This window comes from Triticum aestivum, chromosome 3B (assembly GCF_018294505.1).
Source record: "Triticum aestivum cultivar Chinese Spring chromosome 3B, IWGSC CS RefSeq v2.1, whole genome shotgun sequence".
NCBI lineage: Eukaryota > Viridiplantae > Streptophyta > Magnoliopsida > Poales > Poaceae > Triticum > Triticum aestivum.
The window spans coordinates 833436293-833507627 of record NC_057801.1 but is presented as its reverse complement, the minus strand read 5'-3'; the positions used below and the strand labels follow the sequence as shown (position 1 = coordinate 833507627).

Below are 71335 nucleotides of genomic sequence, written 5' to 3'. Positions count from 1 at the left end.
TCCAGCGATCCATTTATGGACTGGTGCAAGCATCTCGGAGTTGGAATAAATGCTTTGATAGTGTGATCAAAGCATATGGTTTTACACAGACTTTTGGAGAAGCCTGTATTTACAAGAAAGTGAGTGGGAGCTCTGTAGCATTTCTGATATTATATGTAGATGACATATTGTTAATTGGAAATTATATAGAATTTCTGGATAGCATAAAGGGATACTTGAATAAAAGTTTTTCAATGAAAGATCAAGGTGAAGCTGCTTACATATTGGGCATCAAGATCTATAGAGATAGATCAAGACGCTTAATAGGACTTTCACAAAGCACATACCTTGATAAAATTTTGAAAAAGTTCAAAATGGATCAGGCAAAGAAAGAGTTCTTGCCCGTGCTTCAAGGTGTGAAGTTGAGTCAAACTCAATGCCCGACCACAGCAGAAGATAGAGAGAAAATGAAAGATATTCCCTATGCTTCCGCCATAGGCTCTATCATGTATGCAATGCTGTGTACCAGACCTGACGTATGCTTAGCAATAAGTTTGGCAGGGAGGTGCCAAAGTAATCCAGGAGTGGATCACTGGACAGCGGTCAAGAACATCCTGAAATACCTGAAAAGGACTAAGGATATGTTTCTCGTATATGGAGGTGACAAAGAGCTAGTCGTAAATGGTTACGTCGATGCAAGCTTTGACACTAATCCGGACGATTCTAAATCGCAAACCGGATACGTGTTTTTATTAAACGGTGGAGCTGTAAGTTGGTGCAGTTCTAAACAAAGCGTCGTGGCGGGATCTACATGTGAAGCGGAGTACATAGCTGCTTCGGAAGAAGCAAATGAAGGAGTCTGGATGAAGGAGTTCATTTCCGATCTAGGTGTCATACCTAGTGCATCGGGACCAATGAAGATCTTCTGTGACAATACTGGTGCAATTGCTTTGGCAAAGGAATCCAGATTTCACAAGAGGACCAAGCACATCAAGAGACGCTTCAATTCCATCCGGGACCAAATCCAAGTGGGAGACATAGAAATTTGCAAGATACATACGGATCTGAATGTTGCAGACCCATTGACTAAGCCTCTCTCACGAGCAAAACATGATCAGCACCAAGAATCCATGGGTGTTAGAATCATTACTATGTAATCTAGATTATTGACTCTAGTGCAAGTGGGAGACTGAAGGAAATATGCCCTAGAGGCAATAATAAAGTTATTATTTATTTCCTCATATCATGATAAATGTTTATTATTCATACTAGAATTGTATTAACCGGAAACATGATACATGTGTGAATACATAGACATACATATAGTCACTAGTATGCCTCTACTTGACTAGCTCATTAATCAAAGATGGTTATGTTTCCTAACCATAGACATGTGTTGTCATTTGATTAACGGGATCACATCATTAGGAGAATGATGTGATGACATGACCCATTCCGTTAGCCTAGCAGTTGATCGTTTAGTATATTGCTATTGCTTTCTTCATGACTTATACATGTTCCTGTAACTATGAGATTATGCAACTCCCGTTTACCGGAGGAACACTTTGGGTACTACCAAACGTCACAACGTAACTGGGTGATTATAAAGGAGTACTACAGGTGTCTCCGAAGGTACATGTTGAGTTGGCGTATTTCGAGATCAGGTTTTGTCACTCCGATTGTCGGAGAGGTATCTCTGGGCCCTCTCGGTAATGCACATCACTATAAGCCTTGCAAGCAATGTGATCAATGAGTTGGTTACGGGATGATGCACTACGTAACGAGTAAAGAGACTTGCCGGTAACGAGATTGAACTAGGTATTGGATACCGACGATCAAATCTCGGGCAAGTAACATACCGATGACAAAGGGAACAACGTATGTTGTTATGCGGTTTGACCGATAAAGATCTTCGTAGAATATGTAGGAACCAATATGGGCATCCAGGTTCCGCTATTGGTTATTGACCGAGAATAGTTCTAGGTCATGTTTACATAGTTCTTGAACCCGTAGGGTCCGCACGCTTAACGTTACGATGACAGTTTTATTATGAGTTTATAAGTTTTGATGTACCGAAGTTTGTTCGGAGTCCCGGATGTCATATCGGACATGACGAGGAGTCTAGAAATGGTCGAGACATAAAGATTGATATATTGGAAGCCTATATTTGGACATCGGAAGTGTTCCGGGTGAAATCGGCATTTTACCGGAGTACCGGGGGTTACCGGAACCCTCCCGGGGGTTATTGGGCCTTCATGGGCCCTAAGGGAGAAGAGTAGAGGAGGCAAGAGGTGGGCTGCGCCCCCTCCCCTCCCTAGTCCGAATAGGACAAGGAGAGGGGGCGGCGCCCCCCCCCCCCTTTCCTTCCCCTCTTCCTCCTCCTTCCCCCTTCTCCTACTCCAACTAGGAGAGAAGGGAGTCCTACTCCCGGTGGGAGTAGGACTCCCCCTTGGCGCGCCCTCCTTGGCCGGTCACCCCCTCCCCCTTGGCTCCTTTATATACGGGGGCAAGGGGGCACCCTAGAACACACAAGTTGATCTACGGATCGTTCCTTAGCCGTGTGCGGTGCCCCCCTCCACCATATTCCACCTCGGTCATATCGTCGCGGAGTTTAGGCGAAGCCCTGCGCCGGTAGAACATCATCATCGTCACCACGCCGTCGTGCTGACGGAACTCATCCCCGAAGCTTTGCTGGATCGGAGCCCGGGGATCGTCATCGAGCTGAACGTGTGCTGAACTCGGAGGTGCCGTACGTTCGGTGCTTGGATCGGTCGGATCGTGAAGACGTACGACTACATCAACCTCGTTGTGCTAACGCTTTCGCTTACGGTCTACGAGGGTACGTGGACAATACTCTCCCCTCTCGTTGCTATGCCATCACCATGATCTTGCGTGTGTGTAAAATTTTTTTTGAAATTACTACGTTCCCCAACACAACCACCCCCACATTGGCCGTACTAATACTCTCAACCCAGATGAGGTTTCCATCTCACCTGTTCTTGTGATGTTGCGAAAACTGATGTAGCACCTCCCATTTTTTCTTTACCTTTGTTACTAGGAACAACCTCGACAGTGTCGTGACAGGACGTAAAAAAAGACCAATAGTTGACCACAAAAATTGCAGAAGCAGCAATGGAATTCCTTCCCCTTTCCAAAAATTAAATCATTTCTCAGGTACCAGGCTCGCCAGAAAAGAAACTAAATTTGCTCTTGCTATTGCAAGCTCAAATGATCCAACAAAATCAATAGCCAATCTGGTCCCGAGAATTTGAACCACTCTTCATCAGGAATATTCCATGATTCTCTCAAGGACAGTCGCAGAGCACGAGCCTTAGAACAAGTAACGAGGGCATGAAAAGAGCTTTCATCTTCTACTCCACAAATAGAGCACATACATGAAGTAATCTGATGGTGGTTAACTCTATTGGTCTGGACCGCCAAGCTATCGGATGCGGCCCGCCAAGCAAAAATCCTTATCTTCTGAGGGATGTTGGCCTTCCAAATTAAATTCCAAAGCCTTCTTTATCCGCATGGATCGTCACTAGATTGACCCAATTTATCTTGACTATCCTTCAACCTAAGCGCTAAATTGTACGCACTTTTAACGGAAAATATACCATTCTTCTCATAGTGCCACGCAATAAAATCCCCATCCACATAAGCATGAATATGAATCTTAAGAATCTCCTCTGCATCATGGGGATAGAAAAGATACTTACTCAAATTTTCATCCCATACCTTTCTCCCGCTCAAGAACAAATCAGAGACCCACCTAAATCTAGTATTATGCCTTTTAGCTGAAATTATAAGGCCAGTGCTCCTGGATAACTAATTATCCCTCCAAATATTAATACTAGATCCATCACCCACCCGCCAAATGACACCATTCTTAAGCAATTCCGGACCCTGCATAATACCTTGCCTTTGGAAGAGGTCTTGCCTAGTGACTAAGGATCCCGGATCTAGAGCTCGATGGGAACGAAAAGATACAGTTAGTTCATAATCAAAAAAGTAAAGCTATAAATCCACAGATCTAGAGCCTTCAAGCTCATTCTGCCTGTATTGAGGAAAGCTTAGCCGCCGTTTCTCGCTGGCCCTTAGATGTATCTAAAATTGTCATAATTCTCTTGCCACCGACCTCCAAAATCTCTAAGTTTTAATGTAGTTCGAACCTGACAATCGGTATTTAGAGCTCGCTTCAGTCATCGACGACGAGTATGATTCGGACATGACGAGTTGGGATTCCCATAAAATCCTTCTCTTCGACCCTTGATCCCGGCGGCGATTCACCCGGGTGCAGATTTGGCTCGATAGATGTCTCTAGCTGTGACCTTCTTATATCACCCTGAGTATTTGTTTCTGTCGGAGAAAAAAGTATGTACGTCTGCTAAAAGCCTAAAACACGCATGCTTGCGAGAGCAGATTTTTGCCTCCTGGGACCAGAATTTGAAAAAAATGTGAAAGTCAAAATTTTAATAGACCGGTAATGTGCTAGTATGGACAATCTTCCTTTAATTTAATATATACACGTAAAAAGAACAGAGAAACATCAACTAAGAAAAAAAATGATAATGTGCTAGGTATGGACAATCTTCCTTTTTTTTAATTTAATATATACACGTAAAAAGGACAGAGAAAACAAAAATTAGAGTGCTGGCTGTGGGGTTCGAACCCACGCGCAGCTTGACTGCAGAAGATCTTAAGTCAAAAAAGTAAAGCTATAAATCCACAGATCTAGAGCCTTCAAGCTCATTCTGCCTGTATTGAGGAAAGCTTAGCCGCCGTTTCTCGCTGGCCCTTAGATGTATCTAAAATTGTCATAATTCTCTTGCCACCGACCTCCAAAATCTCTAAGTTTTAATGTAGTTCGAACCTGACAATCGGTATTTAGAGCTCGCTTCAGTCATCGACGACGAGTATGATTCGGACATGACGAGTTGGGATTCCCATAAAATCCTTCTCTTCGACCCTTGATCCCGGCGGCGATTCACCCGGGTGCAGATTTGGCTCGATAGATGTCTCTAGCTGTGACCTTCTTATATCACCCTGAGTATTTGTTTCTGTCGGAGAAAAAAGTATGTACGTCTGCTAAAAGCCTAAAACACGCATGCTTGCGAGAGCAGATTTTTGCCTCCTGGGACCAGAATTTGAAAAAAATGTGAAAGTCAAAATTTTAATAGACCGGTAATGTGCTAGTATGGACAATCTTCCTTTAATTTAATATATACACGTAAAAAGAACAGAGAAACATCAACTAAGAAAAAAAATGATAATGTGCTAGGTATGGACAATCTTCCTTTTTTTTAATTTAATATATACACGTAAAAAGGACAGAGAAAACAAAAATTAGAGTGCTGGCTGTGGGGTTCGAACCCACGCGCAGCTTGACTGCAGAAGATCTTAAGTCAAAAAAGTAAAGCTATAAATCCACAGATCTAGAGCCTTCAAGCTCATTCTGCCTGTATTGAGGAAAGCTTAGCCGCCGTTTCTCGCTGGCCCTTAGATGTATCTAAAATTGTCATAATTCTCTTGCCACCGACCTCCAAAATCTCTAAGTTTTAATGTAGTTCGAACCTGACAATCGGTATTTAGAGCTCGCTTCAGTCATCGACGACGAGTATGATTCGGACATGACGAGTTGGGATTCCCATAAAATCCTTCTCTTCGACCCTTGATCCCGGCGGCGATTCACCCGGGTGCAGATTTGGCTCGATAGATGTCTCTAGCTGTGACCTTCTTATATCACCCTGAGTATTTGTTTCTGTCGGAGAAAAAAGTATGTACGTCTGCTAAAAGCCTAAAACACGCATGCTTGCGAGAGCAGATTTTTGCCTCCTGGGACCAGAATTTGAAAAAAATGTGAAAGTCAAAATTTTAATAGACCGGTAATGTGCTAGTATGGACAATCTTCCTTTAATTTAATATATACACGTAAAAAGAACAGAGAAACATCAACTAAGAAAAAAATGATAATGTGCTAGGTATGGACAATCTTCCTTTTTTTTAATTTAATATATACACGTAAAAAGGACAGAGAAAACAAAAATTAGAGTGCTGGCTGTGGGGTTCGAACCCACGCGCAGCTTGACTGCAGAAGATCTTAAGTCTTCCCCCTTAACCACTCGGGCAAACCAGCTGCTTTTCTATAGTTTTGAATCATTAGTCATATCCATGACCGATAATTTTATGTTTCCATGTTTTGAACGAATAAAACATTCAGGGTGTGTTCGCTCGGGGCAACTCCAAACGCGGTTCACCTAATCATCCTTAAATGTTTGAATCCGGGTTGTCAGAACATTTCTTTTTTTGGTCATCCAGCACGGGTCATCAAATTTGTTTGGACTGGTCCGGATGTCTGAAATCTTATAAATCGGAACCAAATACATAAGAGGTTTGGGGGCGCCCGGACCTCTGTCAGGTAGGATTTTGTCACGCCCAGCCCACCCAAAAACACCAACTGGAGCATGTGCATTTCGGCAGTTCCATCATTGTTTCCCTGCCGAAGTCGGCCCTTTCCACTGCCTCCGCCATGATAGTCGCCGCCCCCGATCGTTCCGGCACATTCGAGCCGCCGCAGGAAGACCCAAGGACATGATCGTTGTCCCGACAGAGCCAGAGGACCAGAGTGTGGTGGTCGTTTGCAAGGTCGTGTCCGTGGAAAGAAACGCCCGACACCACAAGGTGAAGAGAAAGCGGGAGGTGCACCGACAGCCGTCCATGGCGGACCTCATCCGGCAAAGCGTGCTACCACCCTGGTGCCGCCTGGGTAATCGACGGCGGGGTCGTCCCAGTTGAAGCTGCCCTACTACTACGCCTCCCATCACCTTGGTCTGACTGACTTGCAGTAATTTATGCAGCACTCTGCATCTTCAGGCCATGGAGTCTCGTTCACCGTCGACCTCAACACCGACCATGTCACCGAGTCACACTCGTCAGGGCTTGTTCGGTCGCGCGTGCAGCCGTGGACCGCTCGTCCAGTCTCGTAGCCGTAAAGTCGGCGCCCGACCATTGTTCACCGCAGTGCCTCATCCAAGCACAACAATGGAGGATGACGAGGCGATGATGAACATTATCCATGAAAGAGGCATCTACGAAGACAAACAAGTGGATGGCTCCTAGCCGAAGGAACATCCACAGTTGGATTCCTAGTAGATGTGCACCCAGCAGACGTGCACCCAACAGCCGGAAACCAAGCAACATAAGCTGGATCCAGACAAGCAATGGTTGTCGAGAGGCGACCCAAACAAGAAGCAGAGGGGACTAAATTTCTCCCACAAAGGAGGATGAATTATTGTGTGAGGCATGGTTGGCCTCTAGTTTCTATCCATTTAGGACACAGAGGTAAGGGGCGCAACATTTTGGCAAAGTGTGTGTGTGTGGGGGGGGGGGGGGTGCGTGTGTGTGTGTGTGTGTGTGTATGTTTGTGTTGTTTCACGAGCAAAAGCATTACGATACCTACGGCAAGGAAGTGATCCATCAACGCGATGCGAGGTCGCTCACCCATCGGTGATACAACATTCAAGAAGGCGTCAACAGGTTTTGTCATTTCTACAATTGAGTGAAACCCCGGTAACCATGTGGCAAGCCAATCCAAGAGCTTAAAAGTTTTGTGGCCTGTTGCTCTATGTGTTCATCATTTCATTGATTTGTGGCTTGTTGCAACTTGTTGGCCATCGATTGTCTTCCTTTGCTAGCATGTACAGGTGTGCACTATATGACAATATGGAGTAGAAACACTTCATATATATGCATTGTTGGTTGAAGTTGAATGGGCAAAGCAAGTTGCTCGCTTCCATTGCCAATTCTGTCAAGACCACCATGCTCAATGAAGATGAAGGTGGTGATCCAACTGTGCCAACAGAAGATGTGCTTGCTTTGTGTTGGGGAATGTAGTAATTCAAAAAAATTCCTATGATCATGCAAGATCTATCTAGGAGATGCATAGCAACGAGACAGGAGAGTGTGTCTACGTACCCTCGTAGACCGAAAGCAGAAGCATTTAGTAACGTGGTTGATGTAGTCGAACGTCTTCACGATCCAACTGATTCAAGTACCGAACATATGGCACCTCCGTGTTCAGCACACGTTCAGCATGATGACGTCCCTCAAGCTCTTGATCCAGTTGAGGACGAGGGAGAGTTCCGTCAGCACGACGGCATGGCAATGATGATGATGATGTTACCGGCGCAGGGCTTCGCCTAAGCACTACGACGATATGACCGAGGTGTTAAACTGTGGAGGGGGGCACCACACACGGCTAAGAGAATAACTGTTATGCTTTGGGGTGCCCCCCTGCCCCCGTATATAAAGGAGGGAGGGAGGAGGCCGGCGGCCATGAGGGGCGCGCGCCATGGGGAGTCCAACTAGGATTCCCAATCATAGTTGGAGTCCCCTTCCTTTCCAAGAGTGGGAGAGAGGGAAGGAGTAGGAGAGGGAGAAGGAAAGAGGGGGAGCGCCGACCCCTCCTAGTCCAATTCGGACCAGCCAGGGGGGGCACGACCACCCTACGGCCCTCCTCTCCTTTCCACTAAAGCCCATTATGGCCCACTACTTCCCCCGGGGGGTTCCGGTAACCTCCCGATACTCCGAAAATGCCCGAACCATTCTGAAACCTTTTCGGTGTCAGAACAAAACCTTCCATATATCAATCTTTATGTCTCGACCATTTCGAGACTCCTCGTCACGTCAGTGATCTCATCCAGGACTCTAAACAAACTTCGGTCATCAAAATCACATAACTCATAATACAAATCGTTATCGAACGTTAAGCGTGTGGACCCTACGGGTTCGAGAACTATGTAGACATGATCGAGACACATCTCCGATAAATAACCAATAGCAGAACCTGGATGCTCATATTGGCTCCTACATATTCTACGAAGATCTTAATCGATCAAACCGCATAACAATATGCGTTGTTCCCTTTGTCATCGGTATGTTACTTGCCCGAGATTCGATCGTTGGTATCATCATACCTAGTTCAATCTTTTTACCGGCAAGTCTCTTTACTCGTTCCGTAATGCTTCATCCCGCAACTAACTCATTAGTCACATTGCTTGCAAGGCTTATAGTGATGAGCATTACCGAGAGGGCCCAGAGATACCTCTCTGATACTCAGAGTAAAAAATCCTAATCTCGATCTATGACAACCCAACAAACACTTTCGAAGACACCTGTAGAGCATCTTTATAATCACCCAGTTACGTTGTGATGTTTGATAGCACACAAGGTGTTCCTCCGGTATTCGGGGCATAATCTCATAGTCTGAGGAACATGTATAAGTCATGAAGAAAGTAGTAGCAATGAAACTGTAACGATCATAATGCTAAGCTAACCGGATGGGTCTTGTCCATCACATCATTCTCCTAATGATGTGAAACCATCCATCAAATTACTACACATGTTTATGTTTAGGAAACATAACCATCTTTGATTAACGAGCTAGTCAAGTAGAAGCATACTAGGGACACTATGTTTTGTCTATGTATTCACACATGTACCAAGTTTCCAGTTAATACAATTCCAGCATGAATAATAAACATTTATCATGATATAAGGAAATATAAATAACAATTTTATTATTACCTCTAGGGCATATTTCCTTCACTTTGGCCAAGAAGGAAATTAGGAACCAGGGGAGTGATGTCTGCTAGAACTACGTCGGTATTTCCCCAAAGAGGAAGGGATGATGCAGTATAGCGACGGTAGGTATTTCCCTCAGTGATGAGACCAAGGTTACCGAACCAGTAGGAGAACCTCCTCACACCATGTAAATAGCACTTGCACACAAATAACAAATGCTCGCAACCCGACGTGTTAAAGGGATTGTCAATCCCTTCCTGGTACGGCGCCTCAAGATAGGCAAAAACGTGAGGTAAAAAGTGGTAGATAGGATAAATAAATCGTGGAACAAATAAACTTCAGCAAGGTATTTTTGTATTTTTGGTTTAATAGATCTGAAAATAAATGCAAGAAAAAATAGATCGTAAAGGCAAATATGATGAAAAGAGACCCGGGGGCCATGGTTTCACTAGTGGCTTCTCTCGAGAAAAATAGCAAATGGTGGGAAAACAATTACTGTTGGGCAATTTATAGAACTTCAAATAATCATGACGATATCCAGGCAATGATCATTATATAGGCATCACATCCAAGATTAGTAGACCGACTCCTACCTGCATCTATTACTATTACTCCACACATCGACCGCTATCCAACATGCATCTAGTGTATTAAGTTCATGAGAAAACGGAGTAATGCAATAAGAACAATGAAATGATGTAGACGAGATCCGTTTATCTATTGTGGAGATATAGATCTCATCTTGTTATCCTTAGTAGCAACGATACATATGTGTCGATTCCCCTTCTATCACTTGGATCAAGCACCGTAAGATCGAACCCACTACAAAGCACCTCTTCCCATTGCAAGATAAATAGATCAAGTTGGCCAAAGAAAACCCAAATATCAGAGGAGAAATACGAGGCTATAAGCAATCGTGCATATAAGAGATCAAAGAAGACTGAAATAACTTTCATGGGTAAAAACATAGATCTTATCATAAACTCAAAGTTCATCGGATCCCAACAAACACACCACCAAAAGACTTACATCATATGGATCTCCAAGAGACCATTGTATTGACAATCAAGAGGGAGAAAGGAAGTCATCTAGCTACTAATTACGGACCCGTAGGTCTACAAAGAACTACTCACGCATCATAGGAGAGGCACCGATGGAAGTGGTGAACCCCTCCATGACAATGTCTAGATTGGATCTGGTGGTTCTGGACTCTGCGGCGGCTGGATCAATATTTCGTTGACTCCCCTAGGGTTTCTGGAATATTGTGGTATTTATAGAGCAAAGAGGCGGTTCGGGGGCACCCGAGGTGGGCAGCACCTACCTGGGCGCGCCTGGGCCTCCTGGCGCGCCCTAGTGGGTGCTACTCCCCTCGAGCAGCCCCCTAGGTGCTTCCTTGGCCCACTGGTTTTCTTCTGGCCCAAAAAAAAATCCTCCAGGAGTTTCGTTGTGTTTGGACTCCGTTTGATATTGATTTCCTGCAAGTTAAAAAACATGCAGAAAACAGCAACTGGCACTGGGCACTATGTCAATAGGTTAGTACCAAAAAATGATATAAAATGATTGTAAAACATCCAAGAATGATAATATAACAGCATGGAACAATCAAAAATTATAGATACATTAGAGACGTATCAGCATCCCCAAGCTTAACTCATGTTCATCCTCAAGTAGGTAAATGATAAAAACAGAATTTTTGATGTGGAATGTTGCCTAACATGTTCATCACATTCTTTTCTTTATAGCATGGTCATATGGACTTTTATATGATTCAAAGCAATAGTCTAGTTTTGACATGAAGACTTTAATACTCAAGCATACCAACAAGCAACCATGTCTTCCAAAATATCAACAGTAAAGCAAGTTATCCCTAGCCCATCATGCTCAATCATTGATCCATTCATGAAACACACTCGAATATTGGCTACACCCAATGCTCAAATACGATCATAGTGCCCCTTAGTTGGTGCTTTATAAAAGAAGATGGAGACTCAAATTCAAAATAAAAATTGCATAAGTAAAAGAAAGGCCCTTCGCGGAGGGAAGTAGTGATTTGTAGAGGTGCGAGAGCTCAAAGCTTAAATTGAGAGATAAAATTATTTTTGAGGGGCATACTTTTCCTACCAACGAAAACGACTTGGAGCATCCCAACACTTTCCATGCTAGACACATCATAGGCGGTTCCCAAACAGAAAATAAAGTTTATTCCTTTTTCCACCATAACTTTCACTTTTCATGGCTAACCGTATTCACGGGTGCCCTCCATACCAACACTTTCCAAGGAATTTATTATTTGACAACATAAAGTAAATTCATTTATTAGTTTCGGGACTGGACATCCCTAGTAGCTTTGTCGTACTCTCGTGCAATGACAAGTGAATAAACACTCATCGTGAGAATAACACATCTAGCATAGAAAATATTGGCTACCCTTTACCGCCTCGCGAGTAGTAGAGCACACAAAAGAGAAATTTATTTTGAACATTAGAGATGGCACATGCAAATTTGCTTAGAACAACATGGAAATATCGCATATAGGTAGGTATAGTGGACTCATAAGGCAAAACTGGTTTAAAGGGTTTTGGATGCACTAGTAGTGATCATACTTAGTGCAAAATGAAGGCTAGCAAAAAGATTGAGAAGCGACCAACCAAAAAGCAAAAAAACTCGTACCCAAGCATTAATCATAAGTAACACCGAATAATGCATCATAAGTAGGATATAAATTTCATTGCATAACTATTGACTTTCCTGTTTGCATAGGGAATCACAAACCTTAACATCAATATTCTTACTAAAGCACAATTACTCATCAACATGACTCACATATCATATCGTCATATCTCAAAACCATTACTAAGAATCAAGTTTATTTTGTCCAATGATCTTCATCAAATTTTTTATTATATCCTCATTGGATATCTATCACTTTGGGACTATTTTCATATGTTGCTTTTGATAAGCTCAAACAAATATAAGTGAAGATCATGAGCATACGTTTTTTTTCTCTCAAAATAATCTAAGTGAAGCAAGAGAGTTACTAACTCCCAAATAAATCTAAGTGAAGCATGAGAGCATTTCTTCAAAATTAACAAAGCACACTATGCTCAAAAAGATATAAGTGAAGTACTAGAGCAAGTCCATGGCTCTAAAAATTTAAGTGAAGCATACGAGCAAGCATAGCATTTTTTGGCTCTCTTAAAAGATGTGTCCAACAAGGATTCAACACTTAAAAACACAAAGCAAACCAAGCAAAGACTCATATCATACAAGACGCTCCAAGCAAAACTCGTATCATGTGATGAATAAAAATATAGTTTCAAGTAAAATACCAATGATCGTTAGAAGAAAGCGGGGATGCCACTCGGGGGCATCCCCAAGATTAGTTGCTTGCTAATTCTTTGAATATTGTCTTGGGGTGCCTCGGGCATCCCCTAGCTTAGCCTTTTGCTTATCCTTGTTCCTTCATCCATAGTAAGATAACCCAAAACTTGAAAACTTCAATCACACAAAACTCAAACAAAACCTTCGTGAGATCCATTTGTATAAGAAACCAAACCACTACTATAAGTACTGTAGCAAACCTATTCTTATTTTGTTTTTGCATTATATCTACTGTATTCAAACTCTTCTATGGCAAAAACTCATCAAAGAAAACCATAGAATCATCAAAACAAGCACACAACGCAAAGAAAACAGAATCTGTCAAAAACAGAACAGTCTGTAGCAATCTGAAAATTTCGAATACTTCTGTAACTCCAAAAATTATGAAATAAATAGGTGGACGTGAGGAATTTGTCTATTAATCCTATGCATAAAGAATCAACTCAAAATCACTCTTCTGTAAAAAATGACAACAAAGCTCGTGAGCACAAAAATTTCTGTTTTTCAGTAAGATCAACTAAACTTTCACCCAAGTCTTCCCAAAGGCCTTGCTTGGCACAAACACTAACTAAAACACAAAAACACAATCATAGCAGTAGAATAATTGTGCTAACACTCGAGAACAGAAAGCAAAAAGCAAAAATAAATTGTATTCATTGGGTTGCCTCCCAACAAGCGCTATCATTTTACGCCCCTAGCTAGGCATCACGCGTAGGATCTAAGTTTTGTCATCTTTGTCCAATCTTTCGATCGAACACTTAGGATTTTTCAATGATTTTGCATGTAAATTCTCAGAGGCAATATTTCTAGGCATTAGATTGGAAAACTTATTTTCCCAGAAAGGGTCTCTTATGACTTCAATAAAGTTGGCATGGATACTAATCATCTTAAGATCTCCTTTATCATAGCTAGAAGTTGATCCTTTGTTTTTAATGAATTAAGTAGTCTTGCTAGTTTTCACCGGGGTTTTAGCGGAAGCAAAAGCTGTACCTAGATTTGAAAAAAAATTCTTCTAGTTTATCAATTCTAGAAGGGCTCTCTTCAATTCTTTCATGAATTATAGTTCCTTTTTATTTTAGCAACTTAAAAATGTCTCCCGCTTTTGACCCAACCACTAGTAGAAAAACACCAATTAGTCCCGGTTCGTAAGGGACTTTAGTCCCGGTTCATGAACCGGGACTAATGGGTCGTTACAAATACCCCCACCCATTAGTCCCGGTTCAAACACGAACCAGGACAGATGTGCCTCCACGTGGCTGGTCCGCCGAGCCCAGTCAGGGGGGCCTTTGGTCCTGGTTTCTGGCACCAACCGGGACCAAAAGTCCATGTTTTTTTTACAAAAGTGGCTGCTTTAGGGGTTTTGGGGGTTATTTTTAGGTTGTTATTAGCTAGCTAATAGAGAGAAGTGTCCTCTCTTATTTCTTCGTTCTTGGTTTATCAACGTTGCTGCTATGTTCATTTCACCCGCTGATATAACATGCTCATGCATGCTTGCATCATACATCATCATATATAATAACAAGTCCTACTAATCATGCATCATCATACAACTTCTACTCGTTATTAATAATAAGTCATACGATCATCATCCGCATAGTCATCGAACCCAACCCTATGTAATTGTTCTTAGCACATGATCATCAGTATCAGGTAGGACTTAAACACCCTTAAGGTAAAATAGCATAAAACAATATAGACCCTGACTCTCCATTATGAGGAATGGCGATCATCCTGTCTCCAATTCTTGCCCTTCGCTGCTTTTTGCTTCCAAGAAGCTCCTTACGACTGTCCATACATTTTTTCCATTCTTTGATTGTTATGTCTCCACTTCTTTGAGAAACCCGGTATGGACAGTTGAGATTCGTAGGACGACCTGGTTGTATGTTCAAAACATGAAGGCTACCATGCGTATACATCAGATGAGGCACACAATCATTCGGGATTATCTGTTGAAAAACATAGTAATAACTTCGTAGTTAGCAATGATGTACTAGTTTTAGAAGTGTGCAAAAAGATGCACGGATGTTGTAATAGTAAAAAATAATCTTACCAGGGTATCTCCATGGTAGTTACCGTAGTTCAACACGTGCACTAGTGGCACGTATTGACCATAATGTTGAGGAGTTTGATTGTAGATATTGTAATTCTCAAGATCAGTACAAAATGCGACCAGATGATTTTTCTCCTGATAAGTTAATTCGGAGCCTTCGGTGTAGTAGGTTCTGTCTACCATCTTCCGCACATTCTTTGAAGAATGAAAATAAGCTGTCAATGGAGATAAGTTGTCAACTATTTTTGAAATAAACAATATAAATTACTTAATAACTATGTTAAGCTCACATGGGGGAAGAATTGGAGGTGTATCCACAAGGACCCAAATCGAAGGTCTCTCTTGCTCGATTGTAGGATCACCAAGATCCATGGTGACAAGCATACCCTCATCAAGACCATACATCTTGCAAAGTGCTTCCCAATTTTTGCAACCAAAATGGGTTACACTCTGAGCATTGTACAGCTTTACTTGAAAATCCACACCATGATGGGTACTTAGGATAATTTTTTTGGTTTCGAAACATTCATGGTCTTCAAAACCCATTCTCTCCAAGACATAGCGTCTTGCAAAGCATGGGATAAGCTAGTCGAATTGGAAAAGATGAAAAATATTGTCATGATTAAAATAGTCGAATTGTCATGATTAAAATAGTTGAAGTCATGAAAAATATCATCGGTTGCGTACCGTATGAACATTGAAGGTCTCCTCGAGCTTAATGCTGAAGCGACGATCTTCATCCAGCTCAATGAACCTGTCGCAGATACCTCAGTCGTCGTGGCACCAGTCGCACTCCCCGGGCGGTTTTCGTCGTCCGAGTACGACATTTCCGGCCTATGTTCATAATTCAAATATTAAACTAGATTATTAATCACGGGTTGACTATCGATGATGTACGTAGGTCCTCCTTTCATTCCCGAGTGCATTATTACACCAAATTGTCTAGCACACGGGAATGAAGGAGAACTTATCCAATATGAGCATTCAATAAGCAAAACCAAATCATAAAATAAGCAAAACCAAATCATAAAATAAAGTAGTATTCAAATTAGCATGCATTCAATAATTATAAGCAAAAGTATCATCTCTTGGTGTCCGTACATCGTCGAATATTATCACTAATATAGCATCACTAATACAACTAGAACCGTAGCGCCCGACGGGTATCGACGCGGGCGGTGGACACCCAAAGATAAGGAACCATCACAGGATCATAGCTCCAGTGAGATCCCTGAAGAACCTGCCAGGTATTGTCGAACCTGCCCTCCAATGCAACCATGTAGCGACGGACGTGCTCGTCCTCCTCGCTGACACGGTGACGTACCACCTCCGCGGTGTCCGGAAGCCTCGGCACCGTCACTGGCCCACGCGACCGCCACCAAACAAGGATCGGGTCAACAACGGGCTGTCTCCTCACCAACCTACGTCCCCCGGAAGGTAGCACCTCCCAATACCAGCCCGGCGGAGCCCAGTCCCGAACATGGCCCTGATCAAGCAAGTCTCCACCGCCGAGTCGACGACGACGAGGATGCGGGATAGGCATCGCCAACGTCGATACGGGAACTACTTCTATATATAGTTAAATAAAGTAGTTTTATTAATTAAATCAACTATCTAGTTCAACTACTAATTAAGCACTTACTATAAATAAATAAAGTACTACTTACTAAAAACAAACTACTTCTATATATAGTGAAATAAATTAGTTTATTAAATCAACTAGCTAGTTCAACTATATATATGAACTACATATTAATTACACAATCTAAATTACACAATATGAACTACATATCTAAATTACACCACATCTAATCTAACAAAAAGATCTACACATCTAATCTAACAAAAAAATCTACTAACAGAAAAAAAATCTAACATAATAAGAACAAATTAATTACACAATCTAAATTACACAATATGAACTACATATCTAAATTACTACAAATCTAATCTAACAAAAAAAATCTATGAACTATACAAAAATATCTAAAAAAATCTAACAAAAATAAAAGAAAGTTGCTCATGGCCGGCGACGGCGACGGCGAGGTGCAGCAGGGCGGGCGGCAACGGCGAGGTGCAGCAGGACGGGCGGCGACGTCGTGGCGGGGCGGCGACGTACGGCGTCGGGGCGGCAGGGCGGGAGGCGACGGCAGCGGGGCGGGGCAGCGATGTACGGCGTCGGGGCGGCAGGGCGGGCGGCGACGGCGTCGGGGCGGGGCGGCGACGGCGAGATGGCGGCAGGGGACGGCGCGCGGCGTTGGAAGAGATCGAAGTCGGGGCGGGGCGGCAGTGCTACTTATATAGCAAAAGCTTTGGTCCCGGTTGGTGCCACAAACCGGGACCAATGCCCCTCTTTTGTCCCGGTTTGAGCCACCAACCGGGACCAAAGGCCTCTTTTCGGCAGCCCAAAGGGCGGGAAACGAAGACCTTTGGTCCCGGTTGGTGGCTCGAACCGGGACAAAAGAGGGGCATTGGTCCCGGTTGGTGCCACCAACCGGTACCAAAGAGGGGCATTGGTACCGGTTGTTGCCACAAACCGGGACCAATGGACCCGTCTAATTTTTTATTTTCTGCAGCTGTTTTTTAGTTGATTCTTTCTGCAGCTGTTTTTTTAGTCCCACCTCGCCAAGCGAGAGGCACTCGCAGCTGTTTATAAGCCCTGAGTGCAGAGACGATGAAGAAGAGGCTCAATGCTCACCTGCACGTTGGTTAGCTTCAAGCCTTGAGGAATAGGGTAGACTGCACAGAGCTATGTGCAGTGCAGTTGACACTATTCCGAAAGGCTTGAAGCAAATTAACGAGCATTGCGCCTCTTTTTTATTTTTAATGACTTATTACAACTCAGAAATAAAAAGAAAAAAATAAATATAGCAGAAAAGAAAAAAAACTATATAAAAAACTACTCAGAAATAAATAGAAGCAAAAATAGTTGTGATTAACTTTACTAAAAAAATGAGCATAGATGCTTATTTTTAATGACTTATTACAATTCAGAAATAAATAGAATAAAAAATAGTTGTGATTAACTTTACTAAAAAATGAGCATAGATGCTTATTTTTAATGACTTATTACAACTCAGAAATAAAAAGAAAAAATAAATATAGCAGAAAAGAAAAAAACTATATAAAAAACTACTCAGAAATAAATAGAAGCAAAAATAGTTGTGATTAACTTTACTAAAAAATGAGCATAGATGCTTATTTTTAATGACTTATTACAATTCAGAAATAAATAGAAGAAAAAATAGTTGTGATTAACTTTACTAAAAAATGAGCATAGATGCTTATTTTTAATGACTTATTACAACTCAGAAATAAAAAGAAAAAATAAATATAGCAGAAAAGAAAAAAACTATATAAAAACTACTCAGAAATAAATAGAAGCAAAAATAGTTGTGATTAACTTTACTAAAAAATGAGCATAGATGCTCATTTTTAATGACTTATTACAATTCAGAAATAAATAGAAGAAAAAATAGTTGTGATTAACTTTACTAAAAAATGAGCATAGATGCTTATTTTTAATGACTTATTACAACTCAGAAATAAAAGGAAAAAAATAAATATAGTAGAAAAGAAAAAAAAACTATATAAAAAACTACTAAGAAATGAACATAGATGCGCTTATAGAGAAAATTCAACCTAAATTCATAATAAATTTCTACTAACTTCAGAGAAATTCAGTATGAATTTAGGTTAAATTCCCTGTATAAGGGCATCTATTTTCATTTTGAGAAGATCTCAACAAGGAAGAGAGGGAGGGGCTTATAAATCGGTCTGATTCCCCTTCGGTTGGCGAGGTGGGACTAAACTGTGACCGCAACGAGGACCAACCCTTTAGTCCCGGTTGGTGGCATGAACCGGGACTAAAGGGTAGCCTTTGGTCCTGGTTCATGCCACCAATTGGGACCAATGGTGGTGGGCCAGGAGCGAGGACCATTCGTCCCGGTTCATCCCTCCAACCGGGACCAAAAGGTCCAGACAAACCGGGACCAATGGCCCACGTGGCCCGGCCGGCCCCCGGGGCTCACGAACCGGGTCCAATGCCCCCATTGGTCCCGGTTCTAGTTTGAACCGGGACTAATGGGCTGGACCGGCCTGGACCATTGGCCCCTTTTCTACTAGTGAACTTTAGTAGCCTAACTTTGCATTTTTCTATCCAATTTTCAATATGTTCTATAGTAAGCATTTTCTTTTCAATAGCATCTAGTCTTTCCATAACATGCTCGAGAGTCAATATTGTTTCACTGATCATGAGTGGTGGTGAACCCACTAAATTTCCCAGAGCATTAAAAGCATCAAGAGTAGGACACATCAAGAAATTCCCGCCGGTAATCGCATCAAGGACGAATCTATACCAAGTTCTGATGCCCACATAAATGGTAGATTGCTTGCGAATAGATCTATTATGAGTACTGCAAATCCTATACCAAACATCTTTTAAATTTTCTCCTCCCCTTTTTTTAAAGTTGAGAACCTCGTTCTCGGGGGTGCACGCAATAGAAGAGGAGAAATCCATAACGACAAGATTGCACACAAAAAACAGATCTGGCAAGAAAACAGCGAACGAGAAAGAGGGCGAATAAACGGAAAAATTTTGTGAACTGGGGGAGAGGAAAACAAGAGGCAAATGGAAAATAATGTAAATTGCGAGGAGATGATATTTGTGATTAGGAACCTGGTTGATGTTGAAGATCCTCCCCGGCAACGGTGCCAGAAATTCCTTTTGATGTCTGCTAGAACTACGTCGGTATTTCCCCAAAGAGGAAGGGATGATGCAGTATAGCGACGGTAGGTATTTCCCTTAGTGATTAGACCAAGGTTATCAAACTAGTAGGAGAACCTCCTCACACCATGTAAACAACACTTGCACACAAATAACAAATACACGCAACCCTACGTGTTAAAGGGGTTGTCAATCCCTTCCGGGTACGGCACCTGAAGGTAGGCAAATATGTGAGGTAAAAAGTGGTAGATAGGATAAATAAATCGCGGAACAAATAAATTGCAGCTAGGTATTTTTGTATTTTTGGTTTAATAGATCTGAAAATAAATGCAAGAGAAAATAGATTGCAAAGGCAAATATGATGAAAAGAGACCCGTGGGCCGTTGGTTTCACTAGTGGCTTCTCTCGAGAAAAATAGCAAACGGTGGGAAAATAATTACTGTTGCGCAATTGATATAACTTCAAATAATCATGATGATATCCAGTCAATGATCATTATATAGGCATCACATCCAAGATTAGTAGACCGACTCTTGCCTGCATCTACTACTATCTCCACACATCGACCGCTATCCAGCATGCATCTAGTGTATTAAGTTCATGAGAAAACGGAGTAATGCAATAAGAACGATGACATGATGTAGACGAGATCCGTTTATCTATTGCGGAGATATAGATCGCATCTTGTTATCCTTAGTAGAAACGATACATATGTGGCGGTTCCCCTTCTGTCACTGGGATCAAGCACCGTAAGATCGAACCCACTACAAAGCACCACTTCCCATTGCAAGATAAATAGATCAAGTTGGCCAAACAAAATCCAAATATCGGAGAAGAAATACGAGGCTATAAGCAATCATGCATATAAGAGATCAAAGAAGACTGAAATAACTTTCATGGATAAAAACATAGATTTGATCATAAACTCAAAGTTCATCGGATCCCAACAAACACAACGTCAAAAGTCTTACATCATATGGATCTCCAAGAGACCATTGTATCGACAATCAAGAGAGAGAGAGAGAGAGAGAGAGAGAGAGAGAGAGAGAGAGAGGAATTCATCTAGCTACTAACTACGGATCCATAGGTCTACAAAGAACTACTAACGCATCATAGGAGAGGCAACAATGGAAGTGGTGAACCTCTTCATGACAGTGTCTAGATTGGATCAGGTGGTTCTGGACTCTACGGCGGTTGGATCAATATTTCGTCGACTCCCCTAGGGTTTCTGGAATATTGTGGTATTTATAGAGCAAAGAGGCGGTTCGGGGGGCACCCGAGGTGGGCAGCACCCACCTGGGCGCGCCTGGGCCTCCTGGCGCGCCCTGGTGTGTGCTGCTCCCCTCGAGCAGCCCCCCAGGTGCTTCCTTGGCCCACTAGCTTTCTTCTGGCCCAAAAAATCCTCCAGGAGTTTCGTTGTGTTTGGAATCCGTTTGATATTGATTTCCTGCAATGTAAAAAACATGCAGAAAACAGCAACTGGCACTGGGCACTATGTCAATAGGTTAGTACCAAAAAATGATATAAAATGATTGTAAAACATCCAAGAATGATAATATAACAGCATGGAACAATCAAAATTATAGATATGTTGGAGACGTATCAGGGAGGAAGTGAAAGGTCGATGAGAAGCGAGAAGGGGCACCGGCCAAAATGACGGAGAAATTTGAGGTCGTCATGACGAAGGAGGCAAGTGTTGTGCGCAATGAGGTGAAGGAGGGAAAGAAGGCAGAGATGTTTGGTATCTTCATAGAGATGCAAGAAAAGAAACTCAAGCTCCAAGAGAAGAAGTTTGAGATCAAGGCCGCTTTGGAAGATTCTAAAGTATTGTTTGTGAAGACGTTGGACCTAGATCCCGATGCGTGAAGATTGTCCTAGCTTGCTGTGCGGGCTTGTTGAAGCGCTTCAAGCAAGTGGTGGGTGTCGGACTAGCCAAAGAGTGAGGTATTTGCCACGGACAACCGAACTGAGACCCGAAGAAGGAGGTCTCTGGCATGGACAACCAGGCTGACAACTTTTGAAATAGATTGGATGTAAAAACTTATTGAACAACCGATGCTTATTTGCTATGATTACCTATGTTTGCAATTATTAAACATATGCTTAAATTAGTATTGATCCAGATATGTATGTCAAATGGAGGAGGCCGAACTAGGGGCGGACATTTGGTGACTGCGGTTGGATGGCCTCCGCTCCCATCCGCGTCCGCAGAAATGTCCGGACGTGTATGCGAACATTTGGTGAAGTTCGTTTCGGTGAACGCACTGGAGTTTCTTTTTACTGGGTCCTCGGTTTTTCCCCAGCCCTAAAAAGTTTACATTTAAGACCCTGATAAGTGTCATACGTCGGGTACGAGCACATGGCAACCACGAACGTTTTCGATGACAAGTTCAGTTTACGCGAGGATGGCAACTTTAGTTGGCAAGCATAGGACTTTCGTGCATCAATTTGTTTTTGACAGAACATGTATGCGAACATTTGGTTCGTAGAAATGTCCGGACTTGTATGCGAACATTTGGTGAAGTTCGTTTCGGTGAAATCACTGGAGTTTCTTTTAACTAGGTCCTCAGTTTTCCACCATCCCTAAAAAGTTTACATTTAAGACCCTGATAAGTGTCATACGTCGGGAACGAGCACATGGCAACCACGAACGTCTTCGATGACAAATTTAGTTTACGCAAGGATGCCAACTTTAGTTGGCAAGCATAGGACTTTCGTGCTTCAATTTATTTTTGACAGAAACTTGTCATGTGTGACTAAACTTTGCCATCCTTGCGTGACTGAAATTGCCATCGAAAAAGGTAAGGTTTGAAGTGCCAGACATCATTTTGGTGCGGTGGGTTGACAGCGATGCAATCTCACTCAGGAGAGTTTCCATCGTTTGTGATCCTCTGTATTGAGTTTTATTTTTCTTGAGGTGATCCTCTTCAATCATCATAGAAAAATAAATTGATAATGGTCTTCTAAACAAAAAAAGGAGAAAGGAAGATAAATAAATTGATAGTGGTCATTTAATAAAAGAGAGAGAGAGAGAGAGAGAAACAAAAAGAAAAATCGGTGGAGTGCTGGCTGTGGGGTTCGAACCCACGCGCAGCTTGACTGCAGAAGATCTTAAGTCTTCCCCCTTAACCACTCGGGCAAACCAGCTCCTTGTGATGTTTCTCACCTCCCTTTTCTATATATCTTAGGAAGTTTCACCAGCACAGTACGTTAGTCCATCTGTTTTCCATTTTTTTATCCATGGTTGTCATATATACATTATCATATTTCAGGTAAAGCTTAGCTAACATGCGTCTAGGTTAACATATCTGTAAAAAAACAGCGCCATTCATATATTATTATTAAAAACCTTCAAAACAACGTCACAAAACACTTTTGTTCCATTTTCCCGTTTCCTCTCCCAAATAATATGCAAGCAAAAATAAACTGTTGCTCCAAGAAATATTACAGTCTCTCTCTCAAAAGAAACAAGTTCCGTTACAATAGCTAGAGTCTCTCTTCCACTACGGTGGTCGTCAGCTGCCGGCTGCTCCACTCCAGCACGACGGTCTCCCTGTGCTGCACCGGCTTTGGGTTCGAGCTCGAGGGGGGCGCCTCTCCGAAACACGACCTCCCCGCCGCCGCCGACTTCTTGCACCTGCTCATCCTCACGCTCCTCATCAACTTCCCCTCCGGAACCTTCGAAAACAGCGGCAAAACATGTCAGCACATAGATCCTCTCCTCTCTGAATCTAACCGAGTCACTTGCTTTCGGAAATCTTTTGGGGTGCTGTAATTCTCACGTTCGGGGTGTCGTAGCCTCCCTCGGACGCGTCGCAGAGATCCAACGCCAGCTTCCTTAGGAGTGGTAGCTGTGATGGGGAGCAAATTAGTGATGGATTGCAGTGGTGCAAAGGCTGAATGTGTTGTCGATTGGAGAAGGCAGATGGACGTAGGTACCTACCTCTCTGATAGCATCTGTTATAATGGTTCTTCCAATACCTCTACCCTGCAGTTTTCATTTTCAAGATTCAGAAGAAAAATAACTCTTTACACTTTGAACTACTTTAAGCTGGTTAGGAGGTTATTCGAATCTTTGAGGGTAAAATTCTTGCTTCTTCCGCTGGATTATTAGTTGTAATGGCTCGATTGAACATAGGTAGAGTTTCTCATACTCACGGTGTGCCTAAGTAAGACTTCTTCCAACGCTTTACAATCTAAAATAGAATTAACCCCATCAAGTGTTATCTGACCACATTCCTGCATATCAACGAACATGAGGTCCATAAGAGACGGGATTTAGCAGAGAAATCCACAGTTTCGATGTCCAGATAAAAACTATAGATATAAAGTGCCCCCATACAGATATAAGTAGGCATGTAAATTTGGAACCTCGAGTCTACCCTCCGACCCTCTTTACTTCAACCAAATGAACTATATTTTCAGAATTCACTCTGTTTTTGAAACTTCAGTTCAATTGGTTGAGCTATAAGTAGGGTCAGAGGGTACCCTAAAGGTTCCAGATTTGCACCCATGGATATAACTTTACGCACGAGCGCCATGTAATATCCACAGTTAGTTCATGCCTACCTCAAGTTGTAAACATGCCAAGTTTGGCCACCCAGAAGAGATTATCTCTTGAGAGCCTGTGGGTCAAGAAAAACTCGAATCAACGAAACAACAAATGGATTCATATAATGAACTTGAAGTAAACTTACTGGAGTCAAGGAGTTTGCAACCAGACAGCCAAAGTTCAACTAAATTGCAATTCTGTGTAAGAATTGTCAGATCATCATTTGTGATCCATGGAGTAAACCACTGGAGCCGTAATATTCTTAATGCTGGTGCCATTGTTTGAAAGCTAAACGAAGTCAAACTGCCGAGGCAATACTGCAGGCAGAGCACCTGAAGATTTGTTGACGATTCCAATAGATTTCTTACAACTCTGTCAGAGATTACCTGGATGCAGATCATACAATCATTATACAGTGAAAGGAACAGGTAGTTATATTATTTAATAGTACAGAGGAGGGCACACCTGAAACCTAAGAACCAAAGACTCGAGAAACGGGCAGATCTCAGGAAGAGCATGCAGGATATTCTCCGGTAATGTTGTGCCAAGGCCAACTGTCATCCTCCTTACTTTACTAAAAGAAGGAATGAGGTCATCAACTCGAACAGGGCAAAATGCCCAGCCCATTTCTACATCCTCCAAATAGCACGTACTGGTTATCTCCTGAAGAAACCTGCCATACTTGGTACCACTCGTGGATTGTACCTCACCCTGTTCAAACAGCAGGTTACGGCATCCAGCTGTTTTCAAGCAGCTCAAATTGGAGTTTCTTCGTATAACTGGTGCCAATGAGACCATAGAAACCTGTAAGTTTCGTCCCAGGAAAAAAAACATAAGAACCAGATATTATATCATATTAGTGTGCACAGTGATGGCTCTGCAATGCCATAACAATAAAAGAACTGATTAACAGTGAACTAGCACTGCACTTTCAAAGTTTGCCCTTTGCAGCCATCAGAGCAACACACTTTATATAGTCCTGTCATTCAAGTATAAAAGCACAAAAGTTTATCATCAACATCCTACGTTCAAAGAGTCTACAGTTTGTTATGTGTTCTTGATAAAAAATATTTGGAAAATCTGTAATATTGTTGGTCTATAGTTCCAAGCTCGATATTTGTTCAATCAACTAAGCAGTGTTTCGTTCATAAGAAGATTACAATATTTATTAGGAAAATGGCATTCTTTCGAAAAAAATCAGGAGAAGAGTCTTAACATATATAGCATGGCAAGTATATTGAACATAAAATAAAATTTAAACAAAAATCATACCACAGTCTCCGAAATATCAAGATACTCAAGTGAAGAGCCAACAAAGTTGCAGAGAGCACCATCTGCAAGTGGTGTCTCCCTTAAGCATAAGGACTTCACAATATTCATATTACTCACTAGCTGGGACATAGCAGCACAACTAATACCTATAAATAGAAGAACTCACATTACCCAGATTAATCATGCCAAGTTATTGCTCAGTTGCAACAGAACCTTGGATAAGGAACAAAAGGTATGATATTTAAATATTTAATTACCTTCACAGCCTTCCAGATGCAATTCTTGCAACCTAGATGCCATAACATGAGCATGTTCATCCTTATGGTAAGGAAAGCTGTCTGAAGGATCCGACGAGCATAGGGTTTGAATTGAATGATTTCCAAACGATGTATAAGAAAGAACCATCGAGTGCATTTTTCTACAGTTCAACAGTAGTGTAGATATACCATCGTCTGTCAACAGGGTGCAATGTTTAATGTTTATATAACATAGAGAACTTCTCAGCATGGATATCTCCAGCAAGTTCATATCTGTACACAAAGACAAACACAAAATAAGAAGAAACCCAGTTACAAGGTCGCAAATAAAATATGCACACTTTTAAATCACAGAACATTTCCCATACCAGTAATATCATTTCGGCCTTCCAGTATCAATTTTGATATATTTGAGAAAACTGGGTTTACTGAGGTCCCATATGATCCACTTTGCATGTAATAGCTAGATAGATTTCGATTCACGTCACGCCGTACTTCAGATCTAGAAGATATAATCGAGTACTTGGATAGTATAACGCTTGTATCGATACTCAAATTAATTTCATTAATCCATGGACATCTCAGTAACAAATACTGCAAATCTTCAAACTGAAAGAGTAAACAATAGGAAGCTATGAACGTCCTCAATTCTGGAAATGCCCACTTCATCCATAAAATTGCTGCACCAAAATGTACATTTGGACATTTGGAGAGATCCACAATGCGTACATTTCTAAATGACAAGGTTTTAGCCTTCTTCACCAGCCCATTGTAATGGTTCAAACAGCCATCGTTAACATCACTCACTATAGTTCTCTTAAATACAGCATCTAGATCAGTGGGGAGCGCTGATATGTATAGGAATTGCGTAGTTAACTGGGGACATCCCGAAAGTACTATTTTCTGCAAAACAAAGTCCTCACCTTCAAATGTAGTGTATAATATCCGGAAAAGGGAGAACCAAAGTAAAATTCAGAATTCAGCACAAGATTATACCAACTGTCATATCGAATCACATGAAGCTTCTAAGAAGATTTATATTCAACCTAAAGCTTTTCAAAAGTGCCATATAATGGATAGTACATATACAACAGTCGTTCGAAGATGGAAATTTATGAAGAGGTTGTACCCAGTTCGGATATGGTTACTCAGTTGGGAACGTAGTATTATAATTTTGCGAAGCAAGAAGAGGAAAATAGTCATTTTTAAAGACCACAATTTCTAGATGTTTCAAATTTAATACGGCAACAATAATGCACGGAAGTGGGTATGAGGAAAACCTTGGAGTATTCTGTTAATCGAATACGGTAACTATCCAAGTTGTCATCGGTAACTGTATACAGTAGAGTTTGCAAACTGTCCTTAAGCAGATTAAGAATCATACATACAGCATTGTTCCCAAATTCAAAGCAGTTTCTCTTTGTACCTAAAGTAGGATTGAAGAGTCAGAACATAATGCATGAAAGAGAAGTGTGGGGATTGCAATATAGAGAAAGATAAAATATGAAATTGCATAAAACAAGTGCTCCAAACCAAGGAGGCATACCTGCTGCAAATCCTAAAGGTAAAAGGCATACCCTAACCTGCAAAAGAAAATTATATACGTCAATGAACATGGCCAGACATCTGCAACCAAATTGTACTACAAATGTGTGTGCATAGTCAATAAATATGCCAATGTGGCAGCAAGCTTTGATGCCACAAGTCAAGTAATACTCATGTTGCAGAAAGGTGCACCTTGCTAAGAAGGGAGAGTTGGTTATCTGCTGGGTTGGAGACTGATTGCTCACAGGATTGTCTACTTGCAGAAACCCAAGATAAAATTGCTTCACACAATTGCTTTTCACTGGAAATGGTCAGGAAATCCATTTTTTAGCACAGAGAAGAAAGCATAGCAATCTGGCCACAGGAAAACATTGAAAATACATAAAAACAGACCTGTCCACCGTCAGGTGTGGGGACTCAATGGTGGAGTACAGCAGATCATAAGGTATATGAGCAAATAACTTACTAGAGATAACCTGTACCTGCATGAGATTCGCACAACAGTAATTACAAATGAGTGGCATCTGATGCCAGAGCGATAACCATTGAAGAACATAATGGGCCTATTTTGACAAAGAATTCCCATATGCACTTCTAATCAACTATTAATCTACACATACAGTCAATAAGTAAGTTGGCCTCACATTAATTAAACAACATAAAAAATAGCATCAAATAAAGCAAGACATGGTAGGTCATATTTTTACCTATTAAAAATAAGCAACAAAGTAAAACAAATGCCAGATGTTAAGTGCGAATAGCTTTCTTCGAAAAGAAAAGCAAATAGATTATTTAACTACACATGATGCAAAGGATGTTTCGATTATGTCAAATCCATGTAGAATCATAAGCGGAAAGACCGCCATCATCAAGTGTGACCTAAAGCAGCCCTTGCCCTGCTTCCCCCTGCCTAAAAGTAGATGGAACTGCATAAAGACAGATATATGCATTTCCTCCCTAATGACGTCAATTTGGTGAGCTTCTACGTCTAAAAGGTGGGCAATCTTTTTTATAGAAGTCAACTAGAAATAATGAGTCATCGATACTGAAACCACAACGGTTCGTCAATCTTATAACTGCTAGCAGAAATAATAAGGTATGAGCACATCAAACCGAAAAAACGCTGAAGACAGAAAGACACACAACATTGAGACAGAGTATAGTTGTACCTACAAAACTCTGAGCTAGATATCCTGGGCATACGTCTTCAACAAAAGTAACCCCTACAGCCACATAGAAAGTAGAAAAATATATGAGCAAAACGTTTTTCCAAGAAAACCATTACGGAAACATCAAACTCACCATGCTTTTGAGCGAAGTACCAGGCCTCGATTATGAAATCCAACGGTGCCACCATGGAGGAACTTCGAGATCTCACGGTTCTGAACCACCTTTCGCAGTCCGCTAGAAGGCTCTCGACAGCGAGAAACAGAGCACCCTGAGAGGACAAAACATCATCACACCCCCACATCAGAAGCTAAGCGCCACAGCAGGACATAACTGAAGCCGAAAGTAAGCAAAATGTATCATCCATCCGAATGACCACAGAGCTCTAGCGCTCGAACTAATTGGTAACATTAGTACATGGGAGCTGCGTTCAAGGCTGAAAAGAAAAACTCTGAACATGCTGATTTCACTGGCATAAAAGTTGCTGATTTCGCTAGGATTAGACGGCGTCCACGCACAAGAGGATCAGGGTACCTCCAGCAGCGGCAGGAAGTTGTGGTGCGAGATGGCGAAGCTCGCGGGGGGATCGAAGAGGTAGCGCAGGACCTGCACGGCGGCGGCGAGGTCGCAGCTGATCCGCACGTAGCCGCTGCCCGATTCGCTGCAGCCACCATTCGGGAGAGAAATCGAGCTTACTCGCTTAGTCGCTTGCTTGGGAGATGAATCGTTAGTAGTTTGCTGACCTGAAGCTGCCGCCGAGGAGGGCGCGGAAGTAGGAGGAGCTGTCGATTAGCCTGCTCCGGTCGACGCGGACCGCGACGACGGTCGGGGACGGGAGGGGGGCGTCCAGGGCGGAGACTGGGATTGGGGGAGGTGGAGGCGCGGAGAATGGGGATGCTGCCGCGTCGGTAATCTCGAGGACCACCGTGCCGGCGGCGGCAGCGGCGCCATCTTCCCCGTCGCCGGCGGCGGACATGCGTGGCTGGATACGGGCCGCGTGTTTCGAGTACAGCGGATTTGAGAGTGAGGATGAGAGAAGTCCACTCTAGGTAAATACGGGCCGGGCCGGGCCGGTCCACAATGCGGCCCAAGCCCATGTATGATCATCACCAAAGTTCGTCTATTTATTCTGTAGCTTTATTTTTATTCCTGGGGAGCACTGTCTTTTTGTAGCTATTTTTACTCCGTGATCATCACCATGCGGTCGTCTTTTTGTGCGTGTTCTATTTTACAGTATTGGAGCACTTAGTGGTGTAAAAATTGCATTTGGTGATGCAAATTTTGCTCGAGCCGCATTGTCCCCTCGAGATGTAAAATTTGCTCTAGAGCATCAAGTGATGCACATTTGTATCAATTGGTGCCCTATTTTATATCTAGAGCAAATCTCGAGTAAAGTTATTTGCATGTACGTCATCATTGGAGCAACATATATATTTGTCCTCTCGTGATGTAAAAAGTGGTCCCGGCCTATTTTACATCATCTATTTGAGTGATGAGTATTGATGTTGACTTTGTCAAAGTATCAGTGTAAAATAATCTTATTCTCACCGAATTTCAAAGCACCAGCCTTAGCATATTATCTGTTTCTTTCTAAAAACTCAAGCAAAACCAAGCAATTTTAGTACTCCATTCATTCACAAATATAAAATATTTCGATTTCAATATGAAGTTTAAAAATGTAAAAAAACATTTTATATTTATGAGGGGGGGGGCTTACTTTTGGTAGCGGTGCCCAGCCCAAACGAATTTGTTTCTTTTTTAGAAAAAAACCATCCAAGACTAGTCCTTAAAGACATATTATTATAGAATAAGTTTATAAACACCACACGGGTGACCTAGCTCTCCTTGCGAGCCTAACCAACAGGGTGCCCCTTTTCTCAATGGATTTGTTTCTTGCTAGCTACCAGCGTTCAAGACCACAATCCTTCGCACCTTGTCTCGACGAGGGCGTCGGTGACCCGCCCATCCGGCAACCATCTGCTTGTTTTTTTTCCAAAAATTATTTTATCTAAATTTTAAAAAATGTTCACCCTGCATTCAAATGTTCATGAAATGTAAAACATTCACATAATTTTCAAAAATATTCATACCATTTAAAAAATTGTGACATTTAGAGACATTTTACACGTTTAAAAATCTGTTCATGATTTAAAAAATTCATGAAAATTTGAAATAAAGTGCAATTTGTAAAAAAAAAGCATACCTTTGAAAAGGATGTTTCATAAAAAATGTCAAAATAAAGTTTATGAATTGGAAAAAATTGTTCTCGGAATTTTGAAATAAACTATAAAATGATGTTTGTATCATTTAAAAAATGTTATGACACTTAACAACTGTTTGCATGTAAATATTAAACACATGTTTAAAAATGTTCACTTGTATTTTTAAAATGCCCACTCTATATTTTAAAAAAATTCAATGTACATTTCACAAATGGTCAACATATATTCTAATAATGTCCAACATGTAATAAAAAATTTATTCGTGTATATAAAAAATGTTCATCCTGTATTTAGTAAAAAGTTTATGTGTATTTGGAAAAAAACAGAAAGAGAAAAGAAACCAATAAGGAGATAGCGAAAAACACAAAAAAGAAAATGGAAAAAATGCATGAAACCTTCCTGAAACCGTACAAAACTGGGCGAATTGAAGCGAATCGGTCGTTATGCCTTGTACAATGCTAGATGCTTAGGGAGGTGCTTAGAAAATTAAACCGAGTTTTTCTGAATCATCGGTGCCTATTTCTATAGGAGAGACGCTTAGTTAAGAAAGGCCTGATTTATTTCTCTAAGCACCTCCCCTAAGCACCTTGCATTGTACAAGGCCTTAGAAGCTTCCCAAAAGAGCTTCTAGGGCGGGCGCACTCCAGCGATCCTGGTAAGGGCCGGTGCATTTCGCAGTAAGCGAAGATAACACTCATGTTTTTTTTTTGAAGCTGCTGAAAGGATATCCCTCTCCTCGTCGTTTTACATTTGCAACAAGAAATAGTTCTAATTTGTATGTGTAGTTGCACGCATTTTTCCATTTCTCCCACTTTCTTCTTGTTTTTTAGTAAAGTGAGATTTCATACGATCAGAGTTGTCCAACTTGGATGAAACAACAAAACTCCCTACTGTCAGCCATCAGGTGTCTAAGAAACTTTAAAAAAGAACAATATTCGGAGCTGATTTTTCGTATGAGTTCCTCAGATGTTGAAACACCATGGAACATGCATGCGCTCCTAAATTTTTAGATCTTTTATGTTTGATTGTTTTTTTGAATTTATTGTTCGTCAGGTGTGGATGAGCCTTGGCACCGTTTTGAATAATCGGGATACACCTAATATTATTGTGCGTGTTTCATTCCTTTTCTTGAGAAACTAAGGGAAAGCTGTAGCTGTGTGGCCATGTAGCTACACCTATCTAGGTCACACACTAATTAACTAATTAACTAATTAGCTGAGCGTTTCACCCTTCTGTAAATATAATGTTATGTAGCTACGTTGCATGCATGATGAATGACGGCGCCGTCGTCCTCCTCCAGCACAAGCAAGCGGTTGGCCCTCGCTCTCGGAGACGGCCGGCCAGGGCAGACAAGTCAGTGACCTCGTCTCTTTCCTCCGCCACGGCAGGGATCGTCGAGGCGTACATGAGCAAACAAACCAACCATGCATGCGATGCTATTGCTATTGCTAGCTTCACACGGATGGACGGCTCGCTTCACCACCCATCTTCCCTTCTCCTAGATCAGTGTCGCCGCCGCGGCCACCACGGGATCGCGTCGGCCCTAGCAGCTAGGCCGTCCGCCAGCCGCGACCCTCGCCACGCATCAATCGACCTCATCTTCCATCCTCTTCGGTCAGCGCCGCCGGCGTGCGTGCAAGCGCCGGAGCGTCGGAGGCTCGCAGGTCGTCTCCTTCCTCGATCATCTCCGGCCGTTCAGTGGCCCGCCGCCGGCCACAAACAGCTAGAGCACCTCCTCGAGGCTAGGCCAGCGGGCATCTTCCTCGCGCTGGAAGGCCTCCTCAAGTGCTGCCTGGTAGGCCGCCTCAGCCTCCGCGTCCTCTTGGCTCACCACCGACGATGGTGATGAAGGGCGGGCGTCCCTCTGGACGGCGTCCCGATGCCGCACGTCGTGCTTGGTGGTGAATCAAACAACCCGATGCGACAAGTCTGGTGCATACGCCGGGCGCGCGGCGTTGCTCCGACGTGAGGAGAGCACGCCGCTTGCAGATCTCCGCTCAGGTTATGACTCTGCTAGCATAGGAATGCGGTGGGGGTCTAGGTGCGAGCCGTAGGGGAGGTTGATGTCCGGCCACGACGGTGGGACGCAGTACTCCCGGTGATACTATGTGCGATGCACCGGGATGTATAGCTGGCCGCGCCGCCAGCGACTCGTCACCCACCCAACCACCCCCTCCCCCGTGCGTCCGCAACTTGAACCTGGCCGGGCTTCGCAATGAGCTTACCTCATGTTTGTGCTTGGCTTTTGGCATGGCCCTGGCCAGGAGTGGACGAGAGTGGGCCCCCGCACTCTTGTAATTTAAAAAGGACGCGGACTCCATGCACTTCTAGTCGGCACCGTGCAGGCCCGAGGTGGGTCGGTCGCATTAACTACGACCGCGGTGGTGGTTGGGCGGCCGGCACGTGCGTCCAGACCAACAACGAGCGAGCGCAATTTGGTTTTGCGACCGCGCGTTGGCGTTTTCGTCTACTTCAACCCAGACAGACAGACACACGCAGACCCAATGCGTCGGTGCATCATTGATTGCAATTTTTGTTGATAGCTTACCAAGATGACCACTTGGTGCGTCGGTGCATCATTGGAGTTCCCCTGATATTTTCGTAGTATTGTATCTCAATATTTTCTTTTTTTTATTTGGAATTTTGCACCCTTGTAGATTTTCGTTTTTGGAACTTATTGTGGATATTTTTTTTGCAGTTTCGATTCCCATCCAAAATTTTTAATTTTATGTTGAGAGATTTTGGTTCCGGCTCCCGCACAAACCATGAAAATATTTTCCCTTGGTTGCGGTTGGCGAGTTCAAAAAGAACGGATGGACGGACAGGATCGACTGATGAGAAGGATCGATTCGTGGCACATTGTGAATGACCAATCAGGGATGAGGCAGTTAGCAATTAATGATAGGCCTCGTAATTCATCCCTCGTAATTCATCCATGGACGATGAATCAATCGATCAATGATGCCGTCGACAAATTACGAGGGGTCGCCTCCCTACTCCCGATGGATGACAAGAGTTTTTCTTTTTCTCTTTCTCTGTCCATCGAGCCAGCCCAAAGGATTTTTTTTTGAAACTATGATGATTTTTATAACAAATTCAGAAACTATACATCCTAATGGAGAAAAATCAACAGTATCACCCCGTCGGCCTCCTGTTGGCCGAAGAGAGACTTTTCGGCCAACTGTTGGCCCAAAAGGACTTTTCGGCCAACCGTACAGTTGGCCAAAGAGTCCCTCTTCAGCCAATATAAGTGCATTTTTTACACTAGTGTCCAGAGCGCTCTTATATTATGAGACGAAGAGAGTATATGAGAAGGATCTCCTAAATTTGAGGATTGATTCTTTTAGTGAAAATATCTTACCAGTATGGTGGACGATTTCTTTGCAAGTAAAACTTTGGATGATTATGAGTTCGAATGCTTCTTGATATGGGTTACGTGTCAAATATCCCGTTGGGAATGATGAACAGAGAGACATGAGAACTGACTCGATAGGCGATGAGGAAATTCCTTGAAGTGAAGGTTAACAAGAAGGGGGCATGGCAATGGGGGGACTTCATGTGAACAAAGGCTAAATTTAATGTTCGTGAGCCACTTATGACTGGTGTGATTGCATATATCAATTTCAAGGTATGAGATTTCTAACCGGACATGTCGCCCTTGAAAGGGAGAAAGTTTACATGGAGTAATATGCAAGACTACCCACTCCTCGAGAGGTTGGATTGGTTTTTTACTTCTACATCTTGGACTGAATCTTTTCCAAATACTCCGGCTCATCCACTTTCCATGACAACTTCTTATCACATATCTTGTGTGGTCGGCATCCAGACTTCAATGCCCAGAAGCAACATCTGTAGGTTTGAAAAATGGTGGATGGAGCATGAGAATTTCATGTCTATGGTAGAGCTTGTATGGAAAAGTTCTATCCATCATGCTGATGCAGCAAAAAGAATTAATGCTAAATTCAAAATATTACGAAAGCATTTAAAAACTTGGGCAAGAACTCTCTCTCCTCTGAAATAGGAGATAACAGATCCTAATAGTGTCATTGCATTGTTGGATTCAGTGGAGAATTGCAAAAATCTTAATGCATCAGAGAGTTTGCTGAGATCTGATCTTAAAGACCATTTATCTTCCCTCCTTCACAAGCAGAAGTTGTATTGGCAACAAAGAGGCAAAATTAAATGTGTCACACTTGGGAGTGAAAATTCAAAGTTTTTTCACGCTTGTTCCACTATTCAGCACAGAAGAAATAGCATTGCCAGACTTATTTCTTCTGATGGGGTTCTTCATCAGGAACATAATGACAAAGCATTACACTGCTAGAACCTTTTAAGGAGAGAATGGGCATCTCTGAGCATACTGTTATTCCTCTAGATCTGCTTCAGCTATTGTCAACTAATTCAAATCTTAGTGCACTTGAGGAGCCTTTCACGGAAGCAGAAATAGATGCAGTGGTGGCAGATCTTTCTTCTAATAAATCTCCTGGCCCTGATGGCTTCAGTACAGATTTCATAAAAAAATGTTGGGGTATTATTAAGAAGGACTTTTATAACCTGTGCAATGAGTTTCATGGAGGTCATCTTTGTTTACAAAGCATTAACAGTTCATATATCTCCCTGATACCTAAAAAAGATTGAACCTCCACAGTAAATGATTACAAGCGCATTTCCTTGTTAAACTGTACAATCAAGCTTCTTACTAAGCTTTTGGTTCATGTAAATCAATATGGATTCCTGAAACAAAGGACTATTCAGGACGGTGTTGCTTGGGCTTATGAATACATTTTCCAGTGCCATAAGTCAAAGGTACCTTGTTTTGTACTCAAATTGGATTTCAAAAAGCTTTTGACAAGATTGAACACCATATGATACTGAGAGTTTTGGAAGCAAGGGGGTTTGGTGCAATTGGGTAAAGCAAATTCTATCCACAGCTACCTTCTCTGTTCTGTTAAATGGTGTCCCTGGTTCTCAATTTAAATGTAGAAGAGGGGTCGAGCAAGGAGATCATTTTCCTCCCACATGGAATTCCAAAATTTGGTCATGTTTTTGAAAATGTTTGGAATTTCAATATTCTGTTCAGGTTTTTTTAAACTATTCAGATTTCCACAAATTGTTTAGAACTTTCAACTTTGTTCATGTTTCCAAACATTGTTCACCGTTTTTAAAAATGTTTCAAATTTCAATATTCTACTCATGTTTTTCAAAATAGGTTCATTTTTGAAGAATTGTCTGGAATTCCAAATTTTTATTCACATTTGAAAATTTGTTTGTAATTTTGATTTTTTTTCATGTTTTAAAGATTTCTCACATGTTTTTTAAACCGTTTGGAAATTTCTTGTTTTGTTCAATTTTTATATTTCTTCACATTTTCAACTTTGTTCAATTTTATATATAGAACTTTGTATTTTTGTTCCTGATTTGAAAAAATACGATTTCCAAAAATTGTTCACATTTTTTAGAAAAATGATAGGAATTTCAATATTTTCTTCTTGTTTTTCAAAATTTGTTCGCTTTTCAAGAAAATAATAATTTCTAAAAAATCACATTTTCGGTAAGTGTTTGAAAATTCAAAAATTGGATGGAATTTCATATGTTGTTTACATTTTATAAATTTATTCTCAAACCTAATTGTTCATATTTTTCCAAAAATTGTTTGCGTTTGTCAGAAAAAGTTTGGAACTTTCTAAACATGTTCGAATATTTTTTTGGAAAATATTCTTATAGGCCGATGTTGTTAGTTCTTAACAGGTCACGGTGGTTATTAGTTCAGAGGCACTATCTCTGGTGGCTAGCTACAAGGTTAAGTAGTCAGTGGTGGGGGATTGAATCCCGGGTAGTGTGCGCATTTTTTTTGTGAATTTTTAAACCAGTATCTACTGTGCCAACCAATGCGCCGGCCCACTCACGTTGCCATGTGCGAACCTCCGCCAATCTGGCCCAACAAGCGGCAGATAGGTCGTCCCGAAAAAGGGGGCAGAGTTGGAGCTCGAGCCGGTCGTCCCCGGCCATGGGTCGTCAGAAGACGCGCGTGCTAGAGTTCCACGGGAGACAAGTGGCATTCTCACAAATATCACTTAGGAAAACAGAAATTATGCACCATCCCAGCAAAGGGGATATCTCTGTTGACAGAGGTGACTCCATGATGAATATCCTGATGATGAACAAAATACAATAATTAGGCTGCTATGAAAATTGAGAAAAATACAAACTCCTTGCATTTAGTTGAGAATTTCAAATATTGTGCCTAATTTGGTCGCAATTAGGGGCAATTATATGTACTTCTTTTTTCTGAGAATGTAGTTCGAGCACTTTTTCTTTCTTTCAGAAAGTGAGTACGACATGAGCTATACACACCATGCATAATCAATTGCAAAGCTAGGTGCTGGAAAATCCTGGACCAGCAAGTCCAAGATGAAGGAGCTGCATATATATAGAGAATTAATTAATACATAGAACACAACACATGAACGTTCCAGGCCAGTTCTATACATACTTGCTATGAGTGAAACAATACTGAAGGTCATTGCAAACTTATTTGGATCAAGAAATGCAGTGACATGCCTAAACCAAGTGTAAACTGAAAGCGTGACAGTACCCGTACTTTATCCAGACATGAGTCCTACTCTAACTAAGTTTTGTTACACAATTTTTGATCCGCTAACCAGCATTTTGCACCCACATGCATCATGGGCCCGCTACACAAGCGTCTCGGCCCATCAACCAACCCTAACCGGAGAGCAACTAGGACTTATATAACAATGTTTGGGCCCTCCCAAAAGACTAGCCTGATAGGAGGGGACACCCCGCCCTTATAAGTCGTGTTATGTCTCCTCCCAGAATTGATGCGGGACTAAACCCAACAATCTCCTCCTCACACATCGGTCACATCATCTCCTCATCCATGGAAGGAACCGAATCGGTGAATATCCGAGCCATGCGTCTCACTACTTTGGTGGGAGAGATCCACACACTTGAAGCTCGAGGAAGTTGAGATTGTGGGGAAATTTCGTGTCCGCTAACCATCATTTCCAACCCACATGTATCATGGGCCCGCTACACGAGTGTCTTGTCCCACCAACCAGGCCCAAGAGAACGATCAAGTCAACAATGCGATCCGGGCCTTAAACCGTGTAACCTCCAAAACCTGGAAGGACTTCCTGGATGAATTAAGAAAGTAAGGACTTATACCAGGGCTTGGGCCCTCTCCACAAAAGACTAGCCAGATAGGAGGGGACAGCCCCGCCCTTATATGATGCGGAGACATGTTATGAGCATATTATTAAGCCTTTGATAATGTATAGGAACTACATGATGTGAAAAAAGTATACAACAAATGCTAATGAGAGGTGACAATTTCTTCATAATGACGTTACATGCTCTCATTTTTTTAATTTAACCACTCAAAGAGGAATAATGTGTGCATGTATTCACAGAGGTGAGTGCATGCATGTATGTGAGCGTTTATGTCTAACTCTTACCGCGTTTCTCAAAATGAAAAGAAAAAACAAGAGACAATTGCCAAAATACTCTCTATGCCACACTAATATCTACCAAGATATATTAGGATACACAATCAAACAATCACACTATAAGAATCAAGTATAGAACATTAATCCTATAAGATATACAACTTTATGAATTTTTTTCTTATAGAAGATGATTTGGTTTAAATATTTTTTTAAGACGCAAAATAAGAAAACTAGTATAACTGTTGTAATGCCAATATATTGGATGTGTTTGTGATTGAACAAAAGTATAAATGTTTAGTATAATTGATATTATTCAATTTTATATGAAATGTTTAGTATATGTATTGGTATTAAATTTTACTTGCCACAAATAATATTCACCATCACAGCACAATAACCCAAAGCCACAGATGAATGTAAGCCACAAAGTTACACCACTTGTTCCAAAATAGGGAAGTACCACTTTAGATTCATCTTAACATTGAGTATGTGTTTTTGGAGGACATATGCCATCATTGAGTTATTTAGTGCAGATACTTTGTTGTCGTGAGTCAGTTCCAAGACTGATACTGCAGTAGCGGAGGAGGGGCGTGATGCCTTGGACGAGGACAATGCTTACAAGGCTGCTAAACATTGAGCTTATGTCGAATCACTCAAGAACACTCAAGACCACTTTCAAGTGTCCATTTTGGTGATGAACTGCGCCGCCAAGAAGATGGAGAGCACAAAGTCATATACTTTCTTTAAATAGAAAATCACGTGGCTCTGCTATTTGTCCTTCTCCAATATGAAAAATAAGATTTTCCTCCATTGATTTTGAGATGGAAATTTTACGAATCAAATCATGGACACGGCAGGAGTCGATTTGTTTCGCACTGACTTTTGAGATGGCAGAATCATGCTCCTGCCAGTGAGTTCTATGAAGTTATATTCCAAACCATCCTCCACAGACTGGCCATGCGCCTAACTTGAGTAACTCTCTGCAATCGAATGACGCAATAAGGGCCAGTTCTTTTGAATTGTGGCTTATGCATAAGTTCATGTGAAATAAGCTCCGGATAAGATCCTATGAAATAAAACCCCTGAAAATGAGCCAACAAGATCTTTCCAGTTCCTATCCCTCCATCTTAATTTTTAAATTCAAATAGAAAAGTTGGTAATGCACCTGGACTGTAATTTGTTATGATATTGATTTGTGTTTTAGCGTTTTGTCACCCATATAACATAAAATTGATTTTTCAAACATCATTGTCTCACATAAAAATATCATAAAAAGCATCGTTGTCTTACATACGAGTACTTGAGAAGAAGGCGTCAATAGGAAGATCTTCAAAGTATTACATGTTTCCAACAAAAGGATACCCATATCACCTTAATCGATGGTGCAAAGGGATAAGAAGTACTTTCTTCATGAGCAGAAGATCCATTCTCATCATTGAGCGCATTGAAGACATCATGATGTTCCTTCTTTGGGAAGAGATTTAGAGCATGGAAATACACTTCACTTCTGGGTAGAGAGCTCCACTTTCACCACCATGTACTTCATCTCTTTGATCTCATCCCTCATAGCATCCTCATTCATTTCAGATGTCGCCAAATTGCGACTAATGTCCCGCTTTTCCCAAAGGCCAACAATACGCTTGAATGCAATCTTTTGCACCATAGCAGGATTAGGTGAATACGGACATGAGCTCTTTTTTCCCGACCATTAGCTTTGGTAGGTGTAACACGGGTAGCATCTAATTCACATCCCGAACCATCCACGTCATCATCATTGTGAATTCGAGAGCACCCAAATTGAGACGAGGGAGGTGGCACCCTCACATAATCATTTGTCACACTAACATCGTCGAATATCATACTCATTTTCTCCTCATTCTCTAGTGACCGGTCCACGGAACTTGAGAAGAAGTCCATGACTGGTCCACACAATTTTGTTAGTTTCGTTCATTTTTTTGTTTATGTTTTTCTTTCTTACATTTGTTAATATATCAAAATATTCTAAATTAAATATATTTCAAAAATGTTTCTATCTAAATTTTAAAAAAGTTCACTATGCGTTAAATGTTCATGAATGTAAAAAAAATCACATAATTTTCAGAAATACTCATACCATTTAAAAAATTGTGACATTTAAAGATATTTCACAAAATATGTTCATGATTTTTTAAAAAAAAGTGTAACTTGTAAAAAGAAATCATATCTTTGAAAAACATGCTTCATAAATGTTTTTGGAAACAATTTTGAAAAATGTTCATAAACTATAAAAAAGATCTTTTTTACCATTTAAAAAAAGTTATGGCACTTGACAAATGTTTGCATGTAAATATTAAATGTGTGTTTAAAAATGTTCACTTGTATTTCTAAAATGCCCACTCTTTATTTAAACAAACTAATGTACATTTCACAAATAATCAACATGTATTCGAATAATGTTCAACATGTAATGACAAAAATATTCGACGTGTATATAAAAAATGTTCAAGCTGTATTCAGTAAAAGGTTGACATGTATTTGAAAAAAAATTAAAGAAAAAAAGAAACCAAAATGGAGATACCTAAAAACATAGAAAAGAAAAGGAAAAAAATGCAGAAAACCTCCCTAATATTATTGTGCGTGTTTCATTCCTTTTCTTCAGATACTATGGGAAAGTTGTAGCTGTGTGGCCATGTAGCTACACCTCTTATCTAGGCCACACTCAAACTAATTAGCTGAGCACACCATTGCAATGCTAGCTGACCACCGAGTCCAAGATGCAGCTGACAACCATGAGTGTTTCAGCAGGTACTGAAACCATATATATTCAAGGTGAAGGAGTTATTATAAAGGTCTCACACAAGTGTTCCAAATCAGAGGCCGTCACGCATGTTCATGCCATAACTTGGTAGTACATTCTTTGTGACAGGAAATACAGCGACATGCCCAAATCAAATGTCAAAGAATTCTTGGCATATGAATGTTGGCAAACGATATCGCGACAATACATACTCTTTTCAAACATGATCTCTACTCTATCCAGGCTGTATGAGCAGAAACAGTTCTGCGAAAAGGCAGAGCCGTGCACAATCAACACCAGCAGAAGACATCCCAAAATATAGCGACGGCCCATGCATATAATCAAATCTCTTCCTTTACTGCTGCTGCTTGGTAGCTTCCCATGGTGATTTTTTTTCCCCATCAAAGAGGGCCACATTTTCATTTGAGAAAATGGAGTCTTGAAACAACAAGTAGCAAACCATAACAGAAAGCCTACCAACAATGCTTCCCATGGTGATGGTGTTGCATACCGACAGCTCACTAATCTCTGCAGATGGTATACTTCCACGCCTTGGGCTTCAGTAGACTAGGCCCTGATCAATGATCACAAATGGTGTCACATATAGTAAACATGTAAACTAGCATCAAAGTTGACACTGAAAAAGAATGCACCGAACAAACAGAGAGTATAGGTACAAGGAGTGTTTACTTCCAATTATGGGTGACGGGTTGTAGTACAAGTTATGCTGTTACTGTTATCTTTGATTCCTTCGTGTGTGCTGTTATCCTTGACTCAATATAAACTCTAGTGTAGTGGTAACTATCAAAAAAAAAATCAAGACCCTCCTCATTTAATGATGCATCTATTAGTTAGAACAACTGATCCAGCTCAAGCAGTAGTATATCTAGAGGCTGAATTTGTTGCTGAAATGTGACAAATTAATGTGATATTTCAGCTCGAGGCTGCTTAGACATTGCTGCAGGCATTTAGAGAACCTAAGGACAGTTTCTAGTTCTAACAAAAAATATAATTTGCTAGAAGGATGTCTGAATTTGTTGCTGAATGTGAAAGATTAACAGACAACCAGACTGACATGTGTACGTACCTTCAAGATGGGCATCTAGACATTTCTTCTGGATGCTACTGCTGCTCATACGCTGCTGCAGGCATGTAGGGAGTCTCTTCATACTAGGACAGTTTCCAATGTAAAGAACATGCTTGTGACCCATCTTGTAGGGATGACAGGATTTCACATCCTCCGATCTTGAGTTTCTCCAACAATGATGGCATCTCTCCCGAGTGAGATTCCACTGATCTCAACCCACTGCACTAACAAATGGTAATTTTAATTTCCTTGAGCGACGGGGGAAGATCAAGGATCCCTGTTAAGCTATGACACCCCCGTATGTATATAGATACTAAACATGGAAAGAGAGAATGCTCTGCCCTGGATACAGCTGACGACGATGACGACAACTCTGAATATACAGGTGATCGCCCTTGAAGATCCGATGCTGCTGCCTGTTCCTGCTGCAGCCTCCTACTGAATATGGACCTGAGCTTAGAACAATCAAGAATTTCCATTTTCCTCAGGGATGCCGGGAGTTTGAAGACCTCTACCATGCTTTCACACTGAACTATCTTGAGATGCTCGAGGCTTGGCAGGAGCTGAGTCGAGGATTCTGATGTTGCTGATGGCTCAGCTGCAGGAGCTTGTGCGTATCCAACCAGTTGCTTGCAGTAAGAAATCTCTAGACTCCTCAAGGATACCAAGCCTTGGAACTCTTTCTCTGGCCAGTGGACAAGCGCGGCACAATCATTGATGTACAACCATTCAAGCCGTACAAAACATGCACATAGCTCAGTTACACCCGACTTGAAGCCACTCAAGTGCATAATTGCCATAGGGAAATCATCTGGATTCCATTTTTCCATGGCGTCCACCACTTGTGTCAAACTATTACCAGCCGCCTTCAAGGTTGATTGCGTTTCTTCAAGGTTCTTTAGTTTCAGATTGGTCAATGACGTCATATGTCTAGCTACCCACAGGAACATCTCTTCCTCATTTCCCTCCATGTGTAACACGCTGAGCTTTGGTGATTTAGCTTTTGTTGTCAGCTTTGGACAAAACTCGAAACGGATCTCCTGAAGGCTAGGGAAGGTCCGCTGCCCACATAATGTTGTCATATTTTCACAGTGTATAACAACCAATTGCTCAAGCTGAGGAAACATTAACTTTTCTCGCTTAGATCCTTCGACTGCATGCCAACTCTCGAATCTGCTCAAGCATTTCAATTTCAGAACTTTCAATGCAGGAAATGCTGACCGTGCCATGGTATGATCTCCATCAACCGGTGCTTCCCGTAATGCTGTCAGGATAGAACAGTTCATAATTGTAAGTTTCTCAAGCTTAGGAAATACCATGTGTCCTCTCTGTGTTCCCTCGGTTGCCTCCCATTTCCAAAAGTTGTCCAAGAAATCCAAGTAGAGTTCCTTCAATGCTGGAAATGCTGACCGTGCCATTGTACCATGAGGTTCTCCAAGCAGTGTTGTGTCCCGCAACGCTGTTAACTTTGCACAGCTAACAATAGATAACTTCTCAAGCCGAGGAAACATTATCTCTTGTCCTTGTACCTCGTTACTTGTTTCCCACCATCTGTCCAAACAATGCAGATCTTGAAGTGTAAGCTCCTTCATATTTGGAAAAGTGAAGGTGGTATCACAACCGAATAGCCATTGCAGTTTTTCACACTGGAAAAGTTGGATCTCAACCATGTTTCTCGACATAGCCATCCATGTCGGAAAGGTGGTGCCTCCGTAGGATTCTATCCTTACACCCGGCAGTCCATCATGAGGTTTCAGACTCTTGAGCACTCTAGCATCATCAGCACAACCAACGCTCCATTTTAATGTCAAGCCTCGCAGTTCCTTCTTATTGCCGATATTTGCCGCTTTTGCATCTTCTTCTGTCACATTCTCTAGTTGAGTTAGCTCTAGCTGACCACCAAGGTTTAAATGTTGCAACTCTCCAATGGCACTGCACTTAGAGCCAGTAGGACCTGCTATAAAACATGTAAGTGTCTGCAGGGACACGAGTTTTCGGAGACCACCAGGCATGCTCCTCAACTTCGGACAACAATGGGTGTATAGGTGACAGAGGGCGGTCAAATACTTCATTTGTCTTGGAAGCCGACGAAGTGAGTAGCAACAAGATATGTTCAATGTTTGTAGGCTGTATAAAATGCTTATATCTTCAGGAAGTGATTCGATATAACTTCTTGAGAGATCAAGGTACCTTAGGTGATGCAGATGCTTTGGTTTCAAATGGAATTGTCCGCCCCAATTTAAAAGGAGCCGTAATGCCTTCAAAGAGTTGTATTTTGATAAATGCTGCAACCGAACTCCCATTTCTAGATAACAAGCACACATAAGTGTCTGGATAGCCAAAGATCTTTTCGCCACAGATTCATTCAAAATAGTTTCTGGTTGTCCACAAGACAAAAATAAGTGGCGAGCTGTATCTGGAAGCCACTCAATCTGACATGGTTCCTTAGGTGCAAGAGCACATTCTTTTTCCATTGTAGACAATGCAACATCATGCATAAGATCTTGGATTTTACATGTATGTTTGGGATAATCACCCACCACCGGGCGCGCATATTCATACCGTGAGACTCGGACTTTCTTCACATCCACAAAGAATAACCTTGAGGTCAGCTCATTGAAAATCCATTGGCCAATGGTTTCAGGACTAACTTCTTTTTGGTCCATGATAAAGCCATGTGCGATCCATAGTTGGATCAGTTTGTCCACGTCAATATCGTAATCCTTGGGAAACACAGCACAGAAAGAAAAACATTGCTTCATCTGTGATGACATGTCATTGTAGCTGAGCTTGAGCATCGGTAAAATTCCAGACTCCTCAGTGCAAATGTTGCTTCTTCTCGATATAGCCTTCCATTCTTCTTTGCTGGTCTTTGTACGCAGCATAGAGCCCAGCGCGGCTGCAGCCAAAGGAGAGCCACGACATCTCTTCGCGATCTCACCAACCATATTAACTAGCATGGCCGGCCTTTCTTCTTCCTTCTGCAGACTGAATGCTCTTGACTCGATAATTTCCTCGATAAAGTTATCCTCCAAAGCTGCGAGATTATAGGCTTTAACTGTACCCATTATTTTTGCGACTGCTTCATCACGAGTAGTTGCCAAAACCACACTGCCCTTAGCACCATGTGTAAGGCGGACCTCGAGCTTTTTCCACTTATCGCTCTCTAGGTTCCGTACATCATCCAAGACAAGGAGGTATCTACGCCCACTTAGTACAATTTGGAGGCTATCCAATGGGCCCTTCTTAAAAGGTGCCTTAATTATACTATTTTTAAGATGAAAGTCAACAATTCTTCGAGCCAAGGAATCCACATCAAAGCTGTCAGAGACACAAACCCATATGAGCAACTCGAAATGCTTCTGAGCTTCAGGATCATTGTAAATGAGTTGCGCTAAGGTGGTCTTGCCTAGCCCCCCTATCCCAATGATGGGAACAACTGTGAGATTTGCATTGCTAGCTTGACAAAATAGTGTATCAACAATATTCTTAGTATCTTGGCTTCTCGATCTGCTAATGATTTTCTTTGGATCAGAGATAACAGGATCCATCTGCTGCCAGTGCATGGATATTGGTGCTTGCTGCTGATATTTAAAGTCAAAGGTGTTCATCTCAGCCACAAGGACCTCAATGGCCTGCAAGATTTTGCATAGCTTCTTCTCCATTTTGTCACGGAACGCAAAACGGTTGTGGGTGGCGAAGGATCTTACTGTACAAATGCCGAGCTTGCTGTAGTGCCCATCCTTCTTGGCCTCACGACGGAGCGCCTCGTACTTGAACTCATTAAAAATATCATTCGCCTCGTAGGCCACCGTCTTGACCTCCTGAAGCCAAGCCTTGGCCCCTTCTCTGTGGGACGCGGCATGCTCGGCGTCGGCGATGACGTCCAGGATGGCTTGCAGCTTGCACTTGAGGACCCTGTGCTGCTCCTCCATGCCCTCCATCACCTTGTACTGGTCCAGGAGGTAGCTGGACGCCTTCTCCTTCACAGTGGACAGCAGCGGCCCGACCACCATGGTGGCCACCGGCTCTGCCATTGGAATGCTCAGAGCTCACGGCACACGCGGAACACAGGGAATCCCAGTTGCAGTCCAGGATGGAGAAGAGAACGGTGGTGCGAGCAAGCTAGATGCAGAGATCTTCTGAGAAAAATGGAAGACAGTGCAAGCATTGACTTTCTGGGGGAGAAGTAGTGGTTGCTTCCCTCGATTACCTTCTTCTCCGATTTGGCTGTACTTAATAAAACACTTCCACAGAGGAGTAGTAGCTCAGCACCGGAAATTGTTTTTTGGTTTGACGTAGTATAATAGGGACAGCTATTCTGACTTTGCACATTAACAGCTGGGGCATCTTTATTTCTTACCACAGTATAAACTGATGGTTGTACTTAATGAAATACTCCTTCAGATGAGTCGAGCTTTGATCAGCACTTCTTCAACCAATCACAATTTATCACAAGTCAACTACCCAACCTTGCAACACCTCAGCAATATTTATTCCAGCTGGCTGTACCTCAGCAAGGCATTGTTAATTTCTGGGTTGGCGTATAACAACAGGGACAGCTAACCAAACCTTCTGACATATGTGCATCATCATGCATTGAACAGTTCAAGACATATGTGCAGCCAATGAAACATATTCCAAGCTGCAGCCAAAATTGTTACTCTTGCAAGCATTAAGCCTCAAGCACCCATAGATTCCGAAAATCCTATTTAATTGAAAGACACCGGTGAAATAGCATATAAGAGACAAACTGTAAATACACAGAGAAGAAATCAAATTTTTTTTCAAGAACATAAACAATAACTGGATTCAGAGAACACATTGGAGCACACCAACGAGAGAAACAATGCAATGTTTTAAAGAAATTTTCTTACAATAAGTGTTTCTTCTTTGTTTTATTAGTTCTCTACATTTTGCATTAGCATATCTTTCCTTGTTAGTTCTGTACTGTAAGCAGGAAATAGCTAAAAAAGGGTAGACTCAAATTATGGCATGATCCTTCATAGTCCAGATTATTGGATGAGAAGTATGCTTACAACAAAACAAGAAAGGTTCAGATCCATGGTATGACTGTTATTCAGGTCTTCGAGTCTATTTGGAGAAAGAAGTACCGAAAAAATTACGACGGGATCTGGTCCTATACAACTGAATCCTTCAATATGCTCCACCTGAAACTGAAACACGTCCAGACAAAAAAAGGAGAACATTCAGAGATGACAAATTTATATTTTGTCAGCTAAAAGGAAGCATATCGGGAAACTGCACACTATAGTTGGTCTGACCACCGCAGGCACGACACCTGAGCTCTGAGGTACAACTGTGCTATCCATGGATCAGCCTATCACGATAGTTCGGCTGACCACCGCAGACACGACACCTGAGCTCTGAAGTACAACTGTGCTATCCATGGATCAGCCTACACATTATCGGTTCAACTGCGCTATCCATGGATCAGCCTACACATTATCGGTTCAACTATGCTATCCATCGTCTACACCTGAGCTCCGAGGTCCTCGATTATTATCAATGGATCAGCCTACGCGTTTTCAGTTCATAATAACCAGAAAATTTACTATATGAACACCATTGAGTAAGTGAAGATAACACTCAGAGACCGAAACACCATATCTTGCAGAAATTAGGTGTGACATTCCATAACACAACATGTGCACAAAGTTAGTCTTTTCCTCTCTATTTCGCAAGACGAAAAGGGCAGCTATATACTGTGATCTAATTGGAATACAGTGACTCCGCATGTACTAACCTGAAGATACCAACAGAATCGAAGTAAACAAATCTGTTGACTTAACTATCAGGTTATTAGCCAGGAAATTTCCTGGACCTGGTTGAACAACCAGCACATGATATACTGGACAGAGTCTAGTAGTACAATTCTGCAAGAAACTAGAGTTCAGTAACCTGAATATGACTGCACAGATCTAATTGGACGAAGTATATTAGAGACATTTACCCCGAACCAATCAACCAATCTGTAGGAAGGAAGGAGAGGAATAACGAACCCGGGGGCGGAGCAGGGCAGGGAGGGAGGCCGGAGAGTCAGCCGGCCCTGGATGGGGCCGGTCGAGACAGCATTGTAGATTGTAGTCACGACAGCGGAGGAGGTGAATCCTCGCCACGGTGCACACCGACGGGAGGAGGTCATGGTGGTCGAAGAGGCAGACAGGTGCATCCAGATGCGGGGGCACCGCCGTAGAGCACCTCGGCCCGCCGGTGTGGTTCAGTCAATGTCAGCATGGGATTCCCAGAGCTCAGGATTATTTTCCTCTTTTTTGTGGTTCAGTTCAGTCAATGGCACCGAGCATTCTGAAGCCATCAGATATCCATCGCACACTTGAAAATAGAGGAATCTCTTAAGGGCTGAGGATTCTTGCTAGTGAAAAAACTTAGACGAGGAGAAGAAACAAAAGGTTATTCATAAGTCGAATCAGACTAAAATAATCATCATTGGAAGAAAATATCAGCTGCCAAAAAATAATAAACACCTAATTTTATTACGACATCTTTGGAAACCTAATAATAATATTATGATAGTTCACAAGAGTATATTCCACTTTTTAACCCCTCAATGTGCCATTGTGACAACCTTACCGCATTTAGAAAAAATGATTCTGGGAAGCGGATTTTTTGTGTGGGGCTGTAACCTATTGGGCTGTATATGTGTGAATCTGGCCCACATGGCCCATGTAAACCAGTATATGTATTGTATAGACTAGAGAGGAAGAGAGTTATCCAGAAATTTCCCAAACCCACCACACTTCATGGTATCAGAGCACAGGCGGGAGGCGATGCTGGGTTCTGTAGGTCGCCGGCGGTGAATCGGCAGCGTGGGGCGGAGCTCCGGGCACCCAGGGTGGTTGTTGGCGCGCGTGTGCTGCGCGGGGCACTGGAGGCGGGACCGGCAGCGGTAGAGGCGCGCCTGGAGAGGGCCGGCGAGCGCGGCTGCGTGCGAGCGCGCGGGCTGCCTGCGGAGCGCCTGGAGGGGATTGGAGGCTACAGGCGGCACTGCTCTCTCCCGTGAAGAGGTGCGCGCGCGCGAAGTGCTCCTGGTGCCGCGGGTGCTACTGTGTGTGGCAGAGGGCAGAGGAAGGAGGCGGCTGCGCCAGGGGAGAGGCCAAGTACTGGCTGGTTTGCTGCTTGTGCGGCTGGCTTGCTGCTGCTGGAGAAAGACTGAGAACAGTCTGCAGTTGCTGCTGCTTGCTGTTGGTGCGGCAGAGGGTGCTCTTTGCACTGCTGCTGCTTGTGGCTGCTGTGTGCTGGAACTGCTGTTGTTTGCAGAGGAGAAGGAGGAAGATGCTGTTGTTGCTGCTTGCAAGTGCTGCTGCTGACTCTGTTGCTGCTGGTGGTGTACTACAGTGGAGTTAGCAGAGAAGAGGAGGTAAGAGCTCCTGGATTGATTTGGTGCTGCTGTGTGAGGGCTGCTAGATAGCGTACTGAGGAAGAAGGAAAGTTCTTGCCTGCTGTGATTGAGGCAAGACATGGGAGAAAATCAGGGACTCGAGAAGGCAATTGAAAAATTGGCTGAGCTCCTAACAGCCAAGGTAGGAGCTGCAGCATCTCTAAATAATGCAATTGTTCCTCACATTGAGCCAATTCAGAAAATTGACTTGATGCCAAATGAAATTAAGCTGGAAGGTGTTAAGAATTATTTGAGCTGGTCAAGAAGGGCGCTACTCATCTTGAGGACTAAAGGGCTTGAGGGCTTTGTCAGTGGTGAGGCAGAGGAGCCAGGAGACAAGAAAACTTCAGAATGGAGGACATGGAGCAGTACCAACTCTTTGATAGTGGCATGGTTGTTGAACTCCTTGTCTCCAACCATTGCCGCAACTGTTGAGACTATCTCAACTGCTACTGAGGTATGGAAAACCCTCTCAAAACTGTACTCAGGTGAAGGGAATGTGATGTTAATAGCTGAAACAGAGGAGAGAGTTGGTGAACTCAGACAAGGGGAAAATTCTGTGATGGAGTATGTTGCTGAACTGCAGCGTTTGTGGGCTGATTTAGATCACTATGATCCTCTGGATTTGCCACATGCAGATTGCATAGCAGCTGCTAGAAAATGGATTGAACGCAGACGAGTGATGCAGTTTCTCAAAGGATTGAACTCTGAATTTGAGGCGAGACGTGCTACTTTATTTCATCAACCTACTCTACCTGCCTTAGAGGATGCCATAGCAGCAATGGCACAGGAGGAGGTCCGATTAAAGTTGATGAAGAACAATACAACGACTCCATCTCATCCAGCCTTCATAGCAACCGACTATAAGAGCAGAGAGTGCTTCAACTGCGGTGAGAAGGGTCATTTGATTCGTTCTTGCACGGCTCCACGTAGGAACATGCGTGGAAGGGGGAGAGGATATAACCGAGGTGGATTAAGGAGAGGCCGAGGCCGGGGATACTCTGGTGGTCAAAGGGCAAATGTGGCAGTCTCAGAAGAAGGATCCTCACTCGCAACCCAAGAAGAATCAAAGAAAAGAACAGAAAGCACAGGTGATAAGGATCATGAGGATTTTAGTTACAGCAACTTTGCTCACTTTGTATCTACAGATGAAGGTAATTGTGCTCATGCATCTATTCTCTCACAAAGATCACATCCTGATTGGATATTAGATTCGGGGGCATCAAAGCATGTTGCCGGCACATCAATGGAATTTGAGTCATATATTCCATATCCACCCACATGTAAGGAGACTATCCAAACTGCTGATGGCACCTCACAACCCATTAAAGGCATTGGCACAATACAATGCACACCATCTATTAAACTTTCATCTGTTTTGCATGTTCCTGCCTTTCCAGTCAATCTTATGTCAATGAGTGCTTTGGTTGACGATGTGGATTGTCGAGTAATAGTTGACCGCTATTTATGTCTAATTCAGGAGAGGCAAACGGGGAAGAGGCTTGGGACTGGAACCAGGCGTAATGGGCTATGGTACATGGATCGCGAGGTGCCAAATAATGCGGTGTCTACGATGTTAGAAACAATGATGGGAGAAAAGGAAACAAAGGTAATGTTTCACCATTGTAGAATGGGACATATGTCTTTTGAGAAGATGAGTAAAGTCTTTCCCGATGTAATGTGTGGGGTGGATAAGAACAAGCTTGTGTGTGATGCATGTGAGTTTGCTAAACACACAAGGACATCTTATGTGAGTAAGGGTCTTAGGAGTATTTCCCCTTTTATGCTTGTTCACTCAGATGTGTGGACATGTCCTGTTATCTCTCTAAGTGGAATGAAGTACTTTGTTACATTCATTGATTGCTATACTCGTATGACATGGGTGTATCTTATGAAGCATAAGGATGAGGTTTTTAAATGCTTTCAGTATTTCTATGCTTATGTGAAAAATCAGTTCAATACACAAATACAGATGATCAGGACAGATAATGGGACAGAGTATGTGAATAAGGAGTTTGTCACATTCCTATCAAGTCAAGGTATATTGCACCAAACATCTTGTCCGGGTACACCACCTCAAAACGGAGTAGCTGAGAGGAAGAATCGCCATATTTTGGAGGTTGCTCGGTCACTAATGTATACAATGAACGTGCCAAAATTCTTGTGGAGTGAGGCTGTAATGACAGCTACATTCCTCATCAACCGGATGCCGTCAAGGGTGATTGGAATGAAGTCGCCATGTGAGATGTTACTAGGTGAGAACAAATTCTTAGTTCCTCCTAAGGTATTTGGATGCACCTGCTTTGTCCGGGATCATAGACCCTCAGTGGGAAAACTGGATCCACGAGCAGTAAAGTGCATCTTCATAGGTTACCCATCTGGTCAGAAGGGATACAAGTGTTGGAGTCCCAGCGAGCGGAGAACATTTGTGAGCATGGATGTGACATTCAGGGAGTCTGAACCGTTTTATGGAGAAAAAATGGATCTCAGCTCGTTATTTGACTTCGACTCTCCTAGCATGAGTGGTGCTAGTCGAGAGGGCGGGAGTGAACCACCAAGGACAAATGAAGATGAACCACCAAGAGTTGTGGTTAGTTCAATTCCATGTCATGCAAGGGAAGAGAGATGGAGAAAGCCAAATGAGGAAGAAAATCTAAGGGTGTATACCAGGAGGCAACCTATGACTGAAGAGAAATGGAGAAAGCCAAATGAGGAAGAAAATTTAAGGGTCTATACCAGGAGGCAACTACAAGATGAGCAGCAACAACAACAATCTCCAATAGCAAGTGACACACATGTGCAGGGGGAGCAACAGGCTCCAACAAGTGTTAAAATTGTTGAATTGTCTGATGGTGAGACATGTGCCACTCCAACTCCATCTAATGTAAACGATTCAATGAACTTGCCTATTGCCTGGAGGAAAGGAACCCGAGTTGGAGCTGGAAAACCTCCAGAGAGGTATGGTTTTGAGCATGACATAGCTAATTACGTATCATATACATCTCTGTCTCCGAGATACAAAGCATTCATTGCATCATTGCAATCTGTGGTGACTCCAAGAGATTGGAAAATGGCAAAGCAGGATCCAAAGTGGTACGAGGCAATGTTGGAGGAAATGAGAGCACTTGAAAAGAACAAGACATGGGATATTGTACCTCTTCCAGCAGGAAAACGACCGGTTAGCTGTAAATGGGTGTATACTGTGAAGCAGACTCCTGAAGGAAGGGTAGAAAGATACAAGGCAAGGTTAGTGGCTAGGGGCTATAGTCAGACATACGGGATTGATTATGATGAGACTTTTGCACCTGTCGCAAAGATGGGCACAGCGAGAACCTTAATTTCTTGTGCCACTAACTTTGGTTGGGCTTTGCATCAGTTAGATGTAAAGAATGCATTCCTACATGGTGATTTACATGAGGAAGTTTACATGGAGATTCCACCTGGTTTCTCAAAGCCCGAGACATCAAGAAAGGTATGCAAGTTAAGGAAGTCTTTGTATGGCCTCAAACAGTCTCCACGAGCATGGTTTGATAGATTCAGACGTGCTGTGTGCAATATGGGATATAAACAGTGCAATGGGGATCATACAGTATTCTACCGACACTCAAATTGTCAGATTACAATCCTTGCGGTGTATGTGGATGATATTATAATCACCGGAGATGATGATGTGGAAATATCACGACTGAAGAAGAGCCTGAGCAAGGAGTTTGAGGTAAAGGATTTAGGCCAACTGAAGTACTTTCTTGGTATAGAAATTGCTAGATCCCCTAAAGGAATTGTTCTGTCACAACGGAAGTATGCTCTCGACTTGCTTAGTGATACAGGCATGCTTGGGTGTAGGCCTGCTTCAACACCTATTGACCAGAATCATAAGTTATGTGCTGAATCTGGGGAACCAGTGGATAAGGAGAAGTACCAGAGACTTGTTGGAAAGCTCATCTACCTATGTCATACACGACCCGATATCTCATATGCAGTGAGTGTGGTGAGCAGATACATGCATGATCCTAGGAGTGGACACTTAGAGGCTGTCTATCGAATCCTCCGATATCTGAAGGGTAATCCAGGAAGGGGGCTATGGTTTAAGAAGAATGGGCATCTTAATATAGATGGATACTGTGATGCAGACTGGGGAAGTTGTTTGGATGACAGAAGATCAACTTCTGGTTATTGTGTGTTTGTTGGGGGAAACTTGGTGTCATGGCGAAGTAAGAAGCAGCCAGTGGTGTCCAAATCAACAGCTGAAGCTGAATATAGAGCTATTTCACAAGGCTTGAGTGAGATGTTATGGGTAAGAAATCTTCTCTCTGAGTTAAAGGTAATAAGGAAGGATCCCCTAAGGTTATGGTGTGATAATAAATCAGCTATCAGCATTGCTAATAATCCAGTTCAGCATGACAGAACCAAGCATGTCGAGATAGACCGCTTCTTCATCAAGGAGAAGTTAGATGATGGCATAATCAGGATAAGTTATGTGAGCTCTAGAGAACAAGTGGCTGATTGTTTAACTAAGGGTTTAAGTGTCAAGGAGTGTAATTCTGCGTGTGACAAGATGGGAATGATAGATATCTATCACCCATCTTGAGGGGGAGTGTTGGGCTGTATATGTGTGAATCTGGCCCACATGGCCCATGTAAACCAGTATATGTATTGTATAGACTAGAGAGGAAGAGAGTTATCCAGAAATTTCCCAAACCCACCACACTTCATAACCTTACGCTAGAAGCCCAAAGTCCTTGCCAATATTTCATAGGTGAGCAACTTAATTGAATGATACGCTTGTCATGGCCAAATATCAAGGAGGAAACCACTGACAAACAGCACATCGGAGGAGGGGGGCGGAGGTGGAGCTCGGCCGGCCGCCCCCAGCCATGGGTCGTCATAGGAGGCGCGTGCCAGAGTTCGACAAAAGACCAGTGACATTCTCACAAATTTCTCTTAGCAAAACAGAAATCATGTAGCATCCCAGCAAATGGGATATCTCTTGTAACAGAGATGATGACATGATGGATGCCTGGACGATGCAGAAAAGAAAATAATTAGGCTGTGATGAAATTGAGCAAATACTACTAATATTACTCCCTGCATTTGGTTGAGAATTTCAAATATTTTGCCTACTTTCATCGCAATTAATGATAATATGTACATTTTTTCTGAGAACGTTGTTCAAGCACCTTTTCTCTTTCAGAAAGTAAGACAATAGCTGTACACGTCATGCAGGAATCAATTGCAAGGCTAGCTGGGGGTAAATCCTGGACCAGCAAGTCCAAGATAAAGGAGTTGCATATATACTGAGAATTAAGTACTACGTACTACATAGCACACAAATATGAACGTTCCAGGCCAGTTCTCTACATACTTGCTCTGACTGAAACAATACTGAAGGAGACGTATAACGTCATCGCAAACTTATTTAGAACAAGAAATGCAGAGACATACCTAAACCAAGTGTCACGGAATTCTTGCCATAGAGCGTGAAATACTCCAACTTTATTCAGACATGAGCTCTACTCTACCTAGGTTGTGTGTGAGGAAACAGTTCCACCATGCACAACCGACACCAGAAGATAACTCAAAATATATGTATGGGGCATCACCATCTCCTGCTGCTGCTTGGTAGCTTCACATGGTGATGGTGTCACACACATGTCGACAGCTCAACTAACCTCTACAGAGGCCATTTATCCATGTCTTGGGCTTCGACAGAATAGGTCCTGGTCACAAATGATGCCACGAGAAAATTTGTAAGTACTAATGTAGCATCAAAGTTTACACTGAAATTAAAGTGTGTTCTGGAGGAACAAAGGATTTACATGAGAAGGACATCTGCTCTGATTTTGGGTTTTGCAGTACTTATTACCATTCATATCTAACTACTCAATTAAATGATACTCACTTGTACATGCCTTCGCAACGCGTGTTTGCTGTAACATGGAAAAATTGAGACACGATTTTTTTAATGAGGTATCTCACTAGCTGGAGCAATAAATCCAGCTCTAGCAGTAGCGGACTAGCGGTAGTATATCTGGAAGGAATTAAGAAAAAAAGGGATATATCTGGAAGCAAGGGATGTCTGAATTTATTGCTTAAATGCAGCAGCTAAAATAGATAAGGACACTAACCTTGATGATGGGCATCTAGAGTTATCCCCTCGAGGCTACCTAAGCGTTGCTGCAGGCAAGCAGGGAGCCTCTTCATACCCGGACAGTCGTAGACCTTGAGCATTCTGAGAGACGGGTATGCTCGTGGGCCATCCGGTAGGGATGACAGGGTCTCACAGAGCCCGATGGAGAGGCTCTCCAGCGACGGGAACTCTCCCGAGTGAGATTCCACTGACCTCAACCCACTGCACCGATAGACGCTTACGTGCTTGAGGGACGGGGGAAGATCAAGGCCCCCTGTTAATCCGTCGCACCCCCGTATATCTATCTCTTCTAAGCATGGGAGCACCTCCGAATATACAGGTGGTGAGCCTTGAACAATGGCCGATGCTGATGGCTGTCCCTGCTGTGGCATCCTGCTGCTGAATATGGACCTGAGCTTCGCGCAATCGCGAATCGTCATCTTCCTCAGGGACGCGGGGAGTCTGAAGACCTCTACCATGCTCGTACAGCCATATATCTTGAGAGACTCCAGGCGTGGCAGGAGCTGACTCGAGGATTCTGATGTTGTTGTTGATGGCTCGGCTGCGTATCCAACCAGTTGTCCGCAGGACATAATGTTTAGACTCCTCAAGGATAGCAAGCTTTGGAACTCTTTCTCTGGCCAGTGGACAAGTGCGGCACAATCATTGATGCACAAGCGTTGGAGCTGTACAAAGCATGCACATAGCTTGGTTATGCCTGACTTAAAGCCAATTAACTCCATGTCTGCCAGAGGGAAATCGTGACGGTTCCATTTCTCCATGGCACTCATCGCTTGTCTCAAACTAATATCAGCCGCTGCTGCCGAGGTTGTTTCCGAGCCTTCACAGTTCTGCAGCTTCAGATTGGTCAGTGAAGTCACATGTCTAGCTATCCACAGGAACATCTCTTCCTCACTGCCCTGCATCTCTAAAACACGTAGCTTTGGTGATTCAGCTTTTATTGTCAGCTTTGGACAAACCTTTTGTTGTCCCGATGATGCTTTGATCATTCCACAGTGTGCAACATACAACTCCTCAAGCTGAGGAAACATTATCTCTGCTCCTTGAGGTCCTTCGACTGCATCCCATCTCTCAAAGCTCCTCAAGTATCTCAATTCGAGAACCTTCAATGTAGGAAATGCTGAGCGTGCCATTCTACCGTGAGATTCTCCAAGCAGTGTTGCTGGCAATGTTGTCAGCTTTGCACAGTCAAGAATATGCAACTTCTCAAGCTGAGGAAATATTACCTCTTTTCCTTGTTCCTTGTTACTTGATTCCCACCATCCCTCCAAACATTCCAGACCTCGAAGTGTAAACTCCTTCAGATTTGGAAAACTGAAGGATGCACCAGAACTGAATAGCCATTGTAGGTTTTTACAATAGGAGAGATGGATTTCAACCATGTTTCGCGACATAGCCATCCATGTTGGAAATGTGGTGCCTCCGTAGGATTCTATCCTTAGAGACTGCAGGCCATGATGAGGCTTGACACACTCGAGCACCCTTGCATCATCCCTAGAACCAACAGTCCATTTTAATGTCAGTTCTCGGAGTTCCTTCTTCTTTCCAAGATTTGCTGCTTTTGCATCTTCTTCTGTCACATTCTCTAGCTGTTTTAGCTCTAGCTGACCACCAAGATTTAAATGCTGCAACTCTCCAACATTGCTGCACTTAGAGCCAGTACGGCCTGCTACAAAACACGTAAGCGTCTGTAGGGACATGAGTTTCCGGAGGTCACCAGGCATGCTCCTCATCTTTGGACAACCATGAGTGTAGAGGTGACGGAGAGCAGTCATATACTTCATTTGTCTTGGAAACCGACGCAGTTCTTGACAGCCAGAGATTTTCAATGTTTGCAGGTTATATAGAATGCTTATATCTTCAGGAAGTGCTTCAAAATCACTTCTTGAGAGATCAAGGTACCTTAGGTGATGAAGATGCTTTGATTTGAAGGGGAATGGACTTCTCCGCGTATGGAGCTGTAATGCCTTCAAAGTGCTATATTTTGATAAATGCTGCAGTGGGTATTCCATATAACTATCACACAGGAGTGTCTGAATAGCTGGAGATTTTCTTGCCAGAGAACCATTCAAAACAATTTCTGGTTTTTCACAAGACAAAAGTAAGTGGCGAGCTGTATCTGGAAGCCACTCAATCCGATTTGGTTCCTTGGGTGCAAAACCACATTCATTCTCCATTGTAGACAGCGCAACATCATGCATAAGATCATGGATTTTACATGTACGTTTGTAATAACTACCCCCCACCATGCGTTCATAGGATGTGGCTTTTAATTGCTTCACATCCACAAAGAATGAACTTGAGGCCAACTCGCTGAAAATCCGGTTGCCAATGGTTTCAGGACTAACTTCTTTGTGGTCCTGGATGAAGCCATGTGCTATCCATAGTTGGATCAGTTTGTCTACATCAATCTCGTAATCCTTGGGGAAAACAGCACAGAAAGCAAAGCATTGCTTCATTTGTGATGACAAGTCATTGTAGCTGAGCTTGAGTATTGGTAAAATTCCAGACTCCTCGGTGCAAATGTTGCTTCTGCTTGATATAGCCTTCCATTCTTCTTCACTTGTCTTTGTACGCAGCACAGAGCCCAGCGCTGTTGCGGCCAAAGGAGAGCCACGGCATCTCTTCACGATCTCATCAACCATATTAACTAGCACAGCAAGCCTTTCTTCTTCCTTCTGCAAACTGAATGCTCTTGTCTCGATAATTTCCTTTATGAAGTTATCCTCCAAAGCTGCGAGATTATAGGGTTTAACTGTACCCATTATTTTTGCGACTCCTTCATCACGAGTAGTTGTCAGAACCACACTGCCGTTGGCACCATGTGTAAGGCGGTCCTTGAGCTTTTCCCACTTATCACTTTCTCGGTTCCAGACGTCATCCAATACAAGGAGGTACCTATGCCCGCTTAGTACGTCTTGAAGACTATCCAGTGGGCTTTTCTTGGAAGCTGCTGCTTCAACTACATCTTTTTCTAGATGAAATGCAACTATTCTTTTAGCCAGGGAATCCACATCAAAGCTGTCAGAGACACAAACCCAGATCAGCAACTCGAAATGCTTCTGAATTTCAGGTTCATTGTAAATTAGCTGCGCCAAGGTGGTCTTGCCTAGGCCCCCTACTCCAGCGATGGGAATGACCGAGAGATCCGCATTGTTGGCTTGACCAAGTAATGTACCAACAATATTCTTAGTGTCTCGGCTTCTCGATCTGCTGATGATTTTCTTCGGATCGAAGATAACATGGTCCATCTGCCTCCACCGCATGGACTCTGGTGCTTGCTGCTGATACTTAAACCCAAAGGCGTTCATCTCAGCCACAAGGACTTCGATGGCCTGCACAATCCTGCACAGCTTCTTCCCCATCCTGTCGCGGAACGTAAAACGGTTGTGGGTGGTGAGGAGCTTTACTGCATTGAAGCCGAGCTCGCCATAGTGCCCGTTCTTCCTGGCCTCGCGGCGGAGCGCCTCGTAGTTGAACTCGTCGAAGAGCCCGTTAGCCTCGTAGGCCACCCTCTTGACCTCCTCGAGCCAAGCCTTGGCCCCTTCTCTGTGGGACGCGGTCTGCTCGGCGTCATCAATGACGTCCAAGATGGCCGGCAGCTTGCGCTTGAGCACCCTGTGCTGCTCCTCCATGCCCTCCATCACCTTGTACTGGTCAAGCAGGTAGCTGGACACCTTGTCCTTCACGACTGAGAGCAATGGCCCGACCACCATGGTGGCCACGAGCTCTGCCATCGGAGCTCGCAGCACACAACTGCAGTCCACGGCGGAGAAGAAAATGGTGGTGTGAGATCCCTGATCCACTGGAATACTCTATTGCATATCTTGATCGCCTGGGTCTGCAAAACATATGTACTCAAAGTAAGATTACCAGGATGTTACTATAAATGATGCATTAATAGCAACACTCTGAATGTAGCAGATTTACTGCCTGTGGATTAAAAGGCTGCATTCAGCTCAAAACCCTGGGTTATCCAGCAAAGTAGAACTGCAAGTGAAAGGGGGATCATATGTAACATGCTATTGTAACACATAGGAAAATATCATGGTGCTCGAACATCTCCGAAGGTAGTTCCTGGGCGTAAATGCCACATAACAACCAGTGCAGCAAGCAATGCCTTACCTGGTGCCTCGCTACAGCTAGCAGTTTGTATCCCTACAGGCATGTGAACAGAACGATGATACCGACACTTGTCTAGTTCTCTGATGGTTCTATACTCTGCATTAACTGCTTTCAGTTCAACATACAAACGAACAGCATACTCCTGGGACACATGTACCTTCTCTGATGTAACAGAGTAACTGTGACACATAGGCAAACAGGGAATAGCATAACACTTGAGGTAGTAAAATTCGAGGATATTCATAGTGAACATACTCCTGGGGCATTAATGCCATGGAACCACATGAACTGCAGCAAGCAATGAAATATGTGGTGGTGCCTCATAGCACTTAGCAGTTTGTATCCCTGCAGTTTCTATGTGAACAGAGTGGATGGTACTACTTCTCTGATGGTCCTAGGCCTTTGCACATTAAGGAGGTGTTTGGTTCGTGAGCAGTGGCGCAAACGCAAACGTAATCAAATTACACCGCACTGTAAGCGGTATGGGCGAAAATCAAACTCTGTTTGGTTCTATGAACTGTAACGTTAACTGATTCCAGCAGATTTCTAGCGGTGGCCGACAGCGGCGCTCCTGTGCATGTGCGTGCTCCAATCAGTAGGTTAGATACAGGGCTAGGACTGGGCGTGCTGGCCGGCCGGTGGCCCAGTCTATTAGGGGTGGACGCGGTCCGGGCCGGTCCGGTCCCTGACCGAGCCCTGCTTTGGACCGGCCGCGGCCGGTCCGGTCCGGACCGGACCGAAGTGGCTGGCGGTTCATATTTTCAGGACCGGACCGGCTGCAGCAAAGCTCGGTCAAGACCGAGAGGACCGACTGGGCCGACTGAATTTGTATCCTGGGAGTGCGCTGGGAGGATTTTTGGCTCTGTTTAGCCACTGTTTAGTCATCCTTTTATATTTTGTAAAGCAAATGGACCAAGAATACAGCATATATGAGACTAATTTTGAACATTTAGAATGCTTGTTTCAAAAGAGGATGGAATCGACAATAAATAAGCAAGTTATGCTATAGATTTACCATGACAAGCTGAAGAATGGATGAAAGATGATGTAAGAAAATTTTGGAATTCAGTACTAACTGCTAACAGTGGTGTATTCAACACTCAATAGATCAGTACGAACTGCTAACAATTCAGTACTAATTGTTGAAAATTTTGGCACTGAATACCTCGGTCAGAGATGGGATAATGCAGAGGAGAGGACAGAGGAGATCGAACAGGTGCAGGGGAGACGGCGTGCAGGTGCAGGCACATCCTCCCCCTCCTCCAGCTTCGTGGTCATCTCTTATCGACAGCAGCGAGCCGGCGAGGAGGTGGTCGACGGCGGACAGGTGGAGACGGCGGCGGTCGACCCTCAACTCGACGGCAGGCAGCTGCACGCGCTGCGCTTCCTCCTCTTCTCCTCTTTCCCTCCAGTACTGCGGCTTCGTGGTCTACGGCGAGGTGGTTGACGACGGCAGCACCAGGAGGTGGTCGACGACGGAAGCCGGCGGAGGCGGCGCTCGACCGCTCGGGGTCGGGGGAGGGGAATGGACGGGGTTGCGTACTTGAACTCTCTGCTTTGCCTTTATTGCCGTCTGCGCTAGGCTCTATATGGTTTTTTTTTTGACGCACTGGGCTCTATATGGGTTGCTGTGGGCTGTGGCCTGTGAGCTGGGCTAAATGTCGCGGTCCGAACGAGCGGACCGAGCTTTGACCGGACCGGACCGAGAAAATTTCGGTCCATTTTCTAGGGACCGGACCGATGACTTTTTTCAGCGGGCCTGGACCGAGCCGGCCTGCACCGAGCGGGCCGCGAGCCGGACCGAAGGACCGGACCGTTTCGTCCACCCTGACAGTCTATGCAGCCGACGTGCGGCCGTGGTTGGGAGCATCGGCTCCGGCGATGTACGCCATGTACATGTGTAGGTTCCCGGTGGTCGGCGGCTCGCCGACGGCCATCAAGGTGCACAGGCGGCGGCGCCTTAGGTGGAGGAGACTGCGAGGAAGACGAGGTGCACCGGCGGCTCGCCGGCGGCCATCAAGGTGCACAGGCGGCGGCGCCTTAGGTGGAGGAGACTGCGAGGAAGATGCGGTGCACCGGCGGCTGCGCCTGGGCGGAAGAGACCGCGAGGAAGACGACATCGTGGGAAGAGGCTTCGTGCGGGAAAGAGACGGTTTCCGATACAGGAAATTTCGGGCGTAATCAGATTTGTACTACGTCTCGACCGAACCAAACACATTTGGACGGGATGTGATACCAGCGTAATAAGGTTACGTTACAAAATCCCAAAACAAACACATCCTAAGTGGTTTCAGTTCAACGGAAAATAGAACAGCATACTGCACATTTCCTTGCATTTGTAAACACTCAAAACCCCGGCTCTACAGAAAACATACAAGCTATTATTTCATTTCCTGCATTTAGAGGCTGCATTTAGCTCAAAATCCGGGGTTATATAGCGAAATAGAAATGCAAACGAAAGGGAGATCATGTAACAACATGGTAACTGTAAGACTAAGTCTGTAACAGATAGGCCAATGGCATGGTTTCAGAACAGTTTCAGATTCAGAGCACTGTGCTTGCACAAGTTGAGATCACGCAATTGCGTCGTGTGAATAAGAAGAAGCTGTGTGAGGCTCAGAATCCCATAGCAACTAGAACAAAATGTTACTACAAATTCATCTAAATCTCGAAGGTAGAAGATGTCATTAAATGGCCACAGCTTTCAGTGGCTAATTGGAAGCAAAGTCATCCTATCAGTGGCTAATCTGCTATGAGAGCTTCTGAAGAAGAATGAAAGCAGAGGCTCGTACCTTGGTAATGGGGTCGGGGAGGCTCCCGCCGCGCCCGGCGGCGCTGCCTTGTGGTTGGCCCAGCGCCCGGCTCGCCGACAAGCTCCAGGGGCTAGGTGAGGTCCGGGCGTCGAGAAGGTCGGAGAGACTCGCTCTGCACTGGCGCCGCCGCGCTCCGATTTGTTCGGCGGCCGCCGGCAGCACGGCATAGCACGGGCTAGGGGACACTGATTCTTGGAAGGGGATTTTTGTCTGGGAAGCACCATATCCATCCACGTGTACTACCAAGCAAAAAGGAATCTTATTTTAGCCGATGTTTGCCGGGGGATAAGAGATCTCGACATGATCATAGAGCAACTTTAGCAAACCCCGCATCCTACCAGCCTGCAGAACACGTTTGCAGTTCGCAGAAAAAATGATTTTGTGGGCCGATGCGGACAGCCTAAATGGATATTTGTGGAATAATTTTTTTATGGGTTGGCTTTGTGGGTCTGCTCTTGCACCGCTGCATCCCGCATCCCGCCAGTCCGCAAATATCAATACCACATCATAATTATCAATACCAACAGAATACAAAGTCATTCACATTACAAATAATTATTCAAATCACCGAATACAAATATAAATAATGCAATACAAAACTTGTCCTGAATATACAAATACAAATGAATGGAAAAATGAGTTTGTTACTGTCCAGCCCTTTGCCCATGGTACTCAGTGAGATCCTCCTGAAGCTGAAAGTGGGTGTTTGCATTTTTAATCTCCTTGTATGTTTGAAGAAAAGCTCTAATGCGGTTAGGGTCTCTAGCTGGTTTGACACGGCTACCCACATTGTCGTAGAAGAACTCCAAGTTCATGTCTCTCTCATCTTCAAGAATCATATTGTGAAGGATAACACAACATGTCATGATGTTTTTCAAGGTCCGCTTGTCCCAAAAAACGAGGAGGACCACGAACAATGGCAAACCTAGATTGCAAAACCCCGAATGCTCTTTCAATGTCTTTTCGGGCTGCCTCTTGCATCCTTGCGAATTCACATTGTTTTTTAATGTTGGGCTCTTTGATGCTCTTGACAAATGTGCACCAAGGAGGGTATATACCATCTGCAAGATAGTACCCTTTTATGAATTCATGCCCATTGATAGTGTAGTTGCAAGCAGGAGCATCACCACTAGCAAGCCTAGCAAACAAATGAGACCGTTGCAACACATTGGTATCATTAAGAGTGCCCGTCATACCAAAGAAGCAATGACAAATTCATAAATCCTCGGATGTTATGGCCTCTAGCACAATTGTTGCATCACGAGACTTGACAAAATACATCCCTACCATGTCTTCGGGCAATTTTTCCAAGTCCAATGCATACAATCAATGCTACCTAGCATGCCAGGCCAACTCTCCTCTCATCAGATGCCATCAATTTTTTTGTGTCATCCTTGTTGGGTGCCTGAAGATATTCAGGACCAAAGACACAGATGATCACTTTGGAAATCTACGCACTGACTCAATTGTGGTATCTTCACCAATGCGAAGGTACTCATCGGCATAGTCAGCCGGAACGCCATATGCAATCACCCGCATAGCAGCGGAGATTTTTTGATATGCACTAAATCCCTTCAAGCCCGCAACATTTCTTCTTTGAGTAAAATACCGACAATTTGCCTCGCAAGCTTGAACAACTTTCACAAAGCGGGTTCGGCGCATTCGGTACCTTCTCCGAAAGAGGTGCGGTGGATATGTTGGATTCTCCGTGAAGTAGTCTTGCATCAACATCTCATTCCCGAGATGGCGATTCCGAGGAATGAAAAGATGCCCAACGGTCGATCCTTGTCACCTTTTTCGGTTCTCGTCTTCGTGCTCCTTCACGGCAAGAGCCATCACCAATGTCTGTTGCCGAAAGTTTGAAAGCATCATCTCAACATCCGAGTCGTATGAATCGGACGAATCAGAGAGCAAAAACTTCTCGCACGGACTCAATTCCATCTACATGAACAAGAAGCACACGCCGGGTCAACCAACTATGCGGAGCGCTCGACACGAAGCACAAACAAACACTAACCAGCGGCTCATGGGGCGGGTGACACTAGTAGAAAACAGGGCTTTGATTCAGGCCTGGCCAGCCCATTAGTCTCGGTTCTTCACGAATCGGGACCCATGGGGGGCATTAGTCCCGGTTCATGAGCCCAGGGGGCTGGCCGGGGCCTCGTGGGCATTGGTCCCGGTTCGTCTGGATCCATTTGTCCCGGTTCTAGGTACGAACCGGGACCAATGGGCTGCGCTCCTGGCCCATAGCCATTGGTATCGGTTCGTGCCTTGAACCGGTGTAGAAGGGGGGGCTTTAGTCCCGGTTCATGCCATGAACCGGGACAAATAATTTGCCTATATATACCCATCGCCATGGCAGAGCACTCCATAATGCTCTGTTTTTTCAGGCCGGCGAGGGGACGGCATTTGGGTGCTCTAGCTCACCTCCTATGCACATGAGGTGTTCGATGAAATGCCCGAGCCACACTAGTTAAGCTCTCCTCTCGAAGCTCAACCTCGGAGCTCCATTTTTCCTGAGATTTTTCTAGATTTAGCGGTCCGTCACGCCCCGTCCGTTTTCACCGCCGTTGATCGCCCGCGCCGATCTCGTCGCCGGCACCACCGTGGTGAGTCTCTTGTTCTTATCTTCTTTCTGATTTTCTTACTTTAGATAGATACTTGTCTGATTTTCTTACTTTAGATAGATACTTGTCTGATTTTCTTACTTTTGACACACATAATTATATATAATGCACATAGATGAACCGGCAATGGATGTATGGTGACAGACACACCTCCGAGTACATTAAGGGCGTGCATAATTTTCTCGAAGTGGCTGAGGCAAACAAGCAGAATGGTTTTATGTGTTGTTCATGCCCTAAATATGGGAATACGAAGTCTTACTCTGACCAGAAAATCCTTCACACCCACCTGCTTTACAAGGGTTTCATGTCACACTATAATGTTTGGACGAGGCACGGAGAAATAGGGGTTATGATGGAAGATGGCGAAGAAGAAGAGGAAGATGACAACTATGTGCCCCCTGAATACGGTGATGCTGCAACGGGGGGAGCTGCTAAAGATCAAGAGGAACCAGACGATGTGCCCGATGATGCTGCAACGGCGGAAGCTGCTAAAGATCAAGAGGAACCAGACGATGTGCCTGATGATGATGATCTCCGTCGGGTCATTGTCGATGCAAGGACGCAATGCGAAAGTCAAAAGGAGAAGCTGAAGTTCGATCGCATGTTAGAGGATTACAAAAAAGGGTTGTACCCCAATTGTGAAGATGGCAACACAAAGCTGGGTACCGTACTAGAATTGCTGCAGTGGAAGGCAGAGAATGTTGTGCCTGATAAAGGATTTGAGAAGCTACTAAAAATATTGAAGAAGAAGATTCCAAAGGATAATGAATTGCTCGACAGTACGTACGCAACAAAGAAGGTCGTATGCTCTCTAGGATTGGAGGTGCATAAGATACATGCATGCCCTAATGACTGTATCCTCTACCGCGGTGCGTACGAGGATTTGAATGCATGCCCGGTATGCGGTGCATTGCGGTATAAGATCAGACGAGATGACCCTAGTGATGTTAACGGTGAGCCCCGTAGGAAGAGAGTTCCTGCGAAGGTGATGTGGTATGCTCCTATAATACCGCGGTTGAAACGACTGTTCAGAAACAAAGACCATGCCAAGTTGATGCGATGGCACAGTGAGGACCACAAGAAAGACGGGAAGTTGAGAGCACCCGCTGACGAGTCGCGGTGGAGAAAAATCGAGAGTGAGAGAGTACTGGGTTGACTTTGCACGTGACGCAAGGAACGTATGGTTTGGTTTAAGCGTGGATGGCATTAATCCTTTCGGGGAGCAGAGCAGCAATCACAGCACCTGGCCCGTGACTTTATGTATGTATAACCTTCCTCCTTGGATGTGCATGAAGCGAAAGTTCATTATGATGTCAGTTCTCATCCAAGGCCCTAAGCAACCCGACAACGACATTGATGTGTACCTAAGGCCATTAGTTCAAGAACTTTTACAGTTGTGGAATGGAAACGGTGTACATGCGTGGGATGAGCACAGACATGAGGAATTTAACCTGCATGCGTTGCTGTTTGTAACCATCAACGATTGGCCCGCTCTTAGTAACCTTTTAGGACAGACAAATAAGGGATACCACGCATGCACACACTGTTTAGCCGACACCGAAAGTATATACCTGGACAAATGCAAGAAGAATGTGTACCTGGGCCATCATCAATTTCTTCCGACCAACCATCAATGTCGAAAGAAAGGCAAGCATTTCAAAGGCGAGGCAGATCACCGGAAGAAGCCCGCCATGCGTACCGGTGATCACGTACTTGCTATGGTCAATGATTTACACGTAATCTTCGAAAAGGGTCCTGGCGGACTAGCTGTTCTGAGTGACGCTGAGGAACATACACCCATTTGGAAGAAGAAATCTATATTTTGGGACCTACCCTACTGGAAAGACCTAGAGGTCCGCTCTTCGATCGACGTGATGTACGTGACGAAGAACCTTTGCGTGAACCTGCTAGGCTTCTTGGGCATGTATGAGAAGACAAAAGATACAGCTGAGGCATGGGAGGACCTGCAACGTTTGCACGAAAAAGACGACATGCCTCCAAAGCAGTATGAAGGTCCTGCCAGCTACGCTCTTACCAAAGAAGAGAAGGAAATCTTCTTTGAATGTCTGCTTAGTATGAAGGTCCCGACTGGCTTCTCGTCGAATATAAAGGGAATAATAAATATGCCAGAGAAAAAGTTTCAGAACCTAAAGTCTCATGACTGCCACGTGATTATGACACAACTGCTTCCGGTTGCATTGAGGGGGCTTCTACCGAAAAACGTCCGATTAGCCATTGTGAAGCTATGTGCATTCCTCAATGCAATCTCTCAGAAGGTGATCGATCCAGAAATCATACCAAGGCTAAGGAGTGATGTGGTGCAATGTCTTGTCAGTTTCGAGCTGGTGTTCCCACCATCCTTCTTCAATATCATGACACACGTCCTAGTTCATCTAGTTGACGAAATTATCATTCTGGCCCCCGTATTTCTACACAATATGTACCCCTTTGAGAGGTTCATGGGAGTCCTAAAGAAATATGTCTGTAACCGCGCTAGGCCGGAAGGAAGCATCTCCATGGGCCATCAAACAGAGGATGTCATTGGGTTTTGTGTTGACTTCATTCCCGGCCTTAAGAAGATAGGTCTCCCTAAATCGCGGTATGAGGGGAGACTGACTGGAAAAGACACGCTTGGAGGGGACTCAATAATATGTAGGGACGGATATTCTTGGTCTCAAGCACACTACACAGTTCTACAGAACTCTATCTTGATCACTCACGGTGTCCTGGACTAGGGGGTACTCACCACGTCATCTCCCAATCAGTTAGATTGGGCCGAGGACCCCCATGGCCGCATACTCATGGGCCAGTTCGGACAACCTCTACCGCATACAAGGAAGACTCCACAAGACTTGGCGCCCAAGATAAGGACTCTCCTAAACCCTAGGCCTCCGGTGTCTTATATAAACCGAGGCCAGGCTAGTCAATAGACAATCTCATATTCATTACTATCATCTCGTGGTAGATACATGTACTCTGTACTACACCTCATATGAATACAATCAAAAGCAGGACGTAGGGTTTTACCTTCATCAAGAGGGCCCGAACCTGGGTAAAATCCCGTGTCCATGTTACCATCGCTCCAAGACGCCTAGTTTAGGACCCCTACTACAAGATACGCCGGATATTGAACCGACATTGGTGCTTTCATTGAGAGCCTGCTAGCTGATCGTCACGGATCGATGGATTGATCAAGTGATATTTTTCTAATCAAATCTATTTTGCACAAGTTAGTTTTTATGAGAATTGTCTCTGGTTTGCAAGCTTCGTCCGCAGATTAGGTCAAGATCAAGGTCTAAAAAATCTGCGACCAATGACGCGTTCCTCCATGGTGTTTAGCGCCCTACTCCGATCCTTTGATCGACAGATGGGGGCGTTTAATGGATTGTCAAACTGGCCCTGACGGCGCACGCAGTTCTTGATGGCTGAGCCGAGAACAAATCCACCATGGCCAGCGATCATCAAGGGAGATCCTTTCCCTTATTCTCATTCTTTTTCCTTATTTAATTCAGCCTGCCGTCGGTTGTCCACTAGCAGTTTTTTATTTTGGTTAAGGTTTGCATAGTTCTAACGCAATCATGTACTAGTTTTGCAATCGGTCTTCACTTCTTGATGACTACCACGCCAACTAGTGATACTACTGCCAGGATCAGGCGCTAGTACTGGCTTAGCTAGCTACGTAACACCACCACTTCACGTGGAGTACATGGCCAAGTTTACTTTTCCCTCAAATTGCCATGTGCACTAAGAGGCGATCAACAAGAAGCGTGGATCCCTTTCCTTTTACTATGTTCTAAGGGATTGTTGCATGTAGATTATTTTTTGTTCGTTTGTACTGCATTATTTTTTGCAGAGATACTACACCATCGAGCCGACCCCGGCGCTCAGGCCATATTTACCAAACGTAATCAACTTCGGCTGCATCACGCGGTCAACTTTGTGGGCCGACGTCGTTGTCCTGCCTGCATCGATCAAGTTGCGGCGTCGTCTCAGCGCGCGTCCCTGCATCAACATGTCCGCGGCCATTCTATCAGGACGACCCCGGTGTTCAGGCCATATTTCTTTAATCATCTACTTTACTTAAGTTAATTAAGTAGAGGATATTTTTTATATAAAAAACATATATATTATCATCTCTGGCCTTGCACTATTTTGTCTGTGCAGGCACTTGACTTACACCGCGCATTACCTGGCGCAATGACGCCCATTGGGTCCGAAGAGAGTTCGGCTCAGCGCAACCACAGGGAGATTTGACCTCCTTTTTTCCTTTCTCCCTTTATATTATTTAATTAAGAAGGTAATGGACTTCGACTGCGTCACGTGGTCTCTTCGGCAAGCCGACACCGTCGTCCCAATCGGCATAAATCGGCTCGCATGATCAACTTGTTGGTCGCGTTGCCATACCGACGTGTTCGGTTGCCTCGGGGACTTCAACATCGCCGAGAAAGCTCCACCTCATCGAGTGTTCAGCGCACAAGCCATATTTCTTTTATTACTCACTTTGCATAAATCATTTATTATGCAACATTTTTATTATTATTATTACTATTATCTCCGGTTCACACTATTTTTTGTGCACGGGAAAATGATCCAGGTCGGGCAGTGTTGCCACCTCGGCGTACTGACATACTACGTCATCTCGGCTGGACGGGGGGCATCATTAACACTTTGTTACCCCATGTCGAGGACTTCGGCGTCACTCTGTCGGCCGGCATTGGCCGTACTATGTCACCACTTCGGATTGCCGAGCTCTTCGCTCCGCCACCTCGGGACCGGCTTGGGGGCTGGGACCTTGTCCCGCCATAAGCTCGGACCGCGTCGTCAATGCTGAACACATTAACCAGCTAAGTCGCTTTCATGCTCAAAGTTTTAAAATTTTAAATTTTGTTCGGTCCGACCAAGCATTATACTTTTTTTTAGCAAAAAGTTGTTTGTGAAAAACTTCCTTGTCCAAACTTTATTTGTGATACACAAACTCAAATACCCCGTTTACTTGGGGGCTCCCTTGCTGGAGCTTTTCCTCTTGCATATGATTATACTTGTACGGCTTCGTTCCTTGTTCGTGTATTACGCCACAATATGCACCATATTGACCTCAGTGATTTGCAAGCTGGGTTGCCTTGCTCCTGTGTTTACCCCTACGTTCCCGATTGTTTGGCTAGGGAGTAAAGGGAGCACCTCTGCGATTGCCACGATTGGGTCACCCGAGCCGGACCTCAGACTAGGTGAAGCCGAAAGCTAGCGGTCTTACTGTTTTCAATAATGGTCGGCACACAACGGAACTCATGAGTACAAAAAAATCTATTGCACAAGTCTCATAGTGAGCAACCGAAGAAAGGTATCGATGGGGGTACTATTTTCTTCGAAGATGCTTCTTACACTTCGTCGGTAATATAGCATAAGTTCTCTGAGCGCGCTTTGTCTGTTACAGCCTTATGGCCTGATTGCCTGGTTATCGGAAACACCGTCGATATTCTCGACAGGGGGAGTACATAACACTTTTCTGTCCCTGACCGAAGAGGGAGAAGCCGATGATCGGTTAAGACGCGTATAAAGTTCGGGTGAACACAGATATGATATAAGTACTTCGGTACATACAATCATTATACATAAAATTCTTTTACCCAAGTTACTTGGGGGCTCTAAAATTCATGTGAGCTATTTTATAATAAGTGTTCTTCTTCTTAGTCGTTGCAAAGTCTTTTTTCTATCACTCCTTTTTTCGACGAGAGTGTGCGGTCAATAGCCGGGGAGCCTAATTTCTCTCTCAAAGCCGCTAAGGTTTGCTAAACTATCCTAACGACAAGTACTCCGCCTTCGGGATAGGAGGTTGAAGCCGTAGGCTGACCCGCTTGAAGTCTTGAGATAGGATGTGTCATGTTAAAGCACGATAGAAGCACTTTTTGTTTCTAAGACCAATTTTCTGATTGGCACCGAACATCGATTTAGTTCGGACGTCGAGTTTTTCCTGACATTTTTTGGTTTTTCAAATCCTGCGGCACTTTTCAACTATTTGTGTGTCTCGAGGGCTACTGCATCGACAATCCAATGCAGAAAATTTAAAGCGAAAATATAGTTTTCGAGGAGATTATTATCCTCAAGTTGGTCGGCCGCACCCAACCTGAGTCTCGAGGACT

The 71335-nt window shown here is 43.5% G+C and overlaps 4 protein-coding genes and 2 non-coding genes across 10 annotated transcripts; 1 reads left to right on the top strand and 5 right to left on the bottom strand.

Annotated features, from left to right (window-relative positions):
- Positions 1 to 6031: 6031 nt before the first annotated feature.
- TRNAL-UAA (transfer RNA leucine (anticodon UAA)) lies at positions 6032 to 6115 on the bottom strand. The gene has a single exon. It is a non-coding gene; the product is annotated as a tRNA-Leu (tRNA).
- A 16666-nt stretch (positions 6116 to 22781) lies between these two features.
- On the bottom strand, positions 22782 to 22865 carry TRNAL-UAA (transfer RNA leucine (anticodon UAA)). The gene has a single exon. It is a non-coding gene; the product is annotated as a tRNA-Leu (tRNA).
- Positions 22866 to 23027: 162 nt separating this feature from the next.
- LOC123072765 (BTB/POZ domain-containing protein FBL11) lies at positions 23028 to 29517 on the bottom strand. Of its 2 annotated transcripts, none has more exons than XM_044496402.1 (18): positions 29255 to 29517; positions 29046 to 29172; positions 28647 to 28782; positions 28518 to 28567; positions 27738 to 27826; positions 27537 to 27645; positions 27346 to 27382; positions 27080 to 27225; positions 26168 to 26702; positions 25800 to 26072; positions 25543 to 25688; positions 24736 to 25074; positions 24416 to 24656; positions 24288 to 24343; positions 23877 to 23957; positions 23662 to 23706; positions 23501 to 23569; positions 23028 to 23396 (listed from the first exon to the last, which is right to left on the bottom strand). In XM_044496402.1, exons 1-18 carry the CDS (start codon positions 29485 to 29487, stop codon positions 23205 to 23207), a joined length of 2904 nt encoding a protein of 967 aa, XP_044352337.1. In that variant the 5' UTR covers positions 29488 to 29517; the 3' UTR covers positions 23028 to 23204. The 2 variants fall into 2 exon arrangements, with proteins under 2 accessions (XP_044352337.1, XP_044352338.1); XM_044496403.1 differs by having other exon boundaries at positions 27080 to 27132.
- Positions 29518 to 40820: 11303 nt separating this feature from the next.
- On the bottom strand, positions 40821 to 47226 carry LOC123072764 (putative disease resistance protein RGA4). Its single transcript, XM_044496401.1, has 3 exons — positions 47105 to 47226; positions 42066 to 46773; positions 40821 to 41552 (listed from the first exon to the last, which is right to left on the bottom strand). The coding sequence occupies exon 2, from the start codon at positions 46100 to 46102 to the stop codon at positions 42290 to 42292; it is 3813 nt and encodes a 1270-aa protein (XP_044352336.1). The 5' UTR covers positions 46103 to 46773; positions 47105 to 47226; the 3' UTR covers positions 40821 to 41552; positions 42066 to 42289.
- A 2281-nt stretch (positions 47227 to 49507) lies between these two features.
- Positions 49508 to 51084, top strand: LOC123072763 (uncharacterized). Of its 2 annotated transcripts, none has more exons than XM_044496400.1 (2): positions 49508 to 50639; positions 50966 to 51084. In XM_044496400.1, the coding sequence occupies exons 1-2, from the start codon at positions 49565 to 49567 to the stop codon at positions 51007 to 51009; spliced, it is 1119 nt and encodes a 372-aa protein (XP_044352335.1). In that variant the 5' UTR covers positions 49508 to 49564; the 3' UTR covers positions 51010 to 51084. The 2 variants fall into 2 exon arrangements, with proteins under 2 accessions (XP_044352335.1, XP_044352334.1); XM_044496399.1 differs by having other exon boundaries at positions 49508 to 50768; positions 50966 to 51065.
- Positions 51085 to 54209: 3125 nt separating this feature from the next.
- On the bottom strand, positions 54210 to 62760 carry LOC123072761 (putative disease resistance protein RGA4). Of its 3 annotated transcripts, XR_006435385.1 has the most exons (4): positions 60924 to 61330; positions 55611 to 59474; positions 54928 to 55202; positions 54210 to 54502 (listed from the first exon to the last, which is right to left on the bottom strand). XR_006435385.1 is itself a non-coding variant. In XM_044496398.1 (3 exons), the coding sequence occupies exons 2-3, from the start codon at positions 59368 to 59370 to the stop codon at positions 55150 to 55152; spliced, it is 3813 nt and encodes a 1270-aa protein (XP_044352333.1). In that variant the 5' UTR covers positions 59371 to 59474; positions 62551 to 62760; the 3' UTR covers positions 54729 to 55149. The 3 variants fall into 3 exon arrangements, 2 of the variants coding, with proteins under 2 accessions (XP_044352333.1, XP_044352332.1); XM_044496398.1 differs by lacking the exons at positions 54210 to 54502; positions 60924 to 61330 and adding an exon at positions 62551 to 62760 and having other exon boundaries at positions 54729 to 55202; XM_044496397.1 differs by lacking the exon at positions 54210 to 54502 and having other exon boundaries at positions 54729 to 55202.
- Positions 62761 to 71335: the final 8575 nt, after the last annotated feature.

Bases quoted from the DNA above. Each gene is read 5' to 3' on its own strand.
- LOC123072764 (XM_044496401.1), bottom strand. From the start codon at position 46,102: ATGGCAGAGCCGGTGGCCACCATGGTGGTCGGGCCGCTGCTGTCCACT.
- LOC123072763 (XM_044496399.1), top strand. From the start codon at position 49,565: ATGGGAGAAAATCAGGGACTCGAGAAGGCAATTGAAAAATTGGCTGAG.
- LOC123072765 (XM_044496402.1), bottom strand. From the start codon at position 29,487: ATGTCCGCCGCCGGCGACGGGGAAGATGGCGCCGCTGCCGCCGCCGGC. The intron at 25,689-25,799 runs GTAATTAAATAT...TTCTATTTATAG, and splicing joins GCATCTGGAAGGCTGTGAAG to GTATTAGTTGTGCTGCTATG. The intron at 25,075-25,542 runs GTATGATTTTTG...CGAAACTTACAG, and splicing joins TTGATATTTCGGAGACTGTG to GTTTCTATGGTCTCATTGGC.
- LOC123072761 (XM_044496398.1), bottom strand. From the start codon at position 59,370: ATGGCAGAGCTCGTGGCCACCATGGTGGTCGGGCCATTGCTCTCAGTC. The intron at 55,203-55,610 runs GTTAGTGTCCTT...ATTTGTGACCAG, and splicing joins TCTAGATGCCCATCATCAAG to GACCTATTCTGTCGAAGCCC.